Source organism: Hakea prostrata, unplaced genomic scaffold (genome assembly GCF_041222555.1).
Source record: "Hakea prostrata isolate BN-2017 unplaced genomic scaffold, UWA_Hpros_2 contig_8, whole genome shotgun sequence".
In the NCBI taxonomy this organism is placed as follows: Eukaryota; Viridiplantae; Streptophyta; class Magnoliopsida; order Proteales; family Proteaceae; genus Hakea; species Hakea prostrata.
Window position 1 is genome coordinate 425,437 of NW_028291127.1, and position 72,089 is coordinate 497,525.

General features: G+C 41.5%; 1 protein-coding gene across 6 annotated transcripts; it reads left to right on the top strand.

The window, feature by feature from the left end:
* Positions 1–24,373: 24,373 nt before the first annotated feature.
* LOC148999427 (inactive poly [ADP-ribose] polymerase RCD1-like) lies at positions 24,374–58,428 on the top strand. 6 transcript variants are annotated; one of them, XM_089141149.1, is made up of 10 exons: positions 24,374–24,586; positions 24,709–24,860; positions 25,335–25,460; positions 48,325–48,464; positions 48,578–49,798; positions 50,396–50,637; positions 51,127–51,224; positions 53,582–53,770; positions 53,870–53,965; positions 57,074–58,428. In XM_089141149.1, exons 5-10 carry the CDS (start codon positions 48,684–48,686, stop codon positions 57,122–57,124), a joined length of 1,791 nt encoding a protein of 596 aa, XP_088997275.1. In that variant the 5' UTR covers positions 24,374–24,586; positions 24,709–24,860; positions 25,335–25,460; positions 48,325–48,464; positions 48,578–48,683; the 3' UTR covers positions 57,125–58,428. The 6 variants fall into 6 exon arrangements, with proteins under 6 accessions (XP_088997275.1, XP_088997273.1, XP_088997277.1 ...); XM_089141147.1 differs by having other exon boundaries at positions 24,374–24,860; positions 48,325–48,475; XM_089141151.1 differs by having other exon boundaries at positions 24,374–24,860; positions 25,415–25,460.
* Positions 58,429–72,089: the final 13,661 nt, after the last annotated feature.

Here is a 72,089-nt window from a genome sequence, read left to right on the forward strand (position 1 = left end):
TCCATGCGGGCGTTGTATCTTGGGAAGTATTTAAAGAGGCGTTCTGTAAGAATTACTTTCCCGAAGCAATGAAGGATGCCAAAGAGGCTGAATTTATGGCATTGGTTCAAGGTTCCTTATCTGTGTTGGACTACTAGCAGAAGTTTGAAGAGCTATTCTTTTTCACCTCTGATTCGATTAAACTTGACAATGCAAAGGCAAAGAAATTCTTCAAAGGATTGTGGCCGTCGATAAAGGCATATCTCACCATTCTCCCTCTCGAGAGAAATGCCCAAGTAGTTCAGAATGCTAAGAAGTTAGAAGAGGCAGAAAGAGAAAATGTTCTAGTCCAGAGGCCTTGGCAGCCAAGGAACCCTGGTTAGGTTGACGGCTCTAATCGTAGATTTGTGAGACCTACTTCATATCCCACTCCTACCTTTCAGCCAAGGAGTGTTGGACAGAGTTCCGATGTTAGTCATCCTATTGGAGTTAGACCTGCGGGAGCTGTTATTACTTCTCGGCCTAGGATTGCTAATCCTAGACCTGCATTTCAAAGACCTCCCACTGTAGCGACTCCTTTGGACAGAAGGACTCTTCTTGTTTCTTGTGCAAGCAACCCGGTCATTATGCTCATTTTTGTCCGAAGAAGCCTACGCAACCTCTTGCCCCTGTTGTGAGAAGTGCTCCTATTCCTGCCCCTGCCCCTCCCTCTAGCAGAATATTCAGCATATCCGGTGTTGAACAAGATCCCTGTCATGATGTTGTTACAAATACATTGTTAGTTGTTTCATTTCCAGCATTTGTTTTGTTTGATATGGGTGCATCTCATTCGTTCATCTCATCTACTTTTGCTTTGAAGACTAACCTAACACCCCAATATTTATCTAGTTGTTTGTCGATTAGTACCCTTGTTGGGCCTGTTGTTAAGCTAGATAAAGTGTTAGAATGATGTCTTGTGTTGATTTGTGGAAAGAATTTGAAGGCGAACTTAGTGTTGTTTGATATGAAGGATTTTAATGTAATCTTGGGAATTGATTGGCTAACATCCCACAATGCCGTGATCTTGTGCTCTTCAAGGAGAATTCAGTTTCGGTTGAATGAGAATTCAATTTAAGTTTCAAGGAGAAAAAGGAAGGATTAGTAAGAAGACTTTGACCGCATTGATGCAAGTCTGTGCATTTGTGGAAAGTGCTTCACCTGGAAGCAAGGTCAAAGAAGGGAAGAAGCTAGAAGAAGTTCCGGTTGTGTGTGATTTTGCTGATGTGTTTCCAGATGATCTATCAGGACTGCCCCCTGATAGAGAAGTTGAGTTTTCCATTGACTTAACTCCTGGAGCCGCTCCGGTATCCAAAGCTCCATATAGAATGGCACCTACCGAGTTAGAAGAGTTGTAAACACAACTGAATGTGCTCTTAGAAAGAGGTTTTGTACAACCTAGTGTATCCCCATGGGGAGCTCCTGTCTTGTTTGTGAATAAGAAGGATGGTAGCATGCGTCTATGCATTGATTACCGGGAGTTGAACAAGTTGACCGTCAAGAATAGTTATCCGCTGCCTCGGATTGATGATCTTTTCGATCAGTTGAAAGGTGCAGCTATGTTCTTGAAGATCGATTTGAGGTCTTAATATCATCAGTTGAAAGTGAAGTCAAGTGATATCTTCAAGACAGCGTTTAGAACAAGATAAGGACATTATGAGTTTAAAGTTATGCCTTTTGGTTTAACTAATGCTCCTGTTGTGTTCATGGATCTCATGAACCGACTATTTCATGATGTATTTGATAAGTTTGTGATCATCTTCATTGATGACATATTGATCTTCAAATAATGAAGAAAAGCATGTGAAACACCTAAATTTCACACTGCAAAGGTTGAGAGAAAAGAAGCTCTATGCTAAGTTTAGCAAGTGTGACTTTTGGCTCTCTAGGGTAGTATTTCTCGGCCATGTAGTTTCAGCCGAAGGTATTCATGTTGATCCTGAAAAGGTGCAAGCCGTTGCCGAATGGGAAAGATCGAAGACTGTGACTGAGATTAGAAGTTTCCTTGGATTGGCAGGATACTACAGAAGGTTTATTGAGAACTTTTCTAGGTTGGCTGCTCCTCTGACTAAGCTAACTAGAAAGGAAGAGAAGTTTGTGTGGACTGAAGTTTGTGAGAAGAATTTCGAAGAGCTGAAAGTTAGATTGACAAGTGCTCCGATTTTGACTATACCCGATAGTTCTGGTGGTTTGACAGTCTACACTGATGCTTCTAAGATTGGTTTGGGATAAGTGTTGATGCAACATGGTAAAATTGTGGCCTATGCCTCTCGGCAATTGAAGAATTATGAGCGGAACTACCCCACTCATGATTTAGAGCTTGTCGTTGTTGTCTTTGCTTTGAAGATTTGGAGACATTACTAGTATGGTGAGAAGATCGCTATCTTCACAGATCATAAGAGTTTGAAGTACTTCTTTACCCAAAAGGAATTGAACATGAGACAAAGAAGATGGTTAGAATGGTCTCTGATTATGACTGTGACATCCAGTATCACCCTGGTAAGGCTAATGTTGTTGCTGATGCGCTTAGCAGGAAAAGTCAGAAGAAAGTGTTGGACTAGAATGCCTTGAGTCAACCCTTGTTGTCTTCAATTGCTGACTTTGGTTTGGAAGTTGTCTCGGAAGGCTCGGATTTTGTTCTTTATGCCATGACAACGAGATCCATCCTTAGAGACAGAATTGTTGCTTTGCAAGGTTCTGACCTAGAGTTGAAAGAGAAGATTGAGAAGATTACATTGAATCCCGAAATGGACCCTAATTTTAGTATGTCTATCGATGGTGCTTTGTTGTTTAGAGATAGACTTTGTGTGCCGGCTGTTGATGAAATCAAGAAGGAAATATTGAAGGAAGCACGCCAGTCAATCTTTACAGTTCACCCTGGAAGTACCAAGATGTACAAGGACTTAAGGGAACATTTTTTGTGGAGCGGTTTGAAGGTTGATGCTGAAGATTTTGTTGCCAAGTGTGAGACTTGCCAACGTGTGAAAGCCGTTCGTCAACCCCCATCAGGATTACTTCAGCCCCTTCCTATTCCTAGTTGGAAGTGGGAAGACATTTCTATGAACTTCATGACTAGCTTGCCTCGAACAATTAAGGTAATGACATTGTGTGGGTGATTGTTGATAGGGTGACTCAATCAGCTCATTTTATTCCTATGAAGATCACTTATACTTTGGATAAGCTAGCTAGGCTTTATGTGGACAATGTGGTTCGTCTGCATAGAGTGCCTGTGAGTATTGTTTCTGATCGTGATCCTAGGTTCACCTCAAGGTTTTGTAACAGTTTGCAGAAAGCCTTGGGAACCCAATTGAATCTGAGTATAGCTCATCATCCACAGACTGAGCGGACAATTCAAATCTTGGAAGATATGCTTAGATCTTGTGTAGTGGATATGGGTGGAAATTGGGATGAACACTTAGCTTTGGTTGAGTTTGCCTATAATAACAGTTATCAAGCAACAATAGGCATGGCTTCATTTAAAGCTTTATATGATAACACTTGTAGAACACCATTGTATTGGACTGAGACCGGTGAAAGAAGAGTCTTGGGTCCAGAGATGATTGAAGCTACAAATGCGATGGTTGACATGATTAGAGAAAGGATCCAGTTTGCTCAGTCTAGACAGAAATCTTATGCCAACAAGAGAAGAACCGATCTAGAATTTCAGATTGGGGAGAAAGTTTTTCTTAAAGTATCACCTATTAAGGGGTGATGAGATTCAATGTGTAAGGAAAGCTTAGCCCCCGTTTCATTGGACCTTTCGAGATTATGGAGAAGGTTGGACCTGTTGCATACCGTTTGGCCTTGCCCCCATCTCTTGCTGGAGTTCATAATGGGTTTCATATTCTAATGCTTTGAAAGTACATAGAAAACCTGGAACACATACTACAGCAAGCACCCGAAGGACTCAGTGCTGATCTTTCCTACGATGAAGAGATAGCCGAGATTCTAGAAAAAAAGGACAAACAGTTGCGGAATCGCACCATCCCTTTGGTGAAGATTCAGTGGAAGAACCATACCCTTGAAGAAGCTTCATGGGAGAAAAAAGAAGACATAAAGGAGAAGTGTCCTCATCTTTTTGGAAGCACATGTACGCTTCCAATTTCGAGGACGAAATTTTTTTTAAGGGGGGGAGAATGTGAAACCCACCCTATCCTAACCCTGACCCTGACCCAGATCCATGATGTTTGTAGGTCCGAAGACCCGTAGTGGTGGAAGAAGAGACTTGTGAGCCCTCATAGTTGAAGACTCGGTGTATGATTCGGAGCCCGTGGATATTGATAGTGAAGCCCCTTACTTGGATACACTGTCAGTGTTCAGTGAGAAACTGCACGTAGAAGAGGGGAAGCTTAGTTGAAGTGCTTGATGCTCTTCCGGTCCTGTTTCAAAGGTATTTCTCTACTCTAGACTTGTTTATTGACTTGTAGGAGAAAACCCAATTCAATTCGGACTCGTATAGCCTTTCATTTCCCTGATTCAAGCTTGCTGTACATGCTTGGTCGACTGAGTCAGTCGACCAATGGTTGTACAAATCCGAGAATAAGATGCTTTTTGGATATTCCTCTCTCTATTAAAGTGGTTCTCGTGTTTTGAACCCTATTATACTCATTTAGGCCATTGAGAACGAGAGTGGAGGTTCCCAAGGCACTCTCTTGGTGTTTGTGAAGGATTCTTGCCCCCAATCATTGCAATCATTGTCTCGTCTCCATTTGCACATTCAAGGTATGATTCATCACTCTCACTCTCTATTCTACTCCTTTTCTTTTCTTTTCTTTCTGTTACAACCTTGGAGCTGATGCTGCAACCTTGCAACCATCACTTCAAGTGCTCACTCATAGGTAATCATTGATCTCATTCTATTTCCATTGATGCTATACTCTCATTTCAATCCTTCCACATGCATTACTTTGATTTTCTTCTTAACTTCATGTATTCCTATTATAAACTGAGGTTTATAGTGTACAATGTCTATGTTCTATGCTAGCATATGATTCTAATCCATTGCCTATCAGTTCCCCTAGTTAATTCATTCAATTCCAATGCAATTTCATGTGATTTCAAGTCATGCTATGATTCTTGTCTTTAGAACATAGGGTTTCAATTTGGGGGTTTTCAATTGGGCCATTGGATTAAGCTAATTCTTGTTATGTAGTGTTCTTATACTGTTACAATGAATCCCTCAAGTTTCGAATCGATCTAAGCCCCGGAAGACTGATTTTGAGCCAAAAATCACTATTTGGCTTCGGGCATTATTCACTTGGTCGACTGACTCAGTCGACCAAGCTAGTCTGCCAATCAACTGCAGAATTGTGTACTTCGCCGATTTGATGCGTTTGACCTCCGATTTTTCCGATTTCTTTTCTAATCTTTCATTTATGTTTGTCTAGGGTCTTAATACTATCTTTGGATCATCCTTTTAAGATTATTGGGTTATCATCATCTCGGCTTAAGGTAAGGACGGTTATACCCATATGACATAGACTATGTGATTGTTACACTGATGTTGGCAACCTAGTGGGCTCAGCTTATTGGTTGTACTTAGACATCATATGACTATTGTAGTTACCTTATGACAGTAGCACCATGTTTAATTACTTTATCCATCATGTCTATTTCATTATTGTCATTTGATTATATGCTTATCATGGGATGTTATGACGTATCTTTCAATATGATGATGTATCATGTATGTATGATATGATGAACTGAGAATGTGATTGGATAAGTATGATTTGGGATTGGGGAATGTCCTTTTGACATTTTTGTCATTGGACATCGGAGGGAATAGTATGGGATGTTCTCCGAAGATGCCCATCAACGCTTTCTCGGATCATTGGATGACATACTTAGAGGACTTGTCTAGTTGTATGGCTAGTATGTCCCCATTGTATCAGACCCGAATCGGAAGGGCATTGAGACCGAACGACCCGTGGTAGTAGTATGGTTTGATGGGCGCTCAAGACCAGTAACCACTCCGTGAGAGGACATAAATCATACTACGGATACTCGAAAGGGGTCATTTATTGGTAGGGTTGCAAATAGCTAGACTTGGGCTCACGGGCGCTCAAGAATGGCAACCAACCCATGAGAGGACGTGAGAGCTTCCCGTCTACTATTTATGGATGACCAATAGGGTTGGTGAGTCCGTAGTCCATGACTATGCTGACTCTAGTGTGAAGGATACCGGAAAGGATTGCCCGAGGCAAGGAATGGACGTATCTGGATCTGACATGATATGACTAAGTAGAAGACTTGCATTGGGCTAGGCTTCACCTTGACATGCGCCACTACTTGGACCAATGGTGATGTGAGAGAGCGGTGACTTAAACCCCAACCATGGATTGTCCGGAAGGTTTCAAGACCCATTTACTCGGCTTGAGTGATTGAGACCCACCTAAAGAAGTATGGTGCTATGACTTAAAGCATGTCTACCATAGTGACTAGCATATGTAGAGTTAGTATCATACTTGCATCATGTGTTTCATATCATCTTGCATCATGTTATGATTTGTACCATATGGTTTATGTATTATGGATTAACTGCCTTGCTAAGTTCTTTTGAAATCATTCCATTCTATGCAATTGTTTTGTTAGACTTCTCCACAGGTACCAAAGAAGCCGATGGCACATACTTTAAGGAGAACCAGGATTCCGCATACTACGTTGAAGGTTCTGGCCATTATGAAAGTTACTGTGAAGGTGCCGAGGGTGATTACCCTCCGTATCAGGATTAACCGGACTTTAATGTGGGAGAGGCCCTGCTTGGTTTCCTTCTTGTACACTTACGAGGACACCCTGTACAAGTATGAGGAGACCTTAGCTTAGGCCTTTTTATTGTTATTCCTTTGGAACTTGGATATGTAATTAACTTTCTTCTTATATACTCTTTACATTTTGGGATATGTAACTTAACTTGATTTGACTACTTTCTGCTGCCACTGAGGGAGTGACTTCTGATCGCTCTCTCTCTCCTTTTGAAATTATATTTATACTTTTGGTATCATCTTTATTCCGCACTCTGATTATCTGCTCTTATCTTATTCATGATTTCTTTTATTATATGCTTTTACCTTGATTATTATTGTTCATGATTGTATTACCACGTATGTGGGAGGCATGGTTGCTCGATACTTGATCTTCGGGACTGTGGATCACATACCCGGGTATGCCTGGCAAGGTACCGGCTGGGGGGATGTGACACATGAGGTAGCTCATCTACCCACAGACTATTTGACACATCCACCCAGCCGGTACCCTACCAGGCATACCCGAGTATGTGATCTACAGTCTCGAATATCAAGTATCGAGCAACCATGCCTCCCACCATGTGTTGGTAGAAGCTCAACACGGCATTCCTGAGAGAGCAGGCGAATTATCAAAAATCCTAGGAGAGATTACAAAACAAGTAGCAAAAGACCAAGAGAAATAATACCTTGTGGAAAGACGAACAAGAGAGTCGTCTTACAGGGTTTCAAAGGCTTGGTGATCGGCCGGCATCAGGCCGAGAGAGCTCCCCTCAGTAGCCTTCTCATGATCTTGTGTGACCCGGTCCGACACCACCAATGACCACTGTGGAACAAAGATTTCCTCAGAATCTTTGTTCTTTTTGGATTTCTTCGGGGCAGAAGCATCAACCAAGTCATGCTTCCTTTTGGTTCAAACGGGAGAAGGGACTTCGACCTCTTCCACCATTGGTCTTTTCCCTCTTCCCGAGGCCTCAACTATTGTCCTCAAGTTTCTTATACCCTTGTAGGAAGGGTCTGGAAGAGGCATAGAGGCCACTTGGTCTGCAGTCAATGCTCGAGGAGACTGTTGCTCTGCAGTCACAACGGCCTTGGCAACCTTAGCTCGAAGGTTGTCTGGGTTAATTCTTGGAGGCACTGCAAAGAAGGACAAAAAGTCAGAAAGTTGAACAGGGCTGCAGTACACTCAAGAAGGATGAAACGTGACAGTTAGAAAGCTCACATTGAGCTAGCCCCCAATATTGAAGAATGGGGGTGTATTCCATCTCATAACCATGTATCTCTTGATATCTCTTGATACCATGGAATTGACTTGATCTTCCTGACACCTGCTCTATCTGCCTTGGATAGTGGAGGGACCCGGTTGCCCTCAGAATATGAAGTGAACAGTTTCTAGGTGATCAGGAAGTTAAGGTCTGATTCAGGCACTCGATAGAAGAAATACCGCTTGTGCCACCCCTTATGATTGGAAGGACAGGTTCCCTTGGCCAGAATGCTGCCCGACCAATCAAGCTCAACCTTGTTACGGTTGGAAAGAACAACCCAACCCGGAGGGTGAGAAAGAGATAGAACATGAAAATGTATAAAAAGAGGAAGAGAAGGTGTGATGCCAAGTTCGAAACATAAACCCAGAAAGCCGACGATGAGACACCAGCTATTGGGAAGGAGCATGCCAAGACAAATCTCCTAGTGATTTTGTAAAATCCAGCCTTATCCTAACCCTGACCAGGCCCGGATTTTATCTGTTGCAGGTCCGAAGACCCAAAGTGGAGGTATAAGAGACTTGTGGGCCCTCTTAGTTGAAGATTCGATGCTTGATCCAGAGCCTATGGACATTGACAATGATGCCCCTTACTTGAGCACATTGTCAGTGTTTAGTGAAGATCTACGCATCGAAGAAGATTGAATTAGTTGAAGCACCTATTGGACCCCGTGCTCAATCCGAAGGTATTTCTTGAAACTAGACTTGTTGATTGACTTGTAAGAGAAAACCCAACTCAATTCGGATTTGTCCGGCCTTCCAATTCCCTATTCTAAATTGCTGTCAAGCCTTGGTCAACTGCTTGGTCGACTGACAGTCGACCAGCAGTTATGAATTTCGAAAATTCACAAAATTATTTCCCATTTTGACCCTACCTTTTTGGAACTCGTGAATGAGGGCCTAAACTAATCATTGGCACTCCAAAGAACGAGGCTTGACACTCTCTTGGGCTTTTCTTGGTGTTTGTGAAGATCCTTGACTCCAATCATTAGTTTTACACCTCAATCATCAACTCAAGGTATGATTCCTCTTATTCTTCTTCTAATCTACTCATTATTCTATCAATTTATGATCTTAAGACCATGGTTGAACTGCTGCAACCTTGCAAACACTTAACCATGAGTTTCCCCCTTTCAATTCCATGATTATCACCCCGCTCTTGCTATGTTATACTCCCATTAAGATTGCTTACATTGCATTGCTTTGATTCCCTTCATTTCAACCTATTCTTTAGTTCAAATTGAAGTGTAGATGTATGCTAAATTGAATTACTATTGAATCATGATCCTAATTCAATTCTTATCATCCCCTTAATTGATTCCCCATCAATTCTTACCATTGCAATCAATTCCAATTTAATATGTGATGTTTAGCATATAAAACATAGGGCTTCGATTTGGGTATTCACAATTGAACCGTTGAATCATGATAATTTTTGGTGTGTAGTGTCCCCATATTGCCATAATCATGCACTCCAAATTTCGTGTTGATCGGAGCACTGGAAGATCAATTTCGGGCCAAATCTTCAATTCTGCCCATTACTATCAAGCTTTGGTCGATTGACAGTCGACCAGCCAGTCGACCAAGATATGACAGCATCCCTGTTTGTGGCCGAAATGCTTCGTTTGACCTCCGATTCGATTGCTTTCTTTTCTAATGTTGTTTATATATTGTCTAGGGTACAACACTGACTTTTGGGGCTATTTTTGGTGACTCTAAATTCTAATTCCCGACTCAAATAAGGTAAGGACAGTCACCACCTCAAGTTTGTTGATTATGCAAACATGCTTACACTTTAGAAACTCAGTAGATATACTTCATATGTGTACTCCTTAACCATGCATGGCTATTGTATGCATTTTTATCAATAATTGTATGTTATATGTCATATGGAATATCATGCTTACTTCTCCTTTATGGTTATGTATATGAATAATCATGTTATGATATGCCTTTGTTTATATGATGAATTATTGATTATGTATGATATGATGAGATTGAGCTTGTGAATGACAACGTATGACTTGGGATTGGGAAGTATCCTTCTGACACTTCTGTCCTTGGACATCGGAGGGAATAGTATGGGATATTCTCCAAAGGTGTCCATCGACACTTTCCCGGGTTATTGGATGACATACATAGGATTGTCTAGGTGTATGGTTAGGATTATCCTTGTTGTATCAGACCCGAATCGGAAGGGTATTAAGACCGAACGACCCGTGGTAAAGAATGGTTGATGGGCGCTCAAGACCGGTAACCACTCCGTGAGAGGACTTAAACCATACTGCGGATACCCGAAAGGGGCCATTTATTGGTAGGGTTGCAAATGGATAGACCTGGGCTCACGGGCGCTCAAGACTGGTAACAAACCCGTGAGAGGAAGTGAGAGCTTCCCGTTTACCATTTGTGGATGACCAATAAGGTTGATAAGTCCGTAGTTCGAGTTGGTGGGAGCCATAGGATACGCTGACTCTAGTGTGAAGGATACGGAACCGAGTTGGTCGGTGCCATAGGGAAAGTATCCGGATCTGACATGATACGACTAAGTAGATGACTTGCATTGGGCTAGGCTTCGCCGTGACATGTGCCAATACTTATACCAATGGTGATGTGAGAGAGTGGTGACTTAATCCCCAACCATGGTTTTGATGAGGACTTTACCCAATTACCCTGGCAAACCCAAGATATCATGGATGATTGAGGGGGAGTGACAGACGAACTAAAGAAGTATGGTGCTATGGCTTAGTCTACCTTAGAGACTGGCATACTTAGGGTTAGCATCATATATCATCATTGTCTCATATCATCTTGCATCTGGGGGATGTTAAAAAACAAGAGAAAAATAAAAAAGCAATCTAGATAGGTATTACCTAGACTTAAAAAGTCCATCTCTGTTGTACCTGCCTAGGTCTGTGTACTATCCTTTTTTCCCCTTTTGGATAAATTTAACTGGTGATCATCAACTATCAAAGGCGACATCGTATACTCCAAAAAGACTTTACTAATTAATTAATTAGTTAAGGATCGCCATCCTTAATTACTTAGAGGTGAACACTCTAGATTAGTGTAGATAATATAACTAACAATACCAACAGATTGCTGAAAAGATCATTCCAACAGATTGAGAGTTTAAATTTCTATGTTGCAGGCACATGCATTTTAATAACTTCAAAGTGGATAAACACGTGCACATCTTCTACCACAGAACACCACACCAATAAATGCAAATAAACTAATGCAACTAATTCCTCACTATCTTTGATCAAACAGTAGGTCGATAGAGAAATGAGAAAGAGAGAGAGGGAGAGAGAGAGAGAGAAGTGTCAGCCCCAAAAAAAGAAGGTATTCTTTACTTTTCGAGGTAAAGAGGTTAATGAGGAGTGCTATTATACGAACTATGAAGTGATCGAGGTTAATATAACAAGATAATCCTATTAAGGGCTCGTATACATGGCAACTCCCTTCTGGATATTCAAGCGTTACATGGCCTTTTTAGATGATGTCAAATAAATATCAGATCAGGGGTTCATATTCCAGTGAATTGGAGTCGAGCTAAACAGATCCCAATTTATGGATTCAATACGGCTGATTTTAGCTTTCTTTCCTTGGCTAAAATTCAACTTGATTCAATTGTATTTGGTGTTTACAATTTTCGTCACACGATTTATGAGTTTAAGAACCTGTATTTGCTGCAACACATCAATTAGTACAGTTATGGAAGAGTAAACAAATTAAATACCAACAAAAAACAAAGAAGAAACCAAATATTAGCCTGAATCAAGCAAAAAATCCAACAGCATTCAATAGTTGGCTGCATTTGAAAAGCTTCGATAATAACTGAATATGAGCCCTTACCAATATCACTTAACATTATGCAGTATAATCAATACGATAACAAAAGGGAGTGCAATCCAAGATCAACTAAAAGAAAAATAAAGTGTATGAAACTTCTGTATAACAGGCAACATTTCCCCCCCCTTTCTTGAGGTACACAGCAGGCAACATTTTAATAGCACAAGATTGCAATCAAATGTCAACAAACGAATACAGAGGTAATTGTGATCAAATTACCTTCTATGGACGGTAAGAATCTGCTTGGAGAAAATGAATGGTTTTCCTTCTTCATTAAGTTGTTTCCTGCCAAAAACCCAAAGGCTATTTCCGTTTATAATTTGATAATTGATATAGTAAAGAAGCAGATAAATTACGGCTGTAGAACCCACATATTAACACTCATGCGAAAATCCCTGATTGAAATTGATACGGAGAAATTATGATCAGACCGGGTTCACACCTAGTCCGACCCTCAACCCCGGTCAAGACGGAGGGAACCGACTCGCTCTCAAGCGAACCGGATTCAGAAGATGGCTTGCTGAAGAAGAAAGCTTATTCGGCTACAAGCGTGCCCTAATCCTACTTATGGATTAGGGTAATTACCCTAATGATGGCAAACTCGAATTAACGGCTGTAGATAATCATTGTTGAAGGGATAATCATCACATAACCTAAAGGTTATCTCAGGAGTCCTCTACTAGTCCAAACTAGTAGAAGTCTATTGCTCAACGGATCTAACTGTTAAGATCCAACGACTACCCGAAGAAGGCTCAAGTGCATCCAACGAAGGAGATTCGAAGGTACACTCTATATAAACCTCACTACCATACAAGGTGAGGGGATCAAAAACACACAATCTGAGACTCAGGTTCAGATACATACTGATAGACTTAAACTATCAGCGCTCTACTATCTAGATCACCTTTCCCAGTTCTTCATTCCTTAGCTCTGTGCTTCTAGCAGGGCCGTTTGTGATTAAGTTCATCGACTAACTTAGCCTTCGGAGATGGACTCCCGACCCCCGCGGTCGGGCCACATCTGACGCTTTCGTTTTGCAGGTCATCACGAGGAGATCTAAGGGCTGAGCAGATTTTGGACGCATCATTTGGCACTGTCTGTGGGAAACGACTTGAAAAGCCATGGTGACTAGATCAGGAGCAGCAGCAGCCGCTGCACAACGCAATTCCGGTGTTCAGATCCCTGGAGCGAATAATCCAGATATTCCTCAGGGAAGCCAAAATCCTATCGAGGTAGATGAAGGTCAGGGAGGACGTAATCCTCCTGATACACTCCAAGATCAATTGGATCAGGTAAAGATTCAACTCTTGGAGGTGAGCCAAGCACTCCGCATGCTCACCAGACGAGTGGTTTTACCACAAGAACCTGATCAGCGCGATTCAGGGAGACGTGCATTGCCACGTGATCAGAGATTGGCTGAAGACCGGAATATCGGTCAGAATTTTCGGGAAGGAGACCGAGGACTTAGGAGGATTGATGATCAACCTAGGCGAGACGACCGGTTCGACAGACCGCAAGAGAGTACAACTGATTCAAATACAAGGTTGGATACAGGGGTTAGAACTCACTCACCCACTGTCAGAAGAACCATTCGTGATGATCGAGCAGTTCGCGACGAGCGGAATGCTCGGGAAGGACGGGCTATTCGTGATGATCGAGTAGCACGGGATGATCGTGTTAATCGAGGTCGTGATCATATTGCTGAAGATCACCCGACCCAGATTGGTCAGGAATTGGCCAACATCAATGAGAAATTAGGGCAGTTGGCTAAGGGAAAAATAACTGAGGATATTTATTCAGTCATTCGGAAGACTCCCTTTGCCGAGCCAATTGCGGGATATCAGTTTCCCCGTAACTTCCGTTTACATACCTTTTCAACATTCAATGGCTCCGGAGATCCAACAGCTCACATCGGCTATTACCAACAGACCATGGCAGTTTCAGGTAATTATGATGAAATTTTATGCAGGGTTTTTGGTTCATCTCTCACTGGAGCAGCACAAAAGTGGTTTTCGAACCTCCCCTCTGGAAGGATCGTAAACTTTGACGAATTGGCGCACCAATTCATAGGGCGATTCCAGAGTGGAATACAGGTCAAGAAAACGGAAGAAACCTTGTTCACTGTCAAACAAGGAAAGAACGAATCAATCAGAGAGTTTCTGAAAAGATTCAACAAAGTAACGATGGAGATAGAAAATTTGGATGAGCAAGTAGCTAAAACTGCTCTATTCACAGGACTCACTAATCGGAAACTCCTGGAGTTATTACTACAGGATATGCCTGCGACTTATGCTGAGTTGGTACAGAGATGCCAGAAGCAGGCTGAAGTCATGGAGATTCTAGATGCGCGCCAAGGAGATAATAAAGTCTCCAATAAGGAACAGAAGGCTCCTGAGCAGAAGCAGAAGCCAAAGAAAAATGTCCGTGATCGGGTTGGAAAATCTCAGGCTTGGCGCCAAAGGTCCCCCGGTAAAAGTGAGTACACTCCATTGAATGTTCCTCGGGCTGATATTTTAAATATCCTCAAAAGAAAAAATATTTTGAAGTGCCCGCCTAAAATTCTTTTGAAACCCGGAGAGCAGCAGGATGCGACTGCAGGATATGAAACTTTAAGTTTCATGGATGCCTACTCGGGGTATAATCAGATCCTTATGAATAAGGATGATGAGAAGTATACGGCTTTCATGACTGATCGTGAAAGCTATTATTATAAGGTCATGCCTTTTGGCTTGAAGAATGCAGGAGCAACATATCAGAGGGCCGTCAACAAGATTTTCAAAGAGCTGATAGGAAAGAATGTTGAAGCTTATGTTGACAACATGCTAGTGAAAAGCTTTACAAAAGCAAATCATATTGCAGATTTGACTGAGGTGTTCTCAGTACTGCGAAAATATCAAATGAAGCTAAACCCAGAAAAGTGTGCCTTTGGAGTCTCCTCGGGCAAATTTTTGGGCTTCATGGTATCACAGAGGGGAATTGAGGCTAATCCTGCCAAAATACAAGCTCGGTTGATATGGAGGCTCCCAAAACTGTTCGTGATGTGCGGTGTTTAACGGGGAGAGTTGCTTGCTTTGAATCGATTCATCTCCAAGTCTGGAGAAAAATGTTTGCCTTTCTTCAAGGCACTTAAAGACCTAAAGGGCAGCAAGGAAGCAAAATGGACTGAAGAGTGCCAGAAAGCTTTCGAGGAGTTAAAAGAAGCACTTGGACAACCACCGATCTTGTCCGGACCGAGAGAAGGGGAAATATTATAGCTATATCTAGCGGCGTCCCTTTCAGCGGTCAGTACAGTACTTGTTCGTGAAAAAGATAAAAAACAGTGGCCGATTTACTATGTAAGCCACGTGTTGCTAGATGCGGAGACAAGATATTCACAGATTGAGAAGCGAGGCTCTGGCTCTCATGATGGCCGCCCGGAAGCTAAGGCCATATTTTCGGGCTCATCCAATTGAGGTATTTACAACTTTTCCTCTTAGTAAAGTTCTTAATAAACCCGATTTGTCCGGAAGGATGGTGTCCTAGTCGGTTGAACTCAGCGAGTTCCAAGTGAGCTTTAAGCCCGAAGCGCAATCAAGGCTCGGGCATTAGCCGATTTTGTAGTAGAAACTACTGCACCGGTGGAATCCACCATCGAGGATCCCATTATACCAACCACTTGGGAGGTATATGTGGATGGTTTGAGTAATAAAGATGGAGCAGGAGCTGGAATTCTATTAAAAAGTCCAGCAAGATTTATTATTCGATATGCTTTGAGATTTGCATTTGAAGCAAGTAATAACGAAGCAGAATATGAAGCTCTGATAGCAGGACTTCGGTTGTCAAAGGCATTATCTATTGCAGATGTTACTATTTATAGTGACTCTCAACTTATAGTCAACCAAGTCCAGGGGGAGTATGGTATTAAAGAACCACGCTTGCGAAATATCAAGAGATAGTGCGGGCATTTCAAAACCAATTTCGGAATTTGAAGATATCTCAGATTTCGATGAATGAAAATTCAGTGGCAGATGAGCTATCCCGACTAGCCAATGCCAAAGAAAAGAATCTTGACCCTTTGGTCTATATTGAAGAGATAACTTTTCCAAGTTATCATGAGAAAGAAATTTCTTATATTGAAGCAGAACGTTGCTGGATGGATCCGATAATCGAGTATCTAAGAGATGACAAATTACCTGAGGATCCAAAAGAGGCAAAGTTGATCAAGATTCGATCAGCTAGATTTGTCATTCAGAATGGGAGACTATACAAAAGATCTTATTCTGGACCCCTTATGAGATGTATAGGCCCCGAAGGAGCAAAATCAGCTTTGGCTGAGGTTCATGAAGGAATTTGTGGAGCTCACATGGGTGGACAAGCCCTGGCTCACAAAATTCTGAGACTTGGGTTATATTGGCCTAAGGTCCAAGTGGCTGCTATGGAATATGTTCATCGATGTGGTAACTGTCAAATTCATGCTACAGTATCGAAGCGTCCGGCGGAAACCATGACTTCAATTCTAGATCCCATTCCCTTTGCGATGTGGGGAATTGATATCATGGGCAAATTCACCAAGGCATCAGACGGACGGGAATATCTGATAGTAGCAATTGATTACTTCACAAAATGGGTTGAAGCGATGCACCGGCAGCAATTGCGAGAAAAAAGTGGAGAAATTCGTGCTTGAATCAATCATATATCGCTTTGGGATTCCAAAGATTATCGTCACTGACCATGGTACTCAGTTCGACTGTCCACAATTTTAGCAATTTTGCGGAACATATATGATCGAGCATCGTATGTCCTCAGTGGCATACCCCCAGAGCAATGGACAGGTAGAGGTTACTAACCGAACGCTCCTGGAAGGAATAAAGAGAAGACTCGAAGCTGACAAAGCTTCTTGGGTCGAAGAACTTCATAATGTACTGTGGGCTTATAGAACTACGGTTCGAACACCCATAGGAGAAACTCCATTCAGGTTGGCATATGGATCCGAAGCATTGGCACCAGTGGAGATAATGGCGGGGACATTAAGGGATCGTGAGTTCGAGGAAAAAGCAAATGAACAAGGACTGCTTGATAGTCTTGATCTATTGGACGAAGTTCGGGCAAAGGCAATAGCACGAACTCAACATTATCAAAGAAGGATAGCGTCTCATTATAATACTCAAGTGAAGAATCGTCGGTACTTAGCCGGAGATTTGGAGTTGAGAAACACCCTAGCTTCCAACCCCCGTCACCAAAGAAAATTGGACCCTTCCTAGGAAGGACCTTATATGGTTGTAAAACCAGTTGGTTCAGGAGCTTAAAGGCTGAAGAACATCAACACCCAGAAAGAGTTGGATCGTTCGTGGAATGTTCCTTCCCCCCCCCCCCCCCCCCCCCCCCCCCCCCCCCCCCCCCCCCCCCCCCCCCCCCCCCCCCCCCCCCCCCCCCAGGAGCATCTCAAAAAGTTTTTCTGGGACCACACCTTCATCAGACGCCAACATAGTTGCCTCAGATGCCCGAAGAGTCTCTTTCGGGGGTGCACCAACAGTCTCACCAGCAGGGGTGTCGGCAGCACCATCAGCAACGGAGTGATCAAGATCTTCCTGGGAAAGACGAGCGATCACTTCGGGCAAAAGAGGCGTATGAGCGGCATCAATAGAAACTGCGGGAATCTGACTTGAAGATTCATCGATAGCAGTCGCCTTACGCTTGGAGGATTCACTAGCTGAAACCACCTCACTAGCCCCAACCAGCACCAACGAAACAATTTTCTTGCTAGATTTTGCTCTGATAAAGTTCGGGTTGATCTTGGGAGCCACTATGCAAATAAACAAGCCGTATCAGTACATAAATCAAACGACGACAAAAAGAGGGAAAACCCTAGTTTTCTATCACTTCTGACAAAACCAAATAACTAAACCCCAAGTATTGCTACTGTGTAGTTTACTAAGGGGGGAAGTGGGGAAAGAGATGAGTAATCAAGAAACTCACTTGTTCAAAAGTTGATAGAGCTGTTGTTGGAGTACGAGGAATACGGGAGCAGGCCGAAGGACGGAATGTCGCTTTAGCACTTTAGCAAATCTAACTTGCAGATAGCACGATAGATGAAGAGTACCCACGAAGGCTTTAAATAGCCTCAGGTATTAAGATGACGGTTGAAGGCTAAGGACAACCGACGACCTAGATCGAAATGATGCTTCGAAATCCGCAGGAAGCAAGATCAACGGTCGGAGGGATGCCACATGGAAACATGTGGAAACGAGCATCTGACGCAGAGATACCTCCAATCGTCGCACCGCCATTAAAATAATGGATGTATTTCCGATTCATTGGAAACAGTGAATGGTATACAAAAGCAAGAAAACGTTTGAACTTCGCAGAAGGGAAATGTGCGGACTTTGCAATAAATGAAGTAGTGGGGAAGATTAATGCACCTTTCCGAAACGCGTCTTTACAATATTTCTACAAGATTATTATTCGGCGAGGAATGTAAAGTTAAGTGATAAGTTTTATCATTTATACTTTGATATTCAAGGCAAGATTTCGGCAGGAGACGGGGAAATGTAAAGGCCAACATGAAAAAGAAATGTCTATTCATTAATAAGAGGGTAAATCTTTACAATAAAAGATAACTCCCTAAGCCTCTTCTTCATTGTTGCCCGAGGGACCCTGGTCGGGAGGACTTTTCTCAAGATCTTGAGAAGAGCCTTCCTCAAGAATGGCATCGGCTGAGTCCTCTACAGCAGCAACTTGAGACTCGGCTTGTGATTTCTCCTCTGGAAGCGCCGGCTCGTCAGCCAGGTATGCCTCATATTGAGGGTCAGCTGGAAAAGGATCATCTTCTTCCCGAGCCCAGTCCAGGAGATCCATGCCAACTTTCTCTAAGACCTCTTTGTGGCACACCTCACGAAAGGGAGCAGTATCAAAGGAAGGGATTGATGCGAGAATTCACTCCCAAACGTCGTTCTGCCCCAAGCGATAAGCTTGAATGTTGTAGGCACCTAGCAGCTCGGAGAAAGGTACGCTGTTCAGGTATTTCTGAACACACTCCTTCCGAAGCTCTGGCTTTATATGCTCGGGCTTGCTAGGGATCGCCAACTTCAAATGTTCTTCGAGCTCCCTGCATTTGAATTCAAGCCTGTCACCGAACAACGTGGCAGCTGCTTTTTGCTTCCTGGCCTCGCGCTCGGCAACAGCGGCATGAATCTTCGAAGCTCCGAGGGCCTCCTTGAGGGAGATCACTTCTTCCTCATGCTTTTTCTGCAGCTCCTCGGCAGCTGCAGTCAACCGGTCTATTTCAGAATTGGCCTTGGCCAAATTCTCCTCACATGTTTGCAGCAAGGAGCTGGTGCGACCAACCTGGCTCAATGCTTCCATGTGTTGATAAAAGCTCAACACAGCATTCCTGGGAAGGCGGAGAATATCAGAAGAAGTCATAAGAAATTATGAAAAAATAAGTAAGCAAGAAGACCGGTACCTTGTAGATTGACTAACAAGGGAGATGTCATCCAGGGCTTCAAATTCCTGGCGATCAGAAGGAGCAAGAGCGAGGGAGCTCCACTCTGCAGCTTTCTCAGGATCCCGAGTCACCCTGTCGGTCAGCTTCAGGGTCCACTGGGGGGTGAAGACCTCCTCACAATCCGTTGAAGCTTTGGATTTTTTATGGGAGGAAGCATCAATTGTGTCATGCCTCCTTTTGGTTCGGGCGGAGGAAGAGACATTAGACCTCTCCACCATCGGTTTTTTCCCTTTACCCGAAGCATCAGCCACGGGCCTGATATTCCTGATACCCCTATAAGAGGGGTCGGGAGAGGGAACAGAAGCCTCTTGATCTACGGTCAAGGCTCTGGGTGATCGTTGCTCGGCTGTCACAAAGGCCCTAGCGGCCTTCACTCGCAGGTTCTCAGGGTTCATTCTTGGAGGCACTGCAAAGAAGAATGACAAGAGTCAAAATTAAAGACATATCACTTCAATAAAATTAAAGGATGGTGGTTAGAAGCTCACAATGAGCCAGGCCCCAGTACTGAAGAATGGATTTATACTCCACTTCGAGTCCATGTATCTCTTGATACCATGGAATGGATTTGATCTTCCTGACGGCCGCCTCGTCTTCTCTGGATAAGGGAAGGCCTCGGTTATTCTCGGAAGAAGAAGTACACCTCCTCCAAGCGGTTGGGAAGTTAAGATCTGATGGAGGCGCTCGACAGAAAAAGTATCGTTCGCGCCATCTTTTGTGGTTAGAAGGGCAAGTTCCTTTAACAAGGATGCTGCCCCTCCAATCAAGTTCAGCCTTATTGCGTTTGGACAGAAAAACCCATCCGGGAGGATGGGAGATAGAAAGAACATGAAAATGTACAAAGAGAGAAAGAAATGGCGTAATGCCAAGTTCAAAACACAAACCCAAGAAACCGATGATGAAACGCCAGCTATTGGGGAGGAGCATTCCGGGACAAATGTCCCAATGATTCAGAACTGCGGAGAACAAAGGATTAAAAAAGGGAAAGCGAACCCCGCTTTCCAGTGCATCTATATACAGAGAGAATTCACCCGAAAGGGTTGAATCAACCCTCTCATCAGGGTGGGGAACCCTAACCTGATAAGAGGAAGGAAAATCAAAATCTTGGATGGCTGAAAGAAGGGTTTCCTCATTATAAATGGAGGGAACAGAGCCAGGTCCACCATCGGACCTGAAAGTTTGAGGCTGCTTAGAAGACTAGACAATCTTGGAAGATCCAGACTCGAGGAGGCCAAGAGAAGTTTCGGTTTTTCTTTCTAAACCTTTTTGAGAAACTTCAGCAAACTCGCGCCAGAGGACAGTTAGGGTTTTGTTATCACTATCCGAATGTTCGGGAGCAGGAGAAGCAAAAGCCTCACTGCTATTACCAACACTGGGTACCAGAGAAGCCCCATCGTCCGCCATTACTTGTTTCAGTAAACTACAAAAAGAAAAAGACCAGTAAACTTACTGATTCAATTAGGCGGAAGCTTAAGAGCAAGAAGGCGCGAAGCAGACAACAAAGGTTCAAATTCCACAAAGGAAGAATGAAACCTACGAAGACAACGAACCACTTTTAAAACTCCCACACGAGTGTTCGGGAATCTGAACGATCGAGATTGATTCAAAGTCAACGATCGAGATTGAAAGACGTTTTGAAAGTTTGAACTCATGAATCCGAAATAGGCGTTCGGAAACCGTCGCTTGGATGACGTGAGCCACGACAGATCAACTGCAAGGAGATACGTGGCCTTACACTCACAACGCTCGAGGAAAAGTGATCACCGCATTAAATGTGATATGACATTTAATGAAGCACGCAGAGATTATCACCTGACGAAGAACCCAGTTAAAAACCAAGCCCTCGGGATCGACCGAACGCTTGGTCTGGGGGGCTCGTGATACGGAGAAATTATGATCAGACCGGGTTCACACCTGGTCCGACCCTCGACCCCGGTCGAGACGGAGGGAACCGACTCGCTCCCGAGCGAACCGGATCCAGAAGATGGCTTGCTGAAGAAGAAAGCTTATTCGGCTACAAGCGTGCCCTAATCCTACTTATGGATTAGGGTAATTACCCTAATGATGGCAGACTCGAATTAACGGCTGCGGATAATCATTGTCGAAGGGATAATCATCACATAACCTAAAGGTTATCTCAGGAGTCCTCTACTAGTCCAAACTAGTAGAAGTCTATTGCTCAACGGATCTAACTGTTAAGATCCAATGACTACCCGAAGAAGGCTCAAGTGCATCCAACGAAGGAGATTCGAAGGTACACTCTATATAAACCTCACTACCATACGAGGTGAGGGGATAAAAAACACACAATCTGAGACTCAGGTTCAGATACATACTGATAGACTTAAACTATCAGTGCTCTACTATCTAGATCACCTTTCCCAGTTCTTCATTCCTTAGCTCGGTGCTTCTAGCAGGGCCGTTTGTGATTAAGTTCATCAACTGACTTAGCCTTCGGAGGTGGACTCCCGACCCCAGCGGTCGGGCCACATATGACGCTTTCGTTTTGCAGATCATCACGAGGAGATCTAAGGGCTGAGCAGATTTTGGACGCATCAGAAATAAAAATAGTATCAATTCCCCACAACAAGGACAATAATAGTGAAGAAATTGGAAATCAATTGGGAGAATAATAAAGACCAGTTGAAACTTCGAAGTTCAAATATGAATTTCTGCCCCTAGTAACAAACAATTGAATAATAATAATTAGATGAAAAGTTGGAGACCCCTTGAAGGAAACAAAACATAACGAAAGGGACTTACCCAAAAAGAAAAAGGGGGGAATGAAAGGGAGAAGAGGCATGTAGAAACTCACATGGTAATATTGCATGTTTTATATCAGCCTCCAGAACCTTAAGGGATTCCTTGTAATAGGACTTGGCAGGCTCATGATTATGTAGAGATTCCATCTCTTTCTCCATCATCACTCATCAGGTAAGAACATAAGAAGAAGAGAAATAATTGGGCTTGGGTATAAATTCTAAAGAGGCCGAAAATGGTATCTTCGATATGCTGTGATTATCAAAACGAAGCAATCTAGATGAAACTATGAGAGCCACTGGGCTGGGTTTTGAGAACCAGAATCTAATCTCTTTCCATAGACAGAACGGATATGAGAACAATAAGAGAGGGAAAAAGGGGTTTTCCTTCTCGCATTTGAAGTTTTGTAACTTCTGCTTTTCCTGTTTCTTCTCTTCCCTTCCTTTGTGCTCTTCTCTTTCCCTTTTGTTCTTTTATTTGCAAGCTCCAAAAACCATATGGTGGGGAAAAAAGGATTTTTCTTCTCACGTTTGAACTGTGCATGTGGTGTTATGCCATTATCCTTGCTTACCAGTTATACGCCATTGATGAAAGCGTAATCCGTATTCCTGCTTCAACATTGAAACTCAATCTAAACTGTTCCTTTACAAAGTAAAATGATCCATAAACCATAGGAGAACATTGGCATACATTAATATGAAGCAACCAAAGCCAATCCAACAAATAGGAGAAACTTACAAATCTCCAAGGATTTAATCTGATGGCAATAAAACTGGGCTCTTTACCTACAATAGAAATTAACCTCTTCCAATTCAAGGTAGTTTGTTTGCAGAAACCATGATCATTTAAGGCTTTCTCCTTTTAGGAACGTCAGAGAGCTCTTTGCTTTAGATCTTCCATTCCCAAAGCTTCAGGAGAAATTCAAGAAAGAAAACTGGTTTATAGTTCATTTTCTAATTAACACCAATACAAGCAACCTACATTCTTTGATTCTTCAATTCGTCTGAACTCTGAAGTACCTAACCCTTGGTGGTATAGCCCGTAAACTGTTGTAATATTAGTCCCACATCGACTGATGTGGGAATATGTGGAGAGGAAGAGGCTATAAAAGAATGCCTCTTCCTTCTTTTTTAATTATCCCAAATATCTTCTCTCTTGGATATTTCTTTATTTATAGTGGAGTTTTCTCTCTTGCCCATATATTATTGTGTCTTTCTTTTCTCTTAGTTGTTATTATTGTGTTCTTCTTTTCTCTTATTTGCTGATTGTTCTATTCGGTGGGTTCTTCATAACCCGACATAAACTGATTCCGATGGTCAATATCAATGTGGGTCCCAATATAGTGAAGCAGCTTTTGAGAAGCGTTGTGGTGGGTTTATATCTTTTCAAAGCACAGAACGCAATACCCCTAGAGTCATCATACCATATTAAAATAATTAATTTAATATGTTAGCATTTGGAGGGGTCTTTTTTGGGTGAATGGGTACATCGTTTGGTCATGCTGCGCATTGATGAGGCCCATTGGTTTGGAGAGATGAAGGTGAGTTGTACGGGGTTTTATGAGCAGGTACCTTTCTATTCAGAGGGGTAGTTTGGTCAAGTAAAATACATACCACAAGTGTTGTAAGTTTTCCTTTTAGATAGTAGTGTGATGTGATGTGATATGTTTTTTTTTCTACGAAGGGGAGTGTAGGGGCTCAGTGTTCATCCTTTTAAAAAAGGATGCGGTCATTTGATTATGAGTTTTTTGAGAAGGTTCTTATCTATTTAGGAGGGGTAGGTTCTTATCTATTTAGGAGGGGTATTTTGGTCTAAGAAAATACGTGCCACAAGTGTTGGAGGTTTTCCTTTTATATAGTGTTGGAGGGGTACTCGAACCGCCCAACAGAGTAAGCAAAATTGAAAAGAAAGAGGTAGTTTAGTAATTGTGAGGCTTCGCCCTTGGCCTCGAGGAGATTCGAATTCTGACCTCTTATGTGGAAGAGTTGGTCTTTGCCAACTGAGCCACCCCTAGGGGAATTTGAACTCTAACCTCCTAATCAGTTTATGATTCATAGTAGATTATATTTTCTTAACCAATTAATAGACGCCACATGTCCCAACGGCGAAGTCCTTCCAATGCCCTACATTAAACTATATGCCTCAGAATTCATACCGCTAAAACGTCTAACATATTGCGGTTAAGGAGATCATAACCGTTAGATTAACGAAATTTAAATAAATATATAATGACAGCCGTCGGATATTTCTTGATCCACAAGAAAGACCGAGTTTCCGAACACGGCAGAGTTACGGACGTTAAGATTCCTTTCACTGTTCTTCGTCGTCTCTTAGAGAGGGTTTCGACTTCGGAAGAAATCAATCAACTGTAAACCATGTCTCACTAGCAGTATTGGCCTCCGCTGCCAGACCGGTCGGCGATAGGCTCGTTTACGAGAAGAAAATCTCAGTTTCCAAGCATAGGAGACAACCAAGGTAGGGTTCCGAGAATTCTAGAAAGAGATTAGGACTTTTTCTCTTGAGTGGATTATCCAAGTAGCTCGTAAAAGCTTCCATCTTGATAGAAACTTTCTTGTGCACCGTTCGAGTGAAATTAGGCCAAGTGCAACCGCTTTTTAAAGTGATCTGGTTTGATCTGGGCGACCGTAATGAAGTATGTTTCTAAAATCAAATCGCTTTTGAAATCGTTCACTTGCGTAAACTGCTAATTGTTTCTCTTGCGCCTGGGGTTCATTTCCAACTTTTACAGGTAAGTTCTGTGGATCTTGCTTTTTAAGAAAGTATATTATTTCGTTCGATTTGAGTTTGGATTTAATTATATTGTCGAAGTTGATTTTTTTTTTATATATATATTTTTAAGATTTTGAATGATTTAACGCTATTTGATTTTGATTGCTGCCTTTTTGTTCGTGACTGTCTTCTTCTTTTTTGTGCTTTTGTTTTTAAAAGTCAGATCTGCTGCTGACTTGCTTCTTCAAGTTAGAAGAAATTTCTTATTCGTTCTGACCTATTCATTGTGAAGATCTGTTCGAATAAGATGTATATTGATTTGTGGGAAGCAATTTGCTTATGGAGAAAAGCATTTTGATTTTCTCTTCGAGATTAATTGCCTGGTTTTCCGACTTGTTTACCGTATTGCTTTTCTTTTTCTAATAAAATTGTTCCGCCTTCGTCTTCTTTTATTGTTTGCATATGATAGTTGCTTTCTATTGGACTTAATTAGGATCAGAGCGCTTGAAAGTTGTTGGGTGACAAAGGAAGGTTTTTTTCCTCGTTTTATGGCTTTTGTTTTTCTGAGGCCAGGGATGGAGAGACACCTGTACAAAAGCTCCGCCAATGGCACCGTTCGGTAGGTTCTCGCACTTGCAAAACTTTAACTCGACACGACTTTGCAATGGGTGGCTGGCTTATCTGGTTGGGGTTCTTTCTAATGATTACTTTGTGAACTGGACGTGATTCAGTTACTGGTGTTAGTTCTTTTCCTGTTTCAGGGTTATGTTATTCAGGGATTTTAGGGCATTTTGATCAATTACTACTTATCTATTTTGAATTCAGGCCAAAGAAAATGGTGGTTGTAATATCTCTAATCCTATTTTTTAAAGTTTTTGTTATTAGATGGCTTTGGCATCAATAATCCTGTCTCAAGTTTCTCTATATTGATAATCTGACTCTGCTCTCTTTATTGTTGACTTGTGACTTAAACTGGGACCAAGGCAATTGTTGGTCCTGTATGTCATTTATACCCATAATGCAGTTGCTATACATTGAAGCAGCACTTTTAGGAGCATTGACTTAATCTTGTGTTATATTTACACCAGTGATTAGCACCACTGAAATGCTGTATGGCATGCTTTTACCTACAAAAACATATTCTTTAAATTTAAGACATGTTTTGCACTTGACCTTAGAGCAGGGTCTAAGACTTCTTTCTGTTACGTTTATTATGGTTGAAACCTAAATGTTTCAGTTTCCCACTGAATTTAATTAAAACTTCACATGTTGCTGCTGAACACTTCAGTGGTCTAAATGGTCATATTTTGGCCAAAAACTTCGATACTACCCTAATTAAACAGTTTTCAATTTAATGAAACTGATGTAGGTTCCAAGACATACACCAAGTGGAAACGAAGGCCCAAGTTGTAATATCCCACTGGCACCCTAACCCAATGTTATGATGCAGGACCTGAGCCTGGAAGAACAAGCGTGAATATGTTATGGTCCATGTGAGTGGAGAACCTAGTGTTGGGATTTGAGCCTAGGACATGGAGATAAGGGATTCTATAGAAGGTGTAGTGGTCAAAGAAGAGAGGAGGAAAGGCCGTTATAGAGAGGATATGGGATGGTGAATAGCATACTTTCAGGAGTTGCACCTCGACGAGGGTCATGAATGAGTAAGTTAACATATTCAATACACAGCAGCTGACTACGGTCCATCTGAGTTATAGGACTGAATGGGGTAGGTTAATGGAATTGGGTCTTGAGTCTTTCCTAAGAAAGAATCCCCTCTGGGTCTAGAAAACAATGCAAAGAGATCAAATTAATTGGTTTATTGGTTAGGGAGCTATGGGCAAAACAGGGTTCAAGGTTCATGTCAAACTACTGACGGTCAATTGGGCCAGTTGGTTGCATTCAACCGTGCAGTGACCTAGCTGGACATAGTGCATGGAAAAAGACCTGGAATGACTCAAATGCCCCTAGATACAATCCTACAGCCCTATCCTAAACCCTTGGTTCATTTTTTTAGAAACTTTTGAAGCTTGGAGAAGGGAGAAGAGACTAGAGGCAAGACGTTGGAATCTAGCTTTTGGAGCTCTAAGGACTGTTGGAACCCTACAATAAACTGTCTGATCAGGTAAATGATGACCCTCTTGATGTGAACCCTGATTCTAGGGCTTAGCTTGAAGGAATACTGCCCTAGGATAGGGCTCACTCCAAGATCCTCTCTCTTAGGAACTGGCAGTCTTCTAGGCGATGTGAAACTCAATTTTAGGGTTAGGGTTTTTTTGATGATTTCCAAAATTAAGGGCTACATAGAATATTCGAGCAAATAAGTCTAATATTATGGGATGTTTGGCATGGTTTGGTTGGAAAGGCTTTAGATAATTTGGCCAAGCTTAAGTTTTAGGGGCTGAGGGCCTTAACTTGAAAAACCTTGCTCTAATGATAGTTTCAGATCTGGACTTAGAAGTTACAGTTTAGAAAAGACGGTCTTCAGGTTTTGGTTAGCTTAGGAATGGAGCTATTGTTATTTTGTAATTTTAGATTTTATTGTAATGGTTTTAGGCTTAGTTAGAGATTTCCTACTTGGAGTGGGACTCTTAGGGAAGTCAACTAGGGTTTAGGGGTTTCTAGAAGTTGAAGATGAATAGCAGGAAATTCTGAAACCTAATGGATGAAGGTCTGATGGAGGGTCTAAGAGCATAGATAGGGTAAGGGAAGGGGCTTGTTCCAACTAGAAGGGAGAGGGAGTGCATTGTTTGAGATCTTGTGTGATCTCGCGAGATATCTCGCTTTTTTCAAATGGCGAGACGAGATGAAGGGTGGGATGAGATAAAGGGCGAGATTCCCACAACTCGCTTGAGATCTTTCCTATCTCGCCATATCTTGCTAGATCTCGCCAAATTTCTCAAACTCTGCCCTCTTTTTTTGTGAATTTCAGCTGGATTTTCACTTGCAATTACTCTTAGCACATCTACAACACCAAAGGAAGATCAATCATTTTATGCTTGTCTTATGAACTTATGAGTTATGATTTATGTAGAACTTCTAATGGTTGTATTATTTTATTATTCTATTCTCGAGAGTCGAGATTGTGATACTCATATGAATGAAATTTGGATGATATTTAAGTTATTTGATGTATTTGTTACACTTGCTTTTCATTTATATATGCCTTAAATGTTCTATATTACATGTTGTATAACCTTCCATTCCCCAATTTTGCAGCATTTTAGTTTTACACCTAGGGTCGACTTAAAACTCATACTTAGGGTTGTTTTCTCACAAATCCAAAGCTACTAGTGTGTTCAAATTCTTCAAAAGACCTAAATTAGGCTAATTACCAAGTTTGAGCCCAACTTGGACCTAAAACCCCCCGAGATAGGCCATCGAGTTGGCCCAAAAAAAATAAAAGCGTAACTTGGCGAGATCCCTGGCAAGAGTGTTCTGAACCATGAGGGAGTGGATTGGGGTTGGGATCTAAGAGTTTGAAAGGGAGGGAGATAGCAGCTGTCACAAGGAAGAGTGAAGGGCTGGGATGCTTGATTGGGCTAGGGAATAGGGAGAAGGGGGTGGGAATGGGCTGTACTTACTTGGGGCGATAGAAAAGGCGTGGTTCATCCTATAAGATAGAGTAGATGTATCAAAGATTGATAAGAACACTCTTAAAACCCTAGGTCAATCTTGAAATAAGCAAATGACAACAATACCGCAATGGCTAATTTCTTAGGATAGAAGCTAACAGATGAACAAAATACTCTCAAAGATTCAACCGGATTGTCACTGCTAATAGCTCAAAACAGGACAATACAATATAATATCCAAACCCTACCAAAACCCTACCCGAGAGATCCTTCTCTCCCAGCAAGCTTTGCTTGCTTCCCACTCCATATTTTTCATCCCCTGACTTCCCTCACTCCCTCCTTTACATACCAACATTCCTAACCACCTCTTACACCGCACACCACTCTTCTTTTGCCAAGTGAACCATCATCTCTGCTCCTCTGTCTCAGCAGGGCTGTCTAATACCATTTGGCCACCTGTCGCTTGCATGTTGGACTGGCATTGGTCCCTTGTAATTGCTGGTGATGATTCCATGCTTCTCCCCTATTCTTTCGTTTGTACACTGGAGTCACTAGGGGCTTATCAACATTCCCTCCCTTAAGTCTCACCTTGTCCTCATGGTGGAATTCGGGAAGTTCGCTGTGCAGTTCAAGAAAATGCTCCAAATATTTTCGCAGAAGAGTAAGTTCTTCCATTGTATCAGCACTTCAAGGGCACCTTGAGACAAATAATGAATGTCCAACAGCTCCTCTGAAGTGAGCTGTAATTCCCAATCCTCAGCCAAACAAGACGGGAGGGGTTGAGTGCTGAGGTTGGTTCCCCACAACCTTCTTTAATTGAGATACATGGAAGATAGGATGCACTTTGGAGTCAGGTGCGAGTGTGAGTTTGTAAGCAACGGGACCAATTTGAGCTGCAATTGAGTATGGTCCGTAGTAATGGTGGCTGAGTTTTTCATTAGGCTGTTTGGCTAAGTTTTTGAACCGATAAGGGTGGAGTTTGAGAAAGACCTCCCCCACTTGGTAAGTGACTTCTCGGCCGCGCTGATTGTAGAGGATCTCATACGGTCTTGAGCTATGCGCAAGTTGTGCTTCAGCTCATCGAGAACACAATCCTGTTCATGAAGGAAAATATCAACTTCATCCACTTTAGAGTGATCACCTTTCCATGGCAACATTGTTGGGGGTTCACACCCATTTGCAATTTGAGATAGAGTCATCTTAGTGGCTGAATGATAGGTGGTATCGTACCAATATTCTGCCCAAGGAACCCATGTGGTCCAATCTCCAAACTATGGTTTACGACCTCAGTTTGGCCATCCATTTGTGGATGATGGGCACTGCTGAATTTGATATTGCTTCCCACTAGTTTGAAAAGTTCTCCCAAAAAATTACTCATGAAGACCTGGTCTCTATCAGAGACAATTGAGCTTGGAAACCATGTAACTGAACTATCTCCTTATTAAAAATCAGAGCAACATCCTTAGCTGAATATGGGTGAGTAATCGGGATGAAGTGCCCGTATTTGGAAAGCCGATCAACCACAACTAACACGGTGTCTCTCCCATGGTTTTTGGGTAAACTTCCAATGAAATCCAAGCTGATGTCCTCCCAAACACGATCCAGAATAGGTAGAGGTTGAAGCAGTCCTGCTGCTTTCATGGACTGATGCTTGCTTCTTTGGCAAGTGTCACAGCTAGCCACAAACTCCTTAACAGCCCCTTTCATTCCAACCCAGTACACAACGGCAGCCAGCCTTTTATAGGTACAAAGATTTCCGGAATGACCTCCAAAAGGGGTAGCATGAAATTCAGCAAGCAATTTAGGAATGAACCAATTCTCAGGGATCACCAGCCTTCCTTGATAAAAAAGTGTCCCATTTTTCAACTGATAATTGGGGAAAACTGTAGAGCCACCCAACAAAGACTGCACCACACTTTTATAGCGTTTGGAAACCTGAATCTCTTCTTCTAAGCTTTCTCCTTCCTCCCAAATTTCTGCTGATATACTGGAGAGCTGCACTCCCTCTTCCATGCAGCGAGAGAAAGCATCCGCTGCCTTATTCTCACAGCCAGGTTTATAGATGATCTCAAAATTAAACCCCATCAATTTCATGATCCATTTCTGTTGGTCTTCAGCCACCAACTTCTGGTCCATCAAGTATCGCAAACTTCTTTATTTGTACGCACCTTAAAATGTCTTTCTAAGAGGTAATGACGCCATTTCTGGACTGCTAACACCACTGCCATATTTTCTTTCTCGTAGACTGATTTTGCACGGGCACGAAGTGAAAGTGCTTGGCTCCAATAAGCGATGGGATGGCCCTCCTGCATTAGGTTAGCACCTAAGTGTAACCCCAAAGCATCCGTTTTAATCACAAACTCTTTAGAAAAATTGGGCAATGCTAATACATGAACAATCGTCATTGCTGTCTTCAAGGTTTCAAGTGCCGAAGTGGCAGTGGCGTCCCAACGGAACGCATCTTTTCTCAGCAGATTTGTGAGGGGTGCTGCGATTTCCCATAATCTTTGACGAACTTCCGGTAATACCCTATGAGACCAAGAAATCCCCTCAAAGCTTTGATATTCATCTGCAGAAATCACATGCCTCAAATAGTCTAGGGCAGCAAGCAAATACACATTTTTTCTAGTTCACCACCAATTGATGCTGTGCTAGTAGACTGAAAACCACCTGAAGGTATTGCAAATGATCTTCCATTGACCTACTAAACACCATCATATCATTAAAAAGCACCAACACAAATTTTCTCAAGTGTTCTCGGAATACCTTGTTCATAAGCGCCTGAAATGTGGCCAATGCATTGGAGAGTCCAAACAGCATTATGAGGAATTCATAGTGGTCATTGTGAGTTTGAAATGCTGTCTTCTCCACATCCCCATCCGCTACTCATATCTGGTGGTAGCCAAACCTAAGGTCTAACTTGCTGAATATTTTTGCACCACCTAACTCATCAAGCAATTCATCTATTGTAGGTATAGGGATTTTATCTGATACAGACAGCCCATTAAGCGCCCAATAATCAACACAAAATCACCAACCGCCATCTTTCTTGCGCATTAGTAATACTGAACTAGAATAAGGACTTACACTCGGCCTTGTTAATCTTACAATCAACATATCACCAACCAACTTTTCTACCTTAATCTTTTGTGAGTGTGGATAACGATATGGTCTGATGTTTGGTGGATTGCTACCCTCTACTAAACGGATGGAATGATCACATGGTCGTTTGGCAGTAAGCTAGTAGGCTTAGCAAACAGGGACTTAAACTCTTGGAGTAACCCTTTTACTCCCCCATCATTGTGAATGCCCTCAAACGAGTCGATGTTCATTAGTTTTAACCATAAGCCTTCACCCCCAACATGAATAGACTTCCATACCTGTCCCCATGTTAGCTCCAACCTGAGCAAAAAGGGATCACCACCCAACTTCACTTGTTGCCCTCCCCATTTGAATGGTAGAGTCTGGTTCTTCTAATTGCTGCGGATGTCGCCCAAAGATGATAACCACTCAACCCCCAAGATCATATCTACACTGCTGAGATCAAAAGGTAGTAGATCCTATACAAACGTGCTTCCGTCGATCTCGATTGAGACTTCTTGGTACATTCCTTGTCTTCTGACACTCTTCCCGTCTTTGAGCACTATGTGGAAGGGCTTCTTCCCATCGATCTTAAGTCCAAAGGGTTCAATCAGTGTATGAGAGATGAAATTATGTGTGGCGCTGCAGTCCACCAACACTACCATTGGAAAACCTCTGATTCGATCTCTCGGTTTCATTGTTTGAGGTGAATCAAACCCAACAAGTGAGCTATGAGAAAGTTTGACTCCCATCGAATCACCATCGCTCCCTTTTTCCTGCTCAATGGTCATCTTGTTGGAACCCTCGATTTCTACCGCCGCCTCTCCTTCGTGGAGCAACATCGCTTTGAGTTGTTTTAAGGGACATTGAGGTCCATGGGAGTGTGACAAAGCCTTTGTCCATCTTCACTTTCATCTCTTCTGGTGTTAGCCATCGGGGTTGGCTGCTACTGTTGGAGCTTGCACTTGATCCTTTTGAAGAAGACGAAGAACTGTTTGAGGTTTACCCTTGGTTCGTTTGACCAGGGGTAATCAAAATGGCTCCAGTTGGGTTTGTCGAACCATGTATGTTACTAGACCGCAGTCCACATATGTTTAAACTACTTAACCCAACGGCTGATTGGGTCAAACTTTGCGCCCAAACGCCTATGGGCTGCATGTTTATGGGTTTCTTAGGCCCACGAAGTGCCCCATTTTTAGCCTCTATGGACTGGGCTAAGTCCATGATTTGGGTTAAATTGATGGGCTCAAATAGTCAAACCTCAGCCCTAATATCGTCTCCTAACCCCGACATGAAAGCCCCCGCAACCATTCTTGCTTCCTTAACACCGGCTACGCTGCTAGAGTTTCAAACTGCCCCTTGTATTCGGCAACAATGCCACTTTGCCGGAGATCCATCAACGCTTCCTGGGGTGTCTCCGCTTGTGTGGAACCAAAGCGACTCCGCATCTCCTGTTTCAGTTCTATCCATGATCAAAAAGGGTTTTGCAGCTCCCTAAACTGTACCCATCCTAGCGCTGGCCCTTTGAAACATATCAACGCTACTTGCAACCTCTGAGCTTCATTAAGCCGCTGTAAGCCAAAGTATTGTTCCGCTCTAGCGGCCCCACCCATTTGGGTCCTCTCCATAAAAATGGGCAACTTGAGATACCTCAGAAAGAAATCGCGACGTCCCAACGATGTGCGGTTCCTGTTAAAATACACCCTAAAGATTGTTCGCTACAGTGGCTTGTTGTCCATCGCCAGGCTTTTCCACCGTAACTTTTGGTGATTGTGAATCAACCTCCACCGCCTTGCCTTCCATCAGGTATGTTCTAAGCTCATTTACTAATGCTAAATGACTTTGTTCAACTTTGTCTAGCTTGGAATCAATCACAGACATCTGGTTTTGTGATCTTTCACACTAGTTTCCAACACTTCTACTCTTGTCTCCATTTTGCTTCTAACCATTCCCTGGATAAGACGTGCTCTGATGCCTAATTGATGAGAACCCTCTTAAAACCCCAGTTCATTCTTGAACTAAGCAAACAACAGCAACACCACAATGGCTAATTTCATTTAGATAGAAGATAACAGATGAATAAAATACTCTCAATGACTCAACCGGATTGTCACTGCTAATAGCTCAAAACAAGACAATACAAGATAACCAAACCCTACCATAACCCTACCCGAGAGATCCATCTCTCCCAGCAAACTTTGCTTGCTTCCCACTCCATATTTTTCATCCCCTCCACTTCCCTCACTCCCTCCTTTACATACCAACATTCCTAACCAACTCTTACACCTCACACCAATCTTCTTTTGCCAAGTGGACCATCTTCTCTGCTCCTCTGTCCTCAGCAGGGTTGTGGCTGCTGTTCAATACTTATGGCCACCTGTTGCTTGCATGTTGGACTGGCTTTGGTCCCTTGTAATTGCTGGTGATGATTCCATGCTTCTCCCCCTATTCTTTCGTTTGTACACCCGAGTCACTAGGGGCTTATCAAAGATCTTCGTGAGACGGCGGCTCAGCACTACCACATTCCGGCCCTAAGGCCTTAAATTGGTCCTTTCTTTCTTGGAGTAGAAGAGGGCTGCTGGAATTTGCTGGAGCTTGAAGACAAAGACTGGATTACTCACTCTAAGGCTGCTGCAGGCTTCTCCATGGTAAACACATCTTCTGTTCCTCAAAATCTCAATCCCAATTTTATTAATCAAATCAACTTGTCAATTATAGAGAATGCAGGCTTTATTTATAGCCCCTAAAAGGAAAAGAAACTAGGACTCAAACTAGGAAACCAACTTGACTTCAAATTGACACTCTAATTCCAAGTGTGACCCTGACTTGACTAAACACTCTTAACATAGACACGGACTCTATCATATCTTACTCTAGAGAGATCCAATTTAGAATCTAAGAGTAGATATGGAGTCCTAACAAGAAGCATATAGAAACTAGGGGATTTCCACACAATCAAGGTATCACACCCAGACAAGGAGTCTTTCAACAAATCACAAAATGATGACAAGTGAGAACTATATCTAGGGTTGTGTCAACTAGCTGGGCTCAATGGGACCCTCACCTAGGATTCATTGAAATTTGCAAAATGAGAGCATAGGGTTTGGGAAGGTTAGAGGTCGAATGTAGTGGATTGGGGTTAGAAGTGGGAGATAATCATGGGGCTTATGAAAGTGGGGATTGCAGGTTAATCTCCTCATTTAGGAAAGCATGCTGAGCCCTGAATTGTTACGGTAACAGCAGAAATGAATCCAAGACCAAGTTTAGAGTCTTAAAACCAATTATTAGATAATGATCATGCATGCTAATGGTTTTGCCCTCAATTGTTAGGCTAATTAAGCTTAATTACTAATGGAGTGATGGATTAAATCAAGATGAAGCTCAGTGTAGCATGGGGATTAAACACCCTGAATTTTGGATTCAGTTCTGGATAGCAGTGCCAGCTGCCCAATTGCCAATCAATCAACCAGCTGCTCTTGTAAGGCCAATTTGGGGTACAGAACAACAGGAAAGGTCTACACAGGTGTACTAATGCTTGAATATCACAGTTAGGGATTCGCACAGTGATTTGGAAGGACATTCTAGGGGTGACACTTCACTCCTAGAAAATCCTATACTACATCGAGGTGAGGGGATTTGGATGTTAGATTTTAGGATGTTGATTTACTTTCTTGATGTGATAATTCACACGAGGAATGAAATTGGTTGGGCATCATGATAGTTGTGGACATGACATGTATACCTTTGTAGATCCTCTACTTATTAGTTCTAGTCCAAGTTTATGCCTCAGTATCTCTTTGTAGAGGAGTGGGGGTCCCTTTTGATTTGTGTGGGATATCTTTGGCTGTTCTCTTGTTACAATTTGTCATCTTTCACATCATATCAGTGTCTTCCTTAAAGTCACACTTTCCTTGTTTGAGTGCCTATTTAGTACTTGACAAAATATTAGGGTCATTTGGACACTTGACAGCATAGTCTCCTGCTTTTGGAGTGTAATTTGAAGTTTGAATATTTGTGTTGCATAATCAGATGCGTTCAAAGTATATTACTTTGTATAAGTGTACTTAGTGTTTAATATGACATTTTAGCCTTCTACTTCATCATAATGATTCCATCTTGTGGGGCAAAAAATGGACCCTTTATATAAATAGTTCATACATCCGAGTTCCCCAGTGTGTTCAAAGGCCTAAAATAGGCTAGCCAGCAAGTTTCAGCTCAGGGGTAATGATGTGAACACAAAATGCGCCCCCCCCCATCGAGCCAGCAAGTGGGGCCCTCAAGAGGGCTCAAAAAGGCCTCCTTAATCTGGCTGAAACCCACAGGAGGGGTATTTTGGGCATTTTAGCCCACAATTAACGCCTAATTTTCGTTTACCATTTATTTCAGAATTTTAGTAATTAAGTTTGAGTTATTTTGGGTTGTCTTTTATTATGAGTCAAAGTCATCTAGTTTGAGTTAAGTTATTTTTAAGAGTCCCAATCTAGTTCTAGATAAGGTTCCTTGTCCAAAAGGATCCTTATCTGTTAGGAATTTGTTTTAAAGTTATCTTTTATTTTAGAAGTCCAATTTAAGCTGTATGTGGATCCTTAACTGTCAAGGAGTCCAAGATGAGTCTTGAGTCTTTATTTCCCAGGCTATGAATAGCCTTTCTTTGTAATTTGAATTCAGTTTTGATGAACTAATTGAATTGTTAAGTAAGGACCTAAGTCTCCTTAAGTGGGTAGGCCTTGGTTGAGGGTTTTTTGTTAGAAATTCTTCTTTTTCTTCAACAATCAGCCGAGTACAGGATTCATCAAGCACTCCAGCCTTCAAGCAACTCATCTTCAAGACCAGAGGTGTCTGATCTTCAACTTCCAGCACCTTTCCCAGGTACAACACCCCCCCCCCCCCAAAAAAAAAAAACCCAGCCCTTTCCCTTTTTCCGCCACCTCTCCCTTCCCCCCCTTCACTGCTGCAGCTCTAAGACCTCTCCCCTTTCTTATCTAAGACCCTAAGACCATCCCAGACCCATCGCACCTGGCCCCTGCTCCTTTCTCTTTAGTCCTCTGCAAGATCCAGCCCCTTCCCTAAGCCTTAAACCCTTCCCCTCCCCTTTGTTCTTCACCACGGTTTCCAAATCCCACCCTAGTTAGGACTCACATGTTCCCTCATCATATCAGCCCCAATCCACCCTTGTTAGAATCGCACTAGCCCTAGCCTCTTGAGTCTGGTCCTACTCTTATATTCCCCAAACCTGTCCAATTCTGAGAATTAATAAAGCCCTGCACTTCATCTTCAACCTTAGGCACTTACAGAAATTCCCTGAAATTCAGAAATCAGATTTTATTCAAGTTTGATATTTAGAATCTCTTTTAGAAAGAACAACAATAGAATTCAGTTCTGAATCACAGAGCCAGCAAACCTAGCCTTCTTCAACCCAGCCAAAACCTAAAGTCCAGAGCGGGTTGTCCTAGGACTCCTATTTTCTGATGTGATCTTAAAAGTTTATGTTATTTCAGATTTGAAACCCAGCTACAGCAGGTTTAAAAGCCTAAAACCCCTTAGAAATCTCTCCTAATGCTGGAAGCTCCTGGGCTGAACTGTAAGCCTTGGGAATTACCAATTACCTTTTCCCTAGGCCTGGTTCACATTAGGTAATGGTCTCTTCGGTTCAGTTTCGGTCAGGTTGAATCGGTTTCGGGTTAGGCATGAGTGAGCAAAAATCCAATGTGTTTAGAAACTTTCACTTTCCGGTCGGTTTCAGTTTTGGTGTGGTTTGGTGTCAATTTATTTCAGATCTTTTATTGTTGGACTGCTATTGTGTTAAATCACTTTAATTTGGAACAATCCCTACCACCCTAGGATTTCAAATAGGAGTTATTCCAAATTTCATACTTTCGTGGCATTAAGAAGTAATATTTATATTTTGCATTTATAAGCATCCAACATAGCATGCGCAATTTAGATTCAAAAACAAATTCTTGTAAATAAATTGAAACCTTGTTATGGTTTAATCATTGAATGCATCAAGCACTTCAGTTCTCATGAATCGTAAATTACAGAAATTAAAATATGCATACTTTTGTATGCTTTTATTCTTAGAAGTTAAAACCTAGAAAAATTGAACATAAATGTTCATGAACTATGATGAATGTATTTGACCACGTTTCATTATCATCCTTACAACTAAAACCTACATATGAAATTTATCAAAGTCCAAATGCAACCAATCAACCATACATGCATGACAGCCTTTCAAGTGTCACATATCAACTCTCCTCTGTTGAGAGTTGACTGACGGAGATCTAGTAGCTAGTACTTGACTTCTAGTCTGTCGATTCATTGTGTGTATCTTATATTATAAATATATAATATACAAAAAATGTGAAAATTTATAAGTTGTCTCAACAAATAGGAATGTGGAGGTCAATATTTGGCAGTAGCAGCTTAGTAGGGAGAAGTGGACTTCCCTTAAATGTCGGGCCCAAATGATCGGTCTTTTTTCAGGGTCCATTGGGTTAACCGGGACTGGTATGAAACTGATACCCAAACGCCTAAGCCCAAATCCCATGTGTTAGGTTTCAGTCTGGTTCGATTCGGTTGCTTGGTCGGGTTTAACTTTTTGGCTAGATTTTGCCATCCCTATTTCAGCCCTCATACCCCATCATAGACCCCTCAAGATGGATCTTCAAGTCTGGAAATTCTTTTTTTACTATAACTCGTTGATGTGAACACAGAAATCCCCTAGCCGAACCCCAAAGTGGGCCCCAAGACCCACCCAAACAGGCTGGCCAATACCCATTCCAAGGGTATTTTGGGCATTGTAGGCCCTATTTTACTGCTGGAATTTAACCCCAATTCAATCTCTAGAGTCCAAATTTGTGAAAGAGTCCTATTTGAGTTTTATTGGGTTTGTTTTGAGTCAATTGTGAATAAGATAAGAGTCCTTAAGTCCTTAGTCCAATACATGTTAATCAGAGTTAATCTTATATTTTGGTCGGTTGAGATTAATTCATGTGGTGGGATCTTGTTTTGAGTCAGTTGTGGATAAGATGAGAGTCCTTAAGTCCTTAGTCAACACATGTTAATCAGAGTTAACCTCATATTTTGGTCGGTTGAGATTAATTCATGTGGTGGGATCCTAATCTATAAAGGACTCCCCACCTAGAGTTAAGATTTTTAATTATTTAGATTCCAAATCAAGAGTTTAGGTTCAGGGATAGGATCCTTGTCTGTCAAGGATTCCCACATACTGTCAAAGTCTTTTAAATGCTATAAATAGTCAAGTATTCTTTGTAATTCTTAAGTCTTGATTGGATAAAGTTATTGAGTTTAGGGATCATGATTTCCTAGTTAAGGGGGCCATGGTTGAGTAAGAATTTTGTTCAAGTTCAGCTTATTCTTCATTCCAGCAAGCTTCAAGTAATCAAGCAGTCTTCTTCAAGATCTACGTCACTAATCAAGTAAGTACAGAATTCCCCACCCCATCTCTGCCTCTTCTCTGTCATGCAAGACCACCTCTAGCCCTCCCCAGTTTCTGCGCAACCTTCCCCACCCCTGCCCCTGCTGCCGCACCAAACCTGCAGCACCCCCAGCCGCTCACGACACCCCAGTCCCTCCCCTACTCATATATATATAGACCTGTAGACACCTCTCCGACCCTGCCCTTGCCGTGTGACCTCCCCCCTTTCCCTCCCAACTCTCTCATACCCCGTCTCTCTGTCTCTCTTTCTTGCGGCAGAAAAAGAAAACAGAAAACAGAAAACAGAAAAAAGAAAGAAAGAAAAGAAAACGAAGAAAGAAAAGAAAGAAAGGAAAATGAAGAAAGAAAAGAAAGAAAAGAAGAACAGAAAGAAAAGAAGAAAGAAAAGGAAAGAAAAGAAAGAAGACGAAATAGCAAGAAAAACAAATTCTTTATCCTTTCAAGGTTCTTCCCATATTGGCCATTCCCTACTTTCCCTCAACCCATCTCCATCTATTCACTATTCCAAGAATTAATTAGTTTCTTTCCTAAGGAATCATAATTTCTCTTTCTCTTATTTTTGTTACATCTTATATTGATTTTGGATATCCCAAAACCATTCCCATCATCGTCTGAGAACTCATCTATTTTCTCCAAGTATTTCCATTCAACTCCCATCTATTTTAGTGTAACTCCTAGGTATCCCATACAAATTTTAGATTATTTGCTGAAAGATTTTGGGCAAATCCAAATTTCTAGGGAATATTCCTTAGAAACCGCCCTAGAATTGGATTTACATCACTCGGCCTTTTGAGGGACCGAACAAGCCCACATAGTTCAAGTTCTTGAGCTATGATAGAAAGCAGTCAGATCATATGTTTGATGTAAAAGAACTTAAATAACCATCATATGTTTGATGTAAAAGAACTTAAATAACCATTATAAATGAAAAAGTGCAAAAATAAAATACTATTTGTTTGATATAGATGTTGTGCTAAGCAAGGATCGTCAATAATCCCAGCTGGTTTGCCAAACTCATAGGGAAGTGTCAAACTTAGAAGTGATCTTGGAGCATTCAGGAGGCCATAAAACTGTGGGAATGAGTTCCTTTGAGATCTCAACAAGCGTGTTCAAGTTGTTATGGGCTATTTATGTGAGGGTGTGTTAACTGTTAAGAACTTGGTTGAAATGAGATCCCGTTTGAACCGAGATATAACACTTCTGTATCTAGCGAAGTATTGTGTCTCATGTATGAAATTGCCTAGATATTTTTGAGATATCTGCAAGTTGTCGTACAATACCACCAAGAAATTTTGGTCATTTTGCAAAAAGATATTTTAGGGTTTTTTTTTTTTGGAACTTTTAGGTGAAACTTCATGAACCAATAGCAAGCAAGTCAAATCGAAAATCAGAGGCTGAACAGTGGTTTTGCATGCACTGTTTTGTACCAAAATATAGATGAAATCGTGCCTAAACTTTGGGATATTTGTGTCTGAACATTATATTCCTATTTAGTCACCCCCAGTTTTATTTTTGACCCTTGTTGATCCAAAACATTTTTGGAATCTGGATACCAAATTTCCTTCTGAGTCATACCCAGTTACCTGTAATTTTTATGCCAAAATAAAGAATGCTAATTTTTTTTGAGAAATTGAATTACTAATGTTACATCCAGTTTCGTTTTAACCTTGGTTGAATCCAAATATTTTTGGAATTTTGGTGGTTTCAACTGAGAATTTGATCTGTTTCGGGGTCATTCTTATTGTCTTGCTTTTTACGTTTTCTTCCCTAGAAGACCAATTACTTTTACTTAATGCTTTTGGTTTTCAAGTTCCTCACCAATTTTTTATTTCAAGTCGTGCCTTATACTCATATCCTGAATTTGATGAAGTGAACATTTTCACATTGAGCTGTTCATGGTGCATGTTATTAAGCCTGAACTGTACTGCAGAGTTCCTTAAAAACTGGTGACTGTGCCATGCAATTGATCAGATTGTTTGTAGCCATCTATTAGACTGATGGGTATGGCGTGTTGCCGTGTTTAGGTAGATATTCATGTATGACTTTTGTCCTGTGATATGTCTGAGCATATTTGAACCAAGAATTCCAAAATTATCCAGTGAGTACGTTAACAGCACCCCAGCAGTGCATGTGGGTATGTGAATAAAATGTCAATCTGATGGAAACCCAATGTTAGGGTTAGGGTTTCTTGGAAAGATTCCCTAAAATTAAGGTTTTACCCAGAATCTTCGATAAAGTTGCAAGCAAAGAATGAGGATCTTATAGAAAACTTAAAGGGAAGGATATGGGTTGCTCTGGATGTCTTTAAAAAATTATGATGGGCATGGTTCGGTAGACACTAACTAAAAAGATTGTTATAAGACTTTGTGGAAAATTGGTAGGGAAAGCTTGGGTTTTAACAAATCCCTATGGGATGGCTTTTGGTTCAGCGTCTACACATACTTTTGCCAATTGCATCTGCTCCCTGGCCTCAAAACCACATCCGAAGGAAGGCCAGTTGCTCCACCCTAACAAGCAACGGCTCAGTTCCGGCTGTTCCTGCAAAGGTTGTTCCATCCTGGCAAAAGTGAAAATGATAGACCAGGCTTAGGACATCGTGGCATAGTGGCCCCTCACTAAAGGGGCAGGTAGGCGGGCTCAGACCAAGTTTAGGTTTCCGCTGCTAATTGAATCCTGTGGAATTCATTCTTCCCTTCCTGGAGTGGGCGCTCTTAAATTATTCCTAAGGTTGATAGGAAAGAAGGATAATTAATTTTGGGTCAATATGGGCTTAACAAAACTAGATGGGATGGAAGGGGATAAAGTTTGAGGCTTAACAAATTCTTTATGTCGGGGGTTGAGGCACTTCTGCCATGGGTGTGACAGCAAGGGGTAGCGGTTTAGGGTCTTGCACTTGCAGAGGAGGTGCTGGGGAAGGGGTGCGATGGGAGTGGGAGGTGAGGGAAGGGGGTTGGGGTCTGTACTTGTAAGCTGCTAGAGTTTCTTGAAGGTTGATAGGAAAGAAGGATAATTAATTTTGGGTCAATATGGGCTTAACAAAACTAGATGGGATGGAAGGGGATAAAGTTTGAGGCTTAACAAATTCTTTATGTCGGGGGTTGAGGCGCTTCTGCCATGGGTGTGACAGCAAGGGGTAGCGGTTTAGGGTCTTGCACTTGCAGAGGTGCTGGGGAAGGGGTGCGATGGGAGTAGGAGGTGAGGGAAGGGGGTTGGGGTCTGTACTTGTAAGCTGCTGTAGTTTCTTGAAGACGATGGTAGACTGGAAGTAGAGTTCTAGACAGAAGTTAGGTGCTGATTTTTGAAGAAGAATCTCAATTCTTGACTCAACCATGGTCACCCCAACAGGAACCACGATCTTCAACTCACTCAATCTTTTCCAAATAATCAGACTTGAGAATTACAAAGAAAGAATATAATTAAAAGACTTGTAGATTAGGATCCCCTAACAATTATGGTCTACTGAAAGACTAATCCTAATTGGGTTTCCTTTGTAGATTAGGATCCCCTAACAATTTCTCTCAACTATATATGTGTATATATATATATGTGTGTGTGTGTATAAAATTAAAGATCTAATGGAATCTCCTTGAAAATAAATTCCCCTAAGACTAAAATACTAATATAAATAAGGGTAATTTTCATCTGGACCCCCTGAGGTTTGGTCTATGTCATTTTTAGTCCAAAAAACTGAAACTTTGCATCGCCTTCCCCTGTACTATAGAAAAAGTCAATTTAAGGACAAATTATCACTTCTATGACAAATTTGCCCTTATTATTCTTTTTTTTTTTAATTTAAACAAAACATGGAAAACAAAAATTCAAATTCAAATTCAAATTCAAATTCAAATCTTTGAACCAGAGAAATACGATTGTTAGCATTCGAAATCAAAAGAGTTGTTTAAGATTGAAACATCATGCCATTCGAAATCAAAAGAGTTGTTTAAGATCGAAACATCATGCCATTCGAAATCAAAAGAGTTGTTTAAGATCGAAACATCATGCCATTCGAAATCAAAAGAGTTGTTTAAGATCGAAACATCATGCCCTTGAACCTCGCGTCGAAGCGCTGCCACTTGAAGTTTTCTTAACCCTTCGAGCCATGGAATCACATCTTTCTTATCGTTGGAAGTTTCAGATTTGTCTTCTCCGACATAGTCTTATCTTTGAGCCATGGAATCACATCTTTCTTATCGACGGACGTTTCAGATTTATCTTCTTATCGTCTTTTGCCATGAACCGGTGTTTAAGGTCATGATACTTCTGTTTACAGTTCTGTGGCGTCAGAAGATGAAGAGAAGTGTTTCGGTTCTGTATTTCCATAGCCACAGAGTCCCAGCTATTGGTTCCATGACGGTTAATGGCACATGCCAACAACAACTTCTCCCAAATCCCCAATGATTGCTTCACAACATCTTCGACTTTAGCCATGGTTTCTCATATCTGACGCTCCATCAACCTTTCTGCAATTGCGTAGATAATTTTTTTTTTCAAAACTAGGGTTTTTTTCCCTTTTTATTTCTCTTCGGATTTCTCATCACTTGATGAAAATTTACCTATTTCAAATCCTTGAATCTTGTTTCCACTTACCTGAGTTTTCCAAAGTAGCCCCGTGAAGCAAGAGAGCTTTAAGCTAGGGATTCAAAGTTAAATGAGTTGAAAGAAGAAACATTCAAGTGTTTGATGTTCATAGATGATTGCTTTGTGGTGTTTCGCTACAGTTTTGAAGAACTGGATTTCGAGAATCACAAATGAATATTAACTTAATTTTTTTTTTCATTTTTATTTCCTATGTTTTTTGTTTAAATTAAAAAAAGGGTAAATTTGTCATGAAAGTGATAATTTGTCCTTAAATTGACTTTTTCTATAGTACAGAGGAGGCAGATGCAAAGTTTCAGTTTTTTTGGACTAAAAATGACATAGATCAAACCTCAGGGGGTCCAGATGAAAATTACCCTATAAATAAAGACTAATAAAAGTCTATTTTTAAAGAAGATTCCCAAAGACTCGAGAACACATGTTGACTCAAATTGGAGTCCTAATTGACTATGACTCTTCTGAAAAAGAAAAATAAAAAGAAAATTCCAAAAATTAGAATCATCCCGTAATTAGGGCTGGGCTGACCAAAATGCCCCTCTAATAGGGTTCGGCCAACCCTAGGTGCAGCACTTTGGAGTGGCTTTGGGGCAGATTTTTGTTTCACATCACCATCATTCACGGAGGTGATTTGTTGGGTTTTCTTTATTAACCCATTTTTTCTTTTTGGGGGTGGGGGGTGGGGAGAGGAGAAGTTGATTAGCTACAATTATGTTTATGTTAATAAAACTAGCCACTCATTGTTTTAATTAACAAAGATAAAGTTATGGATTTATGTTTACAAAACTAACCAAAACAGTAACTATTATTTGTATTTGACAATTTTGTGCCTTCTTTCTTCCTCACTGGTTTCATCCAGCCCAAAATAGGGATTCTCTTCATCTTCTGGCCAATTTAGGGGCTGCAACTCCTAACCCTCTTCATCTTCCTAACCCCTATTGCGGTCCTCGGTCCTCCTTCAACGGCGCCACTACAATCTCTAATCCTAGCCCTACCACTGTTCTTCCAAACCAATGACCTTGGACCACTGCTGTCCCATTATTCGTTGATCTTTGTTAGGTTTTGTTTCAACATTGAAGAAATCAGTTCTCATACCTCTTGGGTTGTAAATCTACACTTCTAGCTATGGGTTTCTCAGTTTTGGTTCAGTTATCATGATTTTTCTTTGCTTCTCTTGGTAGTTAATCTTGATCCTCCATCGCCGGCCATACTAGGGTTTTCTTCCCATGGTTGGCGGTGATGTTAGGGATTTAGGGAGGGCACAGATTTCGTGGCCCCATTTCATTTTAATTTCAGCTCCTCGGTATTGTTGATGTTTGGCCACCCCTTACATGGCCATGAAGAGGGTTAGAGGTTCCACCCCTATTTTGGTCGGAGGAAGAAGAAGAGTATGACTGACTATTAGGAAGAAAGGAGATATGGGCAAAATCGTAAAAAATGAATAATAACCACTGTTTTAGCTAGTTTTGTAAATCTAAACTCTAAACACTCCATTTTTGTTAAGTGAAACAACGAGTGGCTATTTTTGTGAACATAAACATTATTGTAGCTAATCAAGTAATCTCCCCCCCCCCCCCCTCTTCATTCAAGATTGATAAGAAAATTTCAGGGTAGCAAACATTATCTGGAGTTCCTCTTAGATTTGAACCCATAGCTAATGATGGAAGTAGAATAGATATTTTTGTGTCCTATTCACGTGAGCCCATATCCTTGTCCTTCTATCAATCTCTAATATGGATCTTCCTTCCCAATCTAATTTTGTGAACCAAAATTCCGTTATGGTCCAATCTGGAGCGGTAATAAATGTCTGGACTTTGCAATATTTGATTGATCACAATTTTGTATATTCCTCTTCTACTTCTTAAAGTATACTAACAAATGAATGGTTTCGACAAGTACAAACTGTATTGCATACAAGCATAGAATCATCAGCATACATGAATTGTTTGGTAGAATGGTTACATGTACAACAAGTCAACAAAATAACATGACCAACTAGATCAAGTGATGGTGTCTCATGTATACTAAGTTGAAGCCTATATATCATATATACATCAAATAAAAATACATAATTTTGAAAAATAATTATTGAAATCAGAAAAAGAAAAAATGGTAGAAAATAATAAAAAATAACTTTAACAAAACACAACCATAGATCATAGTCCTAGGCTAAACATATAGCAATATCAAGGCAATACAAGATCATTTAAGTCATGAACAAAACAAAAATAAAAAAAGGGGAAGTTTGGAGCTGTTGGGTATGGCTCATGCTTCACATTCTATTACTTCCAGAGTTTCCTTTGTAGCTATTGTGGCTTAAGGGGTGTTTGGAGGCAAAAAATGAGCAAAAGATGTGCTTGAAGGCAAAGGAATTGTGAAAATTAGGTGAAAATAGGATAGAAATCAACAAAAACTTAGGAAAAACAAGTTGGAATGTTGAAATGATTGAAATTTTGGTCGAAATCTATAACTTTTCCGAAATAATTGGAATTTTGTTTCAGTTTTTGAAAAATGTCTGCATTTTTCAACCTAAATTTCGACAGTTTCGGTCGAATTTTCTTCTATGATCCTTCCTACTTTTTCAAATCAACCCCTCAGTTGCATACAATTTAGAAGAACATGTGAGTGGTTCATTCACATCTATTTTTTTATTAAGGGTTCTACCAATAGATATTTTTCACAAATAATTGACATTTCATTGCTTGACCCATATCTTCAATTTTTGGAAACTAAGTTATTCCGTCAAACTTGATTAATGATCCTACAAAATCCCTCAAATTGTATCTGACTAAACCAGGGTATTGTAGACATTCTCTCATTTCCATCCCGAAGCATCTCAAGTCTTCCATTTCTCAATAAATCTCATTATTGGTTCATTCTTCATAAACCCTATAGAGCGATTTAGCTATGATGTATATTTTGTCTACTTTACTGAATCACATGAAATTTGACCCAATTCTGGATATATAATATATGAAATGCATATGAATGGAAGAATAAAGAAGAGAGAAAATTTTCTTTTTAGCATTACACTTTACTTTTTTGCCGGTTCCATTTTTAAGATTAGGTCTTCAGGACAAAGAACTAAGAGAAATATTTTTTACCCATTTTTTAGTAGTATTCGTAGAATAAACTTGGAGTTAGGGGCGTTAACGGGCCAGGTTGGGTCAGCCAACCTTGAACCTTAACCCTTCCTTAGATATTGAAATTGAAACCCAAGCCCTACTTAAAAATCCCCAACCCTAACCTGACCCTGACAAGGCTTCGCTGAGCCCAACTTGCCTGATTGACCCTAATAGGGTAGGGTAGAGTTGGGTTGGCCCTGATTTACTTGACCTTGACCCTAATTTTTATCGTTTCTTACCTAAAGTGTTAATTTAATAATTTAAGACACTAAAAACTCATTTTTTATATATAGACAATGGATTTGAATATGATTAACTCATTATACATTGTAAACAAACCCATTACTTACAAACAAAGGCATGGTTAGTCTAAATTAGAGACCACCTATAAGAAAACGGGATCTCCTTTACTCACCAATTACTTGAAGCCTTCTACAATATTACACCGTTAATTGGAGCATAAGATCTAAGCCTTGGGAGAGACAGAGAGACAAAGACTTGGAGTCTCTTGAGCGACAATTGGAGGAAGGGGTTGAAGAGCATACACGAATGTCGACATGAGAATGTGTGATGTGGAAATACATTTGGATATTTAGGGTTAGTATGAATGGAGGGAAGGAGTTGAAGAGGATAACCGAATGTCGATGTGAGAATGTGATATGGAAATATATTTGGATATTTAGGATTAGTAGGAATGTAGGATACTCGATTGTTGCTTGCCCAAAAATGAAGTTGATTGTTACTTGGTACTTGGGGAAAAAAAATGGATACTCGATTTGGTTAAAGTCAATTTAAATATTATAATTTTAATTAAATTAAACTAACACAGGTTACTGTTGGCCCAAGGGCTAAACCTGAACCTGACCGATATTGTCTGGGCTGATTATTTTGTAGCCCAAGCCTGCCCTTCGGTTTGGAAAAATGGGGTTGGGATCGGACTGGTCTTAGGGCGGGTTTGGGTCAACAGGGTCTTGTTGACACCCCTATCGAACACTTGTAGATGTAGCTATCTCGCCATCTGCATATTTCCTCTTTTGTTGCAGTTCTACTCAGAACTACACAGTTTAAGCACACTAGTTAATATTTAATATATGGTTAAGATACCTGGTTAGGTATCTGTGTAGCAAGTTGTGTTTTGGGGTTTGCATATGAACATAATTGTTGTTACAATCGAAATAGAGAAGGATTTCTTAATGAAAAGAATGGATGAATCCATTTCATTTTCTTATGTTTTTAAGGAAACACAAATGGAGATGAAAAATCTAAGAATCCTTTATGAATTCGCAATCATAAATTCAATGGTTAGTGGTTCCAATTTGCCTTGTATTTTGGATTGATTCTGTGACAGAAAGTAAAATCCACATTTTATCTTTTGATTTCAACAGAAAGGAGAAGGGAAGTTTCTAGGCATTGTTGAGATATTATACAGTACAATCAATCAAAAGAACTCAACCAAATTCAATCGAAAAAAGAAAAAAAGGAGCTTAGGTTCAGTAATCAACCCAAAAGAAAAGGGAATATTTTCATTGATCTTGGGGTTAGTTACTAGGTTTTACCAACTGATATATGTATATATATATACAGAGTTGATGTGAGTTGTCCAAACTTTAGGAATCTCTTTATAACAAAAGGTTCTGTTTGCACTGTCAGGTTCTTTGTCAAGGAGGTTGCGTTGTGTTTTCTGACTCTACCTCAGTGGTCAATGAACTACAAATTAGACCAAATGTTTCATAGTAGGTTATGTACAGTGGTGGCTGTCTAACTCTTTCTTCTATATGTCTGGAATCTGGGTATGGCGATGGTAAAATTTTGAGTATCACATTTGGTCATTAAGAATTATATTACATGAAAAATATAAATTTACAAGATTGTTGAGTTACTCTTAATTGGTATGTGTTTACAGGGCTTGCGAATCATCTTCCTTGGCATGGTTTCTTTGAGATCATCCCAAGATCTATTGTAAATTTTTGTTATCTTTGGACTTTGGTGTAAAGTTTTTCCTCAGAGAAATGGAGGGGAAGAATAGTCATAGAATAGTTGCTGACTTGAAGAGAAAGCGTGCTGCCAAATGTGCAGCATATTTCACTGCAGCTTCTCGTACAGCGGTTCCACAGAGACCGACATTTGACTCCCCAGCCATCAAGCACTGCAGGCGGGTTAGGTCAAATACATGCAAGAACAAATCTGACCCCAACTCTGGAAATTACATAATAAAAAATTATTCAAATTTTATGAAGAGTGGATCGCTTCAGCGTTTGATGTTTTACCACTATGGTGAATGGATAGATTTCCCAAAGGATTTTCTTGAGTTGGTGAAGAAAGATTTTCGGGAAAAGAAGGCAGTCATTGAAGTGGAATCCAAGGGTTGTCGTTCATTGCTGAATTTTCTGAACATGATTCTGGTTGATCTGAAAACCGGCTTACAACAGCAAATTGCTTGGATTGATGAAGCAGGTGGCTGTTTCTTTCCGGTATCATACCCTGATCAGCAGGAAGCTCCTAGCTGTTTCCAGCCTGAACTGGAAGTAGATTGTTCACGTGTATGTCCAGAAATGGATGGGCCTCGTGAAATCAAGTTACAACTTGAGATTGAAATAACTGGGGCTGACAATGTGAAGTTGGAAGAATGTTGTGAGGAATCATATACTTGTGTAAAGCGACCTAAAATTCAGGAAAAATCTCCCAGTGACCATTATGTACTAGAAGAACATGACAGTATCAATGCCAAATCAGATTCAAAGATTGTTGAAGCTATTGGGGAGAATAGGCATTTAGGTGTCAACTCTCTTTTCCAAACAACTGGACTTGATGAATTAACCTGCGATGCTGTACAAGACATGTTCCTTCTGGGTATGGGCCTAAACTTAAGTTCACAAGACATAGTTCAGATACACTGCGACTCAAGTAATGTGTCAAAAGCTCGGTTGGAGCTTTTCCAAAAGCAGTTTGAAATTACAAGAAAGTATCGGGGTGATCCAAATATAAGATATGCATGGCTTGCCTCTTCCAAAGAAGCAGTATCCCAAATAATGGTGTATGGTCTTGGGTTAAAAGAATTCCCTAAATCTAAGCCTATGTATGGGGTTGGTGTTCATCTTTCACCGGCAAACTGCTCCTATATCAGGTATATTATTTCTCTCTCTCTCTCTCTCTCTCTCTCTCTCTCTCTCTCTCTCTCTCTCTCCCTCTCTCTTTCTCTCTCTCTCTCTCTCTCTCTCTCTCTCTCTCTCTCTCTCTCTCTCTCTCTCTCTTCCCCCCCCCCTCTCCATCTCTATTTGCGGGTGTGTATTTATACCATGCCGACAAATGGTTAGATAAAATCCATGTATAATGGTTTGAATAGATTTTGTGTTTGTTGCTTAAAAATAATATTGTCAGAGTTGTGTACATATCCTGAAGTCTGGTGATTTCTTAGAGTGAAATGTCAATCTATTAGTATTGTATTAGCCATCTTCTTCATAAATAGTTTTAATGGACTTGCCAATTGGCTGTACTAGTAGGAAAATGCTATAGAAATTGTAGCCATAGATATGGATTGTTTTCTGCTTCTTACGCTGATTTGATTCTTGTTGAGTATAGGTTGCTACCTGCTGTTGGCACGTTGGAGACAATGGCAGTTGGAAGATTGTCTAAGAATCCTTTTTTTTTTACTGCAACATTATTTCTTTTTTCTTTAAACTATTTTCTTTTGACAAGAATTCACTTTCTGTGTTCTTAACAGTGCAAGTTATTGTGATGTTGACGAAAATGGAATTCAGCATTTGGTGTTGTGCCGTGTAATTATGGGAAACATGGAACTAGTTCATCCTGGATCTGAACAGTTTCATCCGAGTAATGAACACTTTGATAGTGGTGTAGATGATCTTCAGAATCCAAAGCGCTATATAGTATGGAACATGAATATGAACACCCACATCTTTCCGGAATATGTTGTCAGTTTTAAGATGCCACCCAAAGCTGAAGGTGATTTTTACTCCTAATAGCAATTGGTTTGATGCTTGGTGATTTTGTTCTCTCTATAGTAACATAGAGGAAGATGAGCTTGAGATCATATACCAGTAAACTTGACTCAGTGACTTGATCTGGATTTTTCAATCAATTTTTAATGCCTTTGAAGGCTGCATGCCATTTAAGTATGGCTTGCGAGACCACTTCTACCATCAATCTTTTTGTGAGACTTGGATGGGTAATTTTAACGTTTATGGTAGGAAGTATTCTTGGCTTGTTTAATCTCTTGGCTCGCTGCACCCTATTCAATACGTACCGCACAAACTGAATTAACTGGGTCTGTGAGTTGGGGGCCATGACTACTTTGTGTGGCATTATATTTTTGGTGATGAATAATAACAATGAAGGTTGTAGAAATAATCTAGAATGTGCTGTTCTTTAATTTCATTATTTGCTGCAGACATATTTTAGTTAGAGATGTAGTATTTGTTTGTTTTCCTTCAGGTTTAGTTGGGAATGAAAGCAAAGTCAATGTTTCTGGGGTCACAAATTATACCTGCTGTCAAGGTCAACTTCAATCAGATTCTTGTCTAGTTGATTCGGTAAGCTTCTATATCTTCCTCTCTGTCTCTCTCTTCTATCTATCTATCAATCAATCAATCAATTTGTAATTGGGGGGGGGTACTTGTAGGAGTAGAAGTTCCAGGATTGTTCCGAGTTAGGCCAACCAATCCCTTGACTCTTCCTGCCATGAATTAAATTTAGCTGCATATGATCCATGACCCTCTTTGTGCTTCTTGTGGATTCACTTATTTAACAGAACTAGCCTTATGGCTGAATTGAGTCTTGAAGATACGCAATTTTGCAAACCAAAAGGCCGCATGTCAAACTTGACATTTTTGTTTTCTTGGGGGAGAGAAGGGATTATTAAATTGATTTAGCTGATGTGTGTAGATTTTTAAATTGGGTTTTTGTTGTTAAACTTAATGGATTTTTCTTTAGCCACTTTGTATTGGTTTGCCCTTTTTCTTTTGTGAGGTTTTAGGTGTTTTTTTTGGGGTTGGGGGGGGGGGGCGGAGGAAGGAAGTGGGTAGGGCTAAGTGTAACATAGCCATTTCTTTGTGGTTTTTGCTTATGTTTTTGGGGTCGTTCCGTCTGTTTCTCAACTCCACCTGAGTTTGTAACTTTGGGTCTCTTATTCATGGTTTTAAGCATAAACTTATCACTTGATCAGCTAGGAAAGACATTAGAATAACTGACTGCCACCAAGTTCTACTCGACTCACACTACCCCCAGTATGTCATCTTCTACTCCAAGTGTGGATCAAATAGATGCAGATATACTCAGATTGGAAGCAGAATCAGAGCAGCTCCTACAGTTCACATTTGGTCTTGGTCTTCCCTTTTATAGAAGCTGGTGTATTTGGCGGGAGCAAGGTATGCAGATCAAAGCTGTGCATATTTAAAGATTGGTTAGCCATTTGAGGTACAAAGGTTCTTGCAGTGGGAACACAGTGCCAAAAGAGTGATTCAGAAATTAGGCTCTGGAGTGATTATTGTTTTCTATATTTAGATGTCAGGAATTCTGAGGCTTCAGTTTGAAAACAGTAACGAAAAGATAAAAGCCTCTTTTGCTTTCGGTTATTCAGCCTTGGGAATTCTGAGGCTATGCTATGGAACACTAGCCGCTAAAGAAGCAATTCACAGGATATGGTGCTGGAGTGTTTGCTGCCACTGGATACGCAGCCATAAGAAACATAGAGGCTGTGCCAGTGGGAGCACAGGTTGCTAAAGGAGTAAGTTGAATCATGGGGGTCTTTTGATTCCTCAAACTCATTACCACAAACTGAAGACAGACTTGCAACAAATGGAATTTCCAGAGTGACATGCTGGAAGCATGGAGTTCCAACCGATAGCTTCTGCTTGCCAGTAGCACTCTATTTTGTCTTCAAGGCGAATCAAATAGGGCCTAATGTTGATTTTTCCTTGTCTTAACTCAAATTACCCCTGCCAGTGCTGGGAACTCTGCAATGGATGGAATTTCCAAATGGACATGCTGGAAGCATGGAGTTTTGGCAGACAACTTCTGCTTGCCAGTAGCACTACTTTCTTCATGGTGTAATAGGGCCTAATGTCGGTTTTCCCTTCCATGTAACTAATGTCGTGGAGAGGTTAGTATGAACCCTTTCCTACGGTGGAAGGTTAAGTACTACTGATTTCAATTTTCAACATGTATGATTTCAATTTTGTAGGAAGCGAGTTTTCACCAGGTATTTACTTTTGGAGACCTACATACCTAATAATATTTTCTGACATACTGGGGTTTCTCTGAAGTAAAATTTTTTGGTGTCTGTAATTCTAAGCATTCAATCTAACTTTATGTACTATTTGTTACTTTTTTGGGCTCTCACAAAGTGGGGTTCCTGATGTGTAGTCATGTGTGGCATGTATGTCACTGCTTCTTCATTTCCAATGCATTTCGTCTGAGAACTTACATTGTTGCTAATATCTCCTTCACTGTTTGAGTGTTTTCTTTACATGAAAGATCCTTTTGAATTTATGTTACTTGGAATTAGTCAGTGGATTGGGTATGGGTATGTGTTCAGGAGTTGGGTGCTGTTGCTCCGAGAATTTAAGGATCTAGGTTTATTTGCCTCTTAAATCTGTACGCTACAAGGCATTGCAAATATGTTTTGCAGGAGGCTTAAATGCATAACAATAAAGAGGTTGTATATTCTTCTTTTCTCCTCTGCCTTGTTAACAGTTATGTCCAAGTATCTATACTCAACCCATGTCCATCTCATGTTGACATGTTGTAATGGGTCATGAAGTATCTAGAGAAGAGAGATGTTAGCATATCTTAAGCAGTGTAGTGGGGTGTCCTTTTGCCATCTCTTACGTGTTACTGAGCTTATTGCTGTTACTTTTAAGGAAATAATCATCTTTAAACTTCTTTTTAGGTGGGAGATCGTCATACATTTTCATGCTTGGCAAAGAAATCTCAAATTGATAATCTTCCTGTTGGGTTTAATGTTTCAAAGGCTCCCAAATCTCCATGGATGCCTTTTCCTATGTTGTTTGCAGCCATCTCAAATAAAGTACCTCCTAAAGAAATGAAGTTAGTGAACGTACACTATGACCAATTTAGGGTATGTCCCAGAGCATGATTTATCATATTCATTTTTCTCATGCTTCGCTAAAGGATCTTGTTATATTTATTCTTCATTCTGTAATGGAATTTTTGTCAGAATAAAATGATTACTCGGGATGATTTTGTTAAAAAGTTGAGATACATAGTCGGGGACACACTGCTGAGATCCACGATAACAAGTTTGCAGTGCAAGGTAAGGTGCTTCTATTTGTTTTTTTGTTCTCAACTGATGAGTTGGTAACTGTCTGACTTGGTTCATTATTTATTTATTTATTTTTAATATATATTTTATACTTATTGTCATTATTTGTGTTACATTATAACATAACTACTTGCTACTGTAGGTTTAATCAAACGAGTATTTAGCTATTAGGTGTAAAAGAGTACTGCACCTTAATGCATTTTTGGTCTGGGTAGGAAGTAATTGGTTTAATCTTTGATTTGTGAGAAAATAACCCTAAGTATGTCTTCTAAGTTGACCCTACGTGTGAAACCGAAATGTTGCAGGATTGGGGAATGCAAGGTTAGCCAACATGTAACGTAGAACACTTAATGCATATAAATGAAAAGCTAGTGTATCAACTATCAAATACATCAAAGAACTTCAATGTCTTACAAATTTTACAACTGTTAGAAGTTTTAATAATTAGTAAGTCATAATCCATAAGTCATATGTTCACAAGAGTACATACAAGACAATCATGGAATGGGAATATGGGATCAAATCATAAAAATTCAATCAAGATCCTCCTCAGCTCCAGCTGCTCCACCACCAACTCCAGGCTCTCCAACATCAGCTCCACCACCAGCTCTAGCACTAGAACCACCAGCTCAACATATATTTACACTACACGCACGCACCAATTGTAGAACATGCTATTTGAAAAAAAATTAAAACTTAGGGAAAAATCTTACCTTTTTTGAAGATCTAATTGAAATGGACTTGAATGATGCTAGTTTGATATTGTAGATGTGTTAAAGGAGCTTGGAAGTTGAAATATAGCTAAATCCCCAAAAGTTTTAGCCAAAACTCAACTTTCCATGGAGATGGGCAAGAAATCAGTGTGAGAGAGGCGAGATATGCCTCTCTTGTATGAGCTTTTTTTTTTTTGGGGGGGGGGGGGGGGGGAGTGGTTTAAAACACCCTAAACCACTTGGCTCAACTAGAAAAAGGGGTAACTCGCTATCTCATGGCGAGATATTCCATTTCGCAGAACTCGACTCCCATCTCGTCTAGGTTGACAAAAAAAGCGCGATATCTTGCGATCTCACCGTGGATGTGTCAACTACACAACCTCAAGCAAATATTATAAGACAATAGCAATTCACTTCCAACATGCATCACCCAGCATGGCCTCTCAGCTCAACAGCATGGTGGCATGGTTCACTCCAACTCTGCAGTGACAGTGATGTGGAGGGAGGAAGAGTACTTGTCAAGATTCAAGCCATTGACCAAAGCAACTACAGAAACTGGACTGCCCAAAACTGAGCCTTCTAGTTTGGAAGGGTAAATAAGTATTTTCATCTTCAATACCAACTGTTCTAACAGAACTGGAGCTGTGTGTTGTTTAGAGTGGGGTGTCAATGTCTTAAAAGCCTCTGTTTTAGGTGCTAGGGCAATTTGGTATAGCATATGGCTTTTTGTTTCAGTGAGCTGCAAAGGCTTTGACTAGCATAAGTGGTGATACAGTATCAATAGACTCATTCAATGGTTCTGGGCCAACATTAAAAAACTGGTCAAATGGGGTCTGGTCCAACACGAGTTGGACTTAAGTATATCAGTTTTAATTTAGTCTTTTATTTGTTTTAGTATTCCTGTGTAAGAGTGAATGAGAATTTGGTTTGAACTATGTTTTGATTCAACTAGGATTTGTGTTCTATTTTTTTTTATTTAGCTTCTATAAGGATACAGTTTCAGATTGAATATAGATGAGCTGAGTTTGGTTGTGAAGATATCTTTCCCCTGTCCCTACTTCCCCTTTCTTTCTTTTCCTATTTTTCTAATTAACCCTCTGTGAGAGCCCCCACCCTAGCCAGGCCTGCTTAAAGTCAGGGTGTCAAATCCAACCAGAGCATACACGACTGGGGGAGGGGGAGTCGATTAAGTTATTGGTTGTATTCAGTTTGGTTTTTTCTGGAGCTTGTCTGAAGGTCAAATGGACATGAATGTTCAAAAAATAAATATATATCTAAACTGAACCAGTTATAAACTGATACTGGACTGACTGATAAGATACTGTTTAGCCAATCTGTAAAAAAGTTAATTAAAAAAAAATCAGAATCTAACCATTGTGTCTGATTTGGTTTTACCTGCTATGTGTTTTAGAAGATGGAAAAAGAGAAACCCCTGATTAGATTGATCAAAACTCAAGACTGAACCAAGAAGTTCTCTATGAAGAGGGCTAAATATTTTGCAGCCCTTGGGTATATGATGTAATCCGGTGTAAGTCTTGTTTATGGTTCTTCATGAGCCCCACAAATGGTAAAACGGACGATAATATGACAAGCTCAAATTTGAAATGTTTTAGGACAATTTTAGAACCTTTGAAGAAAACAAACGGAATGTGAGATCTAGCGGTAATTAATTGACATTAATGGTGGAGCTCAGCATAACTGTAAGTTTGCTTCACTGTGGTTTGGGAGACTTGTGCATGTGCGAATAAGAAGGCTCAAGCCTTCAACTTCAATGTAACAGGACAGCAGTAGAGACTTTCTGGTTTGAAGTTTTTCTTGGAACTACAGTCACATTTTGGAATTATAGATAGAGATTCTTATCCCTATGGGCCATCAAATTGATTCGACAGGCAAGAGAATAGATTTTAGTAATGGAAGCCAGGTCTACTGGTAATCTCAAAATGGTTCCTAAATTGTTCAGCTATAAAGATTATGCCCTCTTTATTTGACTGGTTAAGTTGCCATTAGAAGATTAACCCTTGCACAAAAAGGTAACTTAATTAGGTTCAAAGAAGATTGTTGGCTCATGGCTGTCCCAGTGTCTGGGCGAATCAATGTGGCTTGTGGGCAGGGGGGGGGAGGGGAAGTGAGGCAGCACTAGGCTAACTTAGTACACATTTTGAGATATGGCTGAGTGCTGGGTTCTTACTTGTTCTTTTCCCTCATTTGTTTTTATGCAAGTGTTCTAACATGTCTAGAAAATGTTCAAGACGTGCTCTGGTGCTTTGGTTGGAACTCTTCCTAGTGTGCAGTATATCCAGACACAATCCATTTCCCTGTGCTTTGCATGTCAGCTAATTGATCTGTCGTTCTGTTCCAGTGATTTTTGTTTTGATTGTATTTGTAGATGGATTCAAAGCATGAGGATTCAGAATCATGGAATCAAGTTGAAGCTTAGTTATGTCCCAAATCCGCTGCTGCAGCAACCTCTCAAATGTGTCGACATGATGTGAATTACAAACTGGCATGCGATTGGTGTGGTAATCTGGATTATAGATTAATCAAATTTATTGTTGGTTTGTTACCAGGCAATGCGCTATTGCATGAATTATTAGCCCTTTTACTATGAAATGTTTACTATCGTTGTCTCTGGCATGTTTGTCGTCTGCGATACTGGTTAAATTGTGTGAACCACCTCACATAACAGTTGACCTCCATATAATGATGGAATTATCCTTTATAATTACCCAGACGTTTATCTGGTGATGGTGATGGTTGGATTCCATTCTCTGAGGTCTGTGATTTAGATGGGTACACTTAAAAAGGAGTATTGAGGTAACTTGTCTGGCATTTCATTTAACCGTATAAGACTTCGGTACAGCTCTTGTAGTGTTTTAGTTTTTCTTCTTTGCCTCTGTGATGTCAGATGGCCATCGTCGTGGCTATCATCTGAGGTGGGAGTTGGTCATGCACTAGCTGGTGGTTGACTTTGGACTAAGAATATGAATTTGTTTTAGGTGGTGTGATTTTGAATTTGGATTTGTGCGTGACTTGGTCAACATGTTGAGACATTTTTTGGGGACATTGGATGCTGCCTGTCTGGAAAATATCGCACTGGTGAACCGGCATTTTCCTTTTTCTGGTATGGGTGAGATTTTATGTATTGAAACACCATGTCAAAGGCATTTTAGTATATATACCTTTGAGAAGCTACGTGATATGAAAGATATACACTCGGCCAGGTGAAACTGTACCCGGGATAAATAACTGGTTTGTTGGTCGGGATGTAACTTGGTCACGCAACCTTAATATTGAACACTCCATTCATGCTAAGGCAGCGCCGACACAAATGGGAGGTCCACCCCAAAGGCAAGTCAAGCGGGACCGTTATCGGGACCCTGTCGGTGCTAAGTAAGGTAAACAACACACTATTTAACAAGAAATCGATCTTTAGGTAAAACACAAACATTTTTTGGCTAATCTTTGAGCAGCATTTGCTTGGGACCTTAATCTAATCACCAACTGACTCAACAATTGGAGGCGGCTGCTCGACATCCTAGCCGTCCTGCGTCTAACCCCTTTTGCAGGCTTTGTCATCATCAGACTCGGAATACCATTTGGTAGTCAATCCAGGTTAGTCGGGACCAAGATTAGATCCAAGACGCAACAATCTTTGGTGCTGTCTATGGGAACGAAAAGCAAGTCAAGTCATGGCGAGATGAACAATCAATAACGGACGAACAACTCAGCAGAATACTACAACTGGTGACCTGAATCCAGACAGTCAAAATCTCTGGGAAGATGGGGCCGAGCACTCCAACCGAGTAGATGGACGTGAAGGAGAAAATCGGGCTGCCCAGGTTCTCTATGGAGAGGGCATGTCGACGAGACCTCAAGAGCTTGCCACCGTCGTGGATTTGGACAAAATTCGAAAAAGTATGCTTGAGATGCAAGGAGTACTGAGAGGACTGGTACACTAGGTTGGAGTCCGGCAAGGACCTCCACCCAACACTCAAGCGGGAAGGTTGCATTGAATAGCCCGTGCTGCGAGGGGTACCAAGCCTCAAGGTGGAAACTGGGGTGGAGATCGGGTTGATGGACAACGAGAGACTCGACTAGGTGCCAAGTGGATTGAAGACTAGAAGACGGAACAAGAGTCGGCGCCTTCAACCGTCTCTTAGGACCCAGACAAACCCGGGACCTACCCCAAAGAAGCCGCCGATCGAGAATGACCAAGAGGTAGATAGTCACCCTCAAGGATCTCGATCGAGAACGGCGTCCCAAACACAGTCAGTCCGAGCAAGCACCATTTCATCAGAGAGGAACCAATCAAGACAGAACTGGTTATGAAGGCAAGTAGCAGAAGTTGAACGAAAATTGGAAGATCAGGACCACGATGAGGATTTCGATGTCGTAGGCCGGAAGCCATTTTCGAATGAGATAATGAACGTGCCTCTCCCATCCAACTTCATCATGCCAACCTTCACCCCTTTCGAAGGAAAAACCAACCCGAAGGAGCATGTCAGCTACTTCAAGTCGGTCATGACTATCCCAGGTTGGGAAGGCTAACTGCTTTGTCGTGCCTTCCCAACATCACTAAAAGGACCAGCGATGAAACGGTTCAGCAGTCTAAAACCAGGCTCTATCAACAATTTCAGAGAATTAGCTCGGAAATTCATAGCCCGATTAAGGAGCACGATCGAGAGCAAGAAAACTTCCGACAATATGTTTGCTATCAAACAGGGCAGAAACGAGTCCATCTGGAACTACTTAAAACTATTTGATGAAGTAGCCATTGAGATCGAGGAATTGGACGATCAAGTGGCGTACAACGCGTTGTGGAGTGGCATCACCTATAAGAGACTCTTGGAGGTCCTATTGACAGATAAACCGAAGACATACGGGACCCTGCTCCGTAAGTGTCAAAAGCAAGTCAGTGATAAACGCTTGAGTGAAAGATGATAAATAGCATAAGCCGGAATGGGAGAGAGATGGTCACTCCAACACTCAGGAAAGAGGATCCATAGGTAAATGGAAGAGGCAATTCAGTCGAGACGGATACACACCTCTCTACTCCAAACCCTTAGAAATCCTCATGCAGATTCGGGAAAAAAGTCCCTAAAATGGCCCAAGAAAATGCATTCCCGCTCAGAAGACTAGCACAGGAATAAATATTGTCGGTTCCATAAGGACTATGGTCATAACATGAACGATTGCCGCAGTCTTAAGTCAGAAATTGAAAAATTGATACAGGAAGGCAAACTCAACAATTTTGTGAGGGGGTCGGGACGTCCTAGGAACAAGTCACCTGAGCCTCGAAAGAGACCCCGATCACAAAGTCCGGTAGAAGTGGTAAAGAAGACCACAAGGGAAAAGAATGGGAGGAAACTCCCGTCTACGTCATATTGGTGGGCCCGACTGTGGAGTCAATCAAAAAGGCGAAACAAAAAGCCCGGTCCGTGGGAGCAGTGCATCTTCCTAAGAAAAGATAGAACTGAACCTGTCTCAAACCAATCACCTTCATAGATGAAGATTTGATCGGGATAACCACCCCTCACGACGATGTGATCATCGTCAAAATAAAGCTAGCCAACCGGGAAGTTCATCAGGTCTTGGTTGACATCGGCTCCTCAGTTGACCTGCTGTCGTTCAAAGCCTCTTCAAAAGATTTAAGCTAGATGACGATATGCTAACTCCTTGTGCAACCCCTCTATACAGATTCGCAGGGTCTTCAGCCATTGCAGAAGGAACGATCCTTCTCGACCTGAAGATCGGGACATCCCCCGAGGGCACACTTGTTCGGGTAAATTTCATGGTAGTACGAGACATGTCGACATATGAAACTCAAATTCCCAACCGAGGTAGGGGTGGTGCAAGTCCGACCAATCCACATCCCAACAATGTTATGTCAATTACCTAAAGCAAAAGTGTAGGTCCGAGAAGTCGGGAAGGGCCCTGACCATCGAAATCCGGGACGATTAGGACTAGGACAATATGCAAAGAGCTGAGCCAGTGGAAAAATTAGAAAGGATCCAACTATACATGGATAACCTTGAGCGCGGGACCATGATGGGGTTTAAGTAGCCCGAATCCTTCAAGAAAGAGCTGACCGAGTTCTTGCAGGACAATTCAGATGTCTTCACATGGTTGGCGAATGACATGCCCGGGATTAACAGGAGGGTAGCTGAACACAAATTGTGGATTTAGAAAGATGCAACCCCGATCATCCAAAGGAGGCGAAATTTTTTGATAGAAAAGCACGAGGCAATTAGGGTAGAGACTTGAGGAGTTGGAACAATCGAGCTTCATTGAGCCGATCGAGTGCCTGACCTGGTTAGCAAATGTAGTAATGGTAAAAAGGCGAACGAGAAGTGGAGGATGTGTGTCGACTACACAGACCTCAACAAGGCCTGCCCAAAAGATTGCAACCCACTACCGAGAATAGATCTACTCATCGACGCAACACCCGGGCATGAGCTTCTTAGTTTTATGGACACATACTGTATAACCAAATATTAATGAACATAAACGATGAAAAGCACACCTCGTTTATGACCGATTGTGAAAGCTAATTCTACTGGGTGATGCTATTCGGATTGAAGAATGCCAGCCCAACCTATCAGAGAGCCGTAAACAAAATCTTTAAAGAACAAATCGGGAGGAATATGAAGGTATACATTGATGATATGCTCGTGAAAAGCTTGGCCCACGCAAAACATTTGGCAAACTTAGAAGAAGCATTTGACATGTTATGGACTTACCGAATGCAATTGAACCCGGACAAGTGTGCATTTGGCCCCAAAAAAATCAAAGCCCTGATAGAAATGCAGCCCCCTAGAATAGTGAAAGATATCCAATGTTTGATCGGGAGAGTGGTCGCGCTAAACCAATTTATTTCCCGGGCTGGGGAAAAGTGTAACTCATTCTTCAAAGCACTCAAAGCCACACCAACTCGGGGAGAAAGCATATGGACTAAAGAGTGTCAGCAAGCCTTCAAGGAGCTTAAAAGGTCGCTCGGGACAACCCCCGTTTTGGCCCGACCTATTCCTGGGGAGAGTCTCACCGTTTACCTAGTCATCTCCCCGACCGCAGTAAGCACAGTCCTGGTCAAGGGAGAAACAACCCAAAACCCGGTCTACTATGTAAGCCATATGCTCATTGATGCGAAGACATGGTACTTAGACATTGACAAGCAAGCCTTAGGCCTATTTTCAGGCACACCCGATCACAGTACCGACTAACCTCTCACTCAAGAAAATCTTGCATAGACCAGATGTGGCCGAGAGAATGGTCGGATGGGCGGTCGAGCTCAATGAATATCAGATTGAGTTCAAGCCAAGGACGACCATCAAGGCCTAGGTCCTGGCTGACTTCATTTTGGAAAATAGCGTCCCTTGGACAATAAATGACTGGCCCAATCAACCCAACGATACTGAGGTACTATGGTTGTTACATGTAGACGATTCAAGCAATTGTTCGGGATCAGGAGCAGGATTGAACCTAAAGAGCTCGGGTAGGAAATTTTAGAATCAACTATGCGCTAAGGTTCAACTTTACTACATCCAATAATGAAGCTGAATACGAGGCTATCCTGGCCAGCCTGCACATGGCCTAGGCCCTAAGAGCTTGGGACTTGGAAATTAGAAGCGATTCCCAACTGGTCTTAAATCAAATCAAAGTAGAGTACATTGCAAAAGATGATCAGATGGTAAAATACCTCGCGAAGGTCGGACAATATCAGGTGGAATTTGATAGGGTCATTTTCAGACAAATACCCTGAAAGGAAAATGAATAAGCCGACGAATTATCCCGACTTTCTACAGCCAAGTACAAAACACTCGATTCGGCAATTTGCATAGAGGAGCTAAATTCCCCAAGCATACAGGAGGTCGAGATCATGGAGATCGGGCAGGAACCCGATTTTGGATGAGCTCGATTATATCTTACCTGTATTAACTCCCGACTGATCAGAAAGAGGCTAGAAGAATCGAAACCAAGGCTGCAAGGTTCACAATCTTGGATGACCAACTGTATAAGCGCTCATTCACTGAACCCCTCTTAAAGTGCATTGGCCCATCCTGAGCCAAGTACCCAGTGACGGAGGTCCACGAAGGAATATGCGGTGCTCATATGGGGGGAAAGCCCTGGCGCAAAGATCCTGAGATCAGGACTCTACTGGCCAACCATGTAGCAAGACTCCCTCAACTACGTTTGCAAGTGTGAGCAATGTCAGAAACAAGCCACTGTCCTGAGAGGACCTGTTGTACCTCTCACCCTGATCTTATCCCCGACCCCTTTTGCTATGTGGGGGATGGACTTAGTCGGGAAATTACCCAAAGTCACAAGGAGGTCGGGAATTTCATCCACAAAAAGTGGTGGGGACTACATCTTTCTGAATCCATAACTTGTGTTTAGCTACTATAGCTCGAAACATAAGAACAAGTCCAATGTAAAAAGAAGATTACAAAAAGACAAGTACAAAACAGCTCGGGATCCACATGCATCCTGTAATTGATATACCGACGCATCTTCGAACTCTTTGATCCTGACTTTGCTCCCCTGATGCTGTAATTGATATACTAGAGCTCCCTCGGATACTGTAATTGATGTACTAAAGCATCTTCGAACTCTTCGACATCGACATTGTTCTTCAGCTCTGATGCTTCACTCTTCCTTCAAGATTGGCTAGGGGAGGACACTACCTCAGTAGTTTAAGTCGGGAGGCCAATGTCGGAAGACATGTTAGTGTCAACAACGGTGTCCCTCAGGGTTTCACCACCTTCAGCTTGAAGTTCGTCGGTAGACACAGCTTCAGTCTCTTCCTCGGGAGAAGGGGGATCTATGAAGTCGATAGGATCGGGAATTTCCACCACAGGCAACTCGGGAAGACCCTTGGACGAGGCATCTGGAGTTCATCAAAAGTCCTTGGGTCAAGGACTGAATGCAGCTTCCCTATGTCCAGAAGGGAAGTCTGCTGCAAGGCGAGTTTAAAAGCATGATCCCTCCCCCTCTTAAGAGCAAAGACCGAAAGGGCTAATTTCAGTCCTTAAATTGAAGGGGTGCCAAAGTATTCCTCCAATACCTTTCTTCTTATTGCCTTGGGAGTTCCCCCCAGAGAAGTGGTTTTCAAATCCTCGCCCGCCTTCTTCAGCTCCTCATTTTTAACTGAATCTTCATCCGGTAAAGCTTTGGCCTTCTCTAGATCCATAGAAATTTCCTAAGTTTCTCGAGAGACTTGCTTTTTTCTTTATACTTCCCCCGACTCTCTTTAAGCTCAGATTTCTCCTTCTTTAGAGACGCCACTTCCCCCTGGAGCCCCTTGAGCTCCTTCTTGGCCTGATGAGAACTATGGTTGGCCTGCTGACAGAGCTCCTGGGAGAGTTTCAACTCCTCTGATTGGCGATGGGCCCAATCTATCACCTCAACAAAGCAATGGGCCGCCCCTAGCCAAATATCTGAGGAAAAAACAAGACAAAGTTACAAGGTTACAACAAGTATGAGAAAGCTCAGGACGAAACGAAAAAAACACAATCTTACCTGTAAGCAGGAGTACTTCCTCTCGGGAATTCTTCAGATAATCCTGATCCAAAGGGAGGGTAGAACTCTCAATCCAACGCTGAGAAACGGCCGGGTCCGCAAAAACTAAGTCTCGACCAGTCAAGTTCCAATGAGGGGTGAAAACACCAGAAGACCCAATGTGAGAGTCAGACTCATGAATCCTCACCTTCTTGGCCGGAACGACCCGAGGAAGATCCTCAATTGGGACGTCATCCCCCTCAAGGATCACATAAGCAACCCTCTTCCTGGGGCTTTTTGGAAGCCTTGTAGTAGCAGCGGGAGGCCTAGCAGCAGCAGCATCAGCAAGGGCGGAAGCAGGCTTCGGTTTGACGGTGGCTTCTTGGCCAGAGCAAAAGATATGTTCCCACTGGCAGCAGCAATCAGCGCTTTGAGAGGAACTTCTTTCGACATTGCAAAATAAAGGAAAATAATTGGGTCAAAGATTGGAATACAGAAAAATATAGACAAAACATGTGCGAGGGGCTCACCCAGGGTGATACCCCACAGATGCAAAATGGGCACATATTCCATGGAATATTCATGGACAGCAAGCGAGTCTCCCTCCACCCGGTTGATTTGCCCGACGATATCTTCCTCCTTGGGATCAAGACCAAATGGGAGATTCAATTGGTCAACCTCCTCCCTCGTCCTCTCTCGGAAGCCAGTGATGAAAGGCTCGGGAGAAGGGGGACGAAAAAAAGTAGAATTCCTTCCACTTCTTAGTAGTGGACCCGGAGAATCCTTTTCGACAAAATTCCCTTGAAACTCAAGAGCCGAAGATGGCCTTTTGGCCAAGTAATACTAGCCCCGCTGAGAATGGGGATGGAGCATGAAAAAACTATGGATCAAACCGGAAGTTGAGACAATGCCCAAGTTGTGACAAAAAGCACAAAACCCAATGATGTTACGCCAACTATTCGGGCTAAGGTTGGCTGGGCTAAGGTTGGGGCTAAGGGAGAAATTATTCAAAACATCTACAAAAAGGGAATGAAGAGGAAGACGCAACCCCTCGATGAATGCATCACAATATAGTGGATAGAAACCCCTCGGGGTACTATTGACCCAATCACGCTTACCTGGGAGGCAAACTTCATACCCCTCGGGAATGTGAAAATATGTAAGAAATCTACTCATATCAGACAAAGTAAGAGACCATGGATAGAATTCGGGTCTTGAGGTCCACTGCACAAAATCTACATGCCAAGGCATTCGTGGCTCGGCTTGGGCCTGAGCCAAAGCACTAGCACTTAGCTTTTTTCTATCAGGCTTACGAGGAACAAGACCACCAAACCTGCTCGGACTCTAAAACGGAAGGCGAGGAACAGAAACCCTAGATCAGGAAGAAGGGCTGGCTCGGGAAGAAGACGTTGGTCCCGATCGGGAGGAAACACCCAGTAAATCAACATGTCTGTAAAGACCACTATGAAGGGAAGTGGAAGGACAAGCAGACCCGTCCTCAGGATCAGACACATCCCGAGAGATTGCACTAGGGTTCACTTTGCTTGGAATGGAGAACGAGCTCGCCTGGTTGGTTGATGCAATAAAAGAACGCACCATCCCGACTAAATCTTCAAATTCCCTCGGGTCATCGTCAACAGGACTGTAACCAGGGGATTGGTCGGACACGTCCTCCGAGGATTGCTCGTGAAGATCTTTTAAACGATCTCCCGCAAGGTTGACAACTCTTGTTTGGTCATTGTCACCCTCACTGACATAGCCCTCCTGGGCAGGACGAACTTTCTTCCCTGGGATCTTAGGCAAACTAGATCTAAAACCACCTTTTGGGAGCATAATGGAAAATGAACTTATTGATCAAGAAAATTAGAAGACAACCGAAGCCAGAGATCGATCAAGAGCGATAAAAGTGATGTGCTCGCAAACAACAATGGAAGGGGGTATTTATACCTCCGAAAGAGAAGGAAGTAATCTCAATCGGACGACTCAGAAGCGACGAGATCAACAACCCAGATTGCGAGACATTTGAGCTTCCCGAAAGAGCCATTATGGCCAACTGCCCTGAAAAATGACGTGGCGACACTAGATTGGGGCTAATGCCTGGGGAAGCTTAACATTCAAATATCCAACGAATTAGAACGAGAGTAACATTGAGACTTGTTACGCTGACCTAGTTCCCGATTTTCTCTACCTTGTTCGATGATATCAACCATCGCACGTGCTAGGGGGTTGGTGATATGGAAGATACACACTCAACTTGGTAAAACTGCACCCGAGATAAACTACTGGTTTGTTGGTCGGGCGTAACCCGGTTGCACAGCCTTAATATGGAACACTCCATTCATGCTAAGACAAAGAAGGCAACAACGACACAAATGGGAGGTCCACCCCAAATGCAAGTCAAGTGGGACCGTTATCGGGACCCTGTCGGTTCTAAGTAAGGTAACCCACTTACTATTTAACAAGGAATCGATCCTTAGGTAAAACACGAACATTTTTTTGGCTAATCTCTGAGCAGCATTCGCTCAAGACCTTAATCTGATCACCAACTGACTCAACCATTGGAGGCGGCTGCTCGACATCTTAGCCAGCCGTCATCTAATCCCTTTTGCAACCTTTGTCATCATCAGACTTAGAATATCATTCAGGAGTCAATCCAGCTTGGTTGGGACCAAGATCAGATTTAAGACACAACAGTACAACAAGTGGAGATGAAATGGTTTGATAGTGTAACAACCCCCGTATTTCTAACCTGGGATCCGTATTGCAGGTCCAAGAACCCGAAGGTCTAGCTAGGTAAATTTGTGGAGTGTCCGGATTAAAGGTAAGACCTCCCCCATGTGTTGATTAGGGTTAGGTTGTACTTTGGACTTCAACTCCCTGAGCAAAGCACCCTTGTATAGCAATATACTAGGGGGCGGTTGTTAGTGGCGGTTGATTGGACCATGCGATCTCCTGGTCCTAGTTGCGGGGTTTTGCCCTATTGCCCCCAGACTTCTATAAATAGCAACCCTTGCCTCTTTTACGAATATTATATTCGGGATTGCTATTTTTGGTGGTTAGGTGGTAGTAGAGACGTGCTGGAAGGTGATGAAGTGCTGCTGGTGATCTAGAAGCTTTTCCCTCCTATTCTTGCTGATTTGGTTGAGGTAAGTGATTCCCTATTCACTTGTTCTCCTCGTTCAGCCATTGAGTAGTGTAGTAGTGACCTCTCTTTGGTTGTTCATGATCCTCTCATTACAGTACCTACCTTTTTAATGCTCTTGATGAGATTTGGTCCAAAAACCAAACCTTGCTTTCATGAAAATGATTGATCTAATCAAGGCGAGGATTTTGGGTAACCAATTTATTTTAATTGATAGGTTTTGTGTTACCCCTTGCTTACGGGTGTGTTAGGTTCGAAATTCGGATTGAGATCATCCCAAAATCAGATTGAAAACGGATGATCAAAAGCTTGAGTTTCGGATTGAACTCACTGTTTTTGGGGCGGTTGCTCAAGGCGGTCGCTTGAGCCAAGCGACCGGCTGGTTTCTAGAGAGCAAGTAACTTCTGGCCTTCGTCCAATTTGATTCATTTGACTTATGTATTATTGTAACCCTGTTTATAGGTTTCCTCTGTTTCTAGTAAAAGTCTTATAATTGTTTCTGGTTTGCAATCTAGAGGATTTCTACTTATTTACAGATAAGGACATACAATCTTGTCTTTATGAAATGACTTGAACATGCTAGTCCAATGTCTTTCATTACTATTTATTAACTATATATAACATGCTGATTATACCATACACTTGCTGTTTGCATTGTCGTGATATGTACTTTATCAATTGTGATTATGGTATGATGATGATGATGGTTTGTGGTTCTGATGGAAAGGATATTCCAGTAGGATATCTAGGCTTGAAATATCAGAGGGCTATGGTATGGAACACATGCTCGTTGATGTCTCTAGCACTATCATAACTACTGGATGACATACCTAGGTAGAGTCTAGAGTTGCATGGCTAGGTACCCCACATACTAATACCCTTTTGGTAGGGGAAATGAAACCGGATGACCCGTGACGATGGTGATGTGACTCTGTTTCATCCTACAACCGAACCAGTCCCATGCAGAGACTCAGTGGTCCACTATTGGTCATACAATGGTAGGGTTGCATATGTTAGGTTGGACTCATGGACGTCCAAGGAGCGGACAGGGTGTCGTGAGGAGTCATGAGAGCTTTCCGCCCCAACAATATGTGGATGACCATTCGACTATGGAATGGAGTCCAATAGCGGTAGCCAGTCCATGAGGGTTCTCATTCCTAGGTTGCGAAGGATACTGAACTGAGTTGGTTGGTGCCATAGGGGATGTATTTAGACTTCATGTAGTATGTCACCATTATGACTTGCATTGGATTAGAAACTCCGACATGCGCCAGTACTCATGCTAATGGTCGTTGTGAGAGAATGTTGAGTTAATCCTAGCCATGGTTTGAGAGCCAGGTGTGGACTTACCCTTTTACCTAGGATCCCTACAGAGGTAGCCAATCCTTGCCGGATTAGAGTGATTAGACCTACCCAAAGGAGGGCTGGTGTACAACTTAAATCATGTCAACTATTAGATACTGGCATGGTTAGATCTTAGTGGCATTCACATCCTTGCACTTTATACATATCATATATGCATTTCTGATGGTTTGACATATGGATGAGAATTATGTTGTTCTTACTGAGTTCGTCAGAATTGATTCCTTGATTTTCTATGTTATATTAGCTTGTACAGATGGAGGATATGCGCCGGAAAATGGATTGGTTTCCTATGAAGGAGCCTTCTTGTATGAAGAGGATGTGACATCGGCAATGGGAAATGGAGACAGCCTGTGCGGGAGCTCCTGTGAGTGCATGGAGTGCGTTTATAGCACCCATTGATGGACGGAGGAGACAGGTTGCCAGGCAATTTGCCCATCGTATGGAGAAGAATTGGAGAACCCCTCACCTTGATAAACTTGAGTCCAAGTTCTTAGCTTTAGAGAAAGAAACTGGAAAGAAGATTATTTAATTCTTTTTATTGCTTCCCGCTGAACTCATTATTTTTTTGATAGTTTATTCTTTCCTTGATTATTTTATTGGAGTATTTGGACTCTTGTAATCTTTTTATTTAATTATTGAACTTATTCCTGCTCATGATTATCTTCACTTGCATTTATTATTACTGATTGGTAAGATCGTGGATCCTGTGACCGATCACTCCCATGGGTTGTCGGGCGGGTAACCGAGACTGGCGGGTGGGGTGTGACAGATAGCCTCCTCAGTTTCTAAGTGGTTAAAATTTTGAACTCAGAATAGCTAGAGCTAGATTTGATAGATGGGAACTTTTTTATCATTACTTTGTGCGCATGTATCTCCAATTGGTCGACCTGAACCTGCATTGTATAAGGATGAATAAGAAGCAACGGTCCGAGTTGCAAATCAATCAAAATAATCTCAACATGAAATAAAACTCGCCTAGGTTTGACACTATTGTTTGGTGGAATTACATAATGTTCATTTCCGACAAGAAAATGGACTATCTATTTCTCTTTGGATGAAGGACACCTATCCATTAGTCAAATTCAAAGGTTGAGGTAAGATTTAGAAGATAGATTTATTTATTTATTTTAATTTAATATCAACCTTTGAATGTGATTGATCTTCATCTAGAGGGAAATGTATGGTCTATTTCTTTCATCCAGAGGAAATAGATGGTCCATTTTCGACAAAAGAAATGGTTTGGAAATGGACCTGATAAAATTCTTCCGTTTGGCTGTTTAACGGTTAAGGAGAGATCACCATTTTACCTCAATTAAAAAATAAAATTGTAATGTTAATATGTGTTGTAGTGTGAGGAATTGCTCCTCTAAAGTATATTATTCACAAGACCCCAATAGGGTATTTATAGATATAACCTAATTAAGTCCTATACTAAGTAGGATAAGAAAATATAAAACTAATAGAAATAAAACTCTAGACTTATTAGGAAACATAATCCTTGGTCCTCTTAAGCAAGGTTCCGGTGTCAAAACCTTGTGGATGCAAAAAATCCTTGTTGGGAGACTCACCCACCACAGCCAGGTGTGCGACCCGGGTCGAACACCGGATTAGTCAGAGCAAAGCCTTGGAAACCGGGGTTGGCAAACCAAAAAAAGAAGAACACCTCAGTCCATGTTTTCAACACTCCCCCTCAAGTTTGAGCATATATATTTATGATGCCTAACTTGCTCATAATGTAATTGAACATCTTCGTGCTCAAGTTCTTTGTGAGCACATCAGCCCGTTGCTCATTTAAAGTAACAAAGGTGATATGGATCAGCCCAGCCTCAACCTTCTCTTTGATGAAATGTCTGTCAATCTCCACATGCTTAGTCCTATCATGTTGTACTGGGTTATGAGCTATACTGATTGCTGACTTACTATCTGAGTATAACTGTATAGGAACCTCCAAATCTGTCCCAACCTCTTGAAGCAACCCTTTAAGCCATAGTACCTCACAAATGCCTTGAGCAATCGCCCTAAACTCGGCCTCGGCATTGGACCGCACAACCATAGCTTGTTTCTTGCTTCTCCAAGTCACAAGGTTACCTCCCACATATACACAATACCCAGAGGTAGACCTCCTATCATCTAGACATCCTGCCCAGTCTCCATATGTATAGGCCTCAATTTTCAAATGTCCATGAGCTGAAATTAAAATTCCTTTTCTTGGAGTAGTCTTCAAGTATCTCAAGATCCGATATACTGCATCCAAATGTGAGGAATAGGGATCATGCATATACTGGCTAACAAGACTAACTGCAAATGTGATGTCAGGTCTAGAGTGAGATAGATAGATCAACTTTCCCACTAATTTTTGATACCTTATCTTGTCAACTGGTTCTCCTTCATTTGCCTTCAAGTGTAGATTAGGCTCAATAGGAGTCTCAACAGGCTGACATCATAGCATTCCACTTCCTCTGGGATAGAGATACATCGCTAGTAGAATATGCCAACTCTAAATCTAGGAAATATCTTAGTTTTCCCATATCTTTGATCTCAAATTCAGTTCTTAAAAAATTCTTTAATGCTGAAATCTCATCCTCACTATTGCTTGTGATTACAATATCATCCACATATACTAAAAGTATAGTAGTGTGACAACCATCTCTTTTAATAAACAAAGTGTGGTCTGCATTGCTCTGCTTATAGCCATTAGATATCATTGCCTTATGGAACCTTCCAAACCACGCTCTTGGAGATTGCTTCAACCCATATAAAGACCTCTTTAACTTGCACATTTTCCTATAAGTCTCTGTAGTAGAATACCTAGGTGGTATATCCATATATACCTCTTCTTAGAGTTCTCCATGCAAAAAGGCATTCTTCACATCTAATTGTTGTAAACTCCACCCTTTATTAATTGCACATGAAATAATAATATGAACTATGTTCATCTTTGTAATAGGGGCAAATGTCTCCTGGTAGTCAACGCCATAAGTCTGAGTGAAACCTTTGGCCACCAATCTTGCCTTGTACCTTTCAACAGTCCCCCATCTACCTTATACTTGATCACAAACACCCATTTGCATCCAACAGTCTGCTTTTCCTATGGGCAAAGTCACCAAGTCCCACGTTTTGTTTTTTTCTAGAGCTTGCATTTCCTCATCCATAGCTTCTTTCTAGTTTAAGTGAGATAATGCCTCCTACCAAGTGTTAGGAATAGAAGTAGAGGACAAAGAGGAAATAAAACTTTGAAATTTTGGAGATAGAGACTGATATGAAACATAATTGGAAATAGGATGTTTGGTGCAAGTTCGAGGCTGCTTTCTTAATGCAATTGGTAAGTCCAAAGTAGGATTAGAAGAAGGGTCAAAGACAGACTCACCTGGAGGAATGGATTGTTCAGGGCCAGGAACCA

Bases quoted from the DNA above. Each gene is read 5' to 3' on its own strand.
- LOC148999427 (XM_089141147.1), top strand. From the start codon at position 48,684: ATGGAGGGGAAGAATAGTCATAGAATAGTTGCTGACTTGAAGAGAAAG. The intron at 51,225-53,581 runs GTAAGCTTCTAT...ACTTCTTTTTAG, and splicing joins ATTCTTGTCTAGTTGATTCG to GTGGGAGATCGTCATACATT. The intron at 53,771-53,869 runs GTATGTCCCAGA...AATTTTTGTCAG, and splicing joins TACACTATGACCAATTTAGG to AATAAAATGATTACTCGGGA.